This window comes from Triticum aestivum, chromosome 1A, assembly GCF_018294505.1.
Source record: "Triticum aestivum cultivar Chinese Spring chromosome 1A, IWGSC CS RefSeq v2.1, whole genome shotgun sequence".
In the NCBI taxonomy this organism is placed as follows: Eukaryota; Viridiplantae; Streptophyta; class Magnoliopsida; order Poales; family Poaceae; genus Triticum; species Triticum aestivum.
In genome coordinates, this window is record NC_057794.1 from 404,979,982 (window position 1) to 405,052,070 (window position 72,089).

At 43.4% G+C, this 72,089-nt stretch overlaps 1 protein-coding gene and 1 long non-coding RNA gene across 3 annotated transcripts; one reads left to right on the plus strand and one right to left on the minus strand.

Moving 5' to 3' along the window:
• The first annotated feature begins 29,203 nt into the window (after window positions 1-29,203).
• On the plus strand, window positions 29,204-53,358 carry LOC123053253 (kinesin-like protein KIN-7L). The gene is made up of 14 exons (XM_044476711.1): window positions 29,204-29,525; window positions 29,633-29,841; window positions 30,484-30,597; window positions 30,675-30,756; window positions 30,841-30,908; window positions 31,010-31,072; window positions 31,158-31,300; window positions 32,008-32,110; window positions 32,211-32,291; window positions 46,289-46,357; window positions 46,437-46,496; window positions 46,625-46,774; window positions 46,971-47,198; window positions 52,664-53,358. Exons 1-14 carry the CDS (start codon window positions 29,345-29,347, stop codon window positions 53,030-53,032), a joined length of 1,920 nt encoding a protein of 639 aa, XP_044332646.1. The 5' UTR covers window positions 29,204-29,344; the 3' UTR covers window positions 53,033-53,358.
• A 1,374-nt stretch (window positions 53,359-54,732) lies between these two features.
• Window positions 54,733-58,804, minus strand: LOC123053260 (uncharacterized). 2 transcript variants are annotated; one of them, XR_006425515.1, is made up of 5 exons: window positions 58,177-58,795; window positions 57,885-58,065; window positions 57,365-57,516; window positions 55,889-56,177; window positions 54,736-55,577 (listed from the first exon to the last, which is right to left on the minus strand). It is a non-coding gene; the product is annotated as an uncharacterized lncRNA (long non-coding RNA). The 2 variants fall into 2 exon arrangements; XR_006425514.1 differs by having other exon boundaries at window positions 54,733-55,577; window positions 55,889-57,516; window positions 58,177-58,804.
• Between the last annotated feature and the right edge of the window lie 13,285 nt (window positions 58,805-72,089).

The following is a 72,089-nucleotide window of genomic DNA, read 5'->3' on the forward strand; positions in this document are numbered from 1 at the left end:
CTCCCACTCACTTTCTTGTAAACGCAGGCTTCTCCATAAGTCTGCATAAACCCAAACGCTTTGATCATTTCATTAAAGCGAATGTTCCAACTCCGAGATGCTTGCACCAGCCCATAGATGGAGCGCTGGAGCTTGCATACCTTGTTAGCATTCTTAGGATCGACAAAACCTTCCGGCTGCATCATATACAATTCTTCCTTAAGAAAGCCGTTAAGGAATGCGTTTTGACGTCCATTTGCCATATCTCATAATCATAGTATGCGGCAATTGCTAACATGATTCGGACGGACTTCAGCTTCGCTACGGGTGAGAAGGTCTCATCGTAGTCAACCCCTTGAACTTGTCGATAACCCTTAGCGACAAGTCGAGCCTTATAGATGGTAACATTACCATCTGCGTCCGTCTTCTTCTTAAAGATCCATTTATTCTCTATCGCTCGCCGATCATCGGGCAAGTCTGTCAAAGTCCATACTTTGTTTTCATACATGGATCCTATCTCGGATTGCATGGCTTCAAGCCATTTGTTGGAATCTGGGCCCGCCATTGCTTCTTCATAGTTCGAAGGTTCACCGTTGTCTAACAACATGATTTCCAGGACAGGGTTGCCATACCATTCTGGTGTGGAACGTGTCCTTGTGGACCTTCGAAGTTCAGTAGCAACTTGATCCGAAGTACCTTGATCATTATCATTAACTTCCTCTCTAGTCGGTGCAGGTACCACGGGAACATCTTCCTGAGCTGCGCTACTTTCCGGTTCAAGAGGCAGTACTTCATCGAGTTCTACTTTCCTCCCACTTACTTCTCTCGAGAGAAACTCTTTCTCCAGAAAGGACCCGTTCTTGGCAACAAAGATCTTGCCTTCGAATCTGAGGTAGAAGGTATACCCAATGGTTTCCTTAGGGTATCCTATGAATTCGCATTTTTTCGACTTGGGTTCGAGCTTTTCAGGTTGAAGTTTCTTGACATAAGCATCGCATCCCCAAACTTTTAGAAACGACAGCTTAGGTTTCTTCCCAAACCATAATTCATACGGTGTTGTCTCAACGGATTTAGACGGTGCCCTATTTAAAGTGAATGTAGTTGTCTCTAGAGCGTATCCCCAAAATGATAGCGGTAAATTAGTGAGTGACATCATAGATCGCACCATATCCAATAGAGTGTGATTACGACGTTCGGACACACCGTTACGCTGAGGTGTTCCAAGCGGTGTAAGTTGTGAAATGATTCCACATTTCCTTAAGTGCGTACCAAATTAGTGACTTAAATATTCTCCCCCATGATCTGATCGTAAGAATTTTATCTTTCGGTCACATTGATTCTCTACCTCATTCTGAAATTCCTTGAACTTTTCAAAGGTCTCAGACTTGTGTTTCATCAAATAGACATACCCATATCTACTTAAGTCATCAGTGAGAGTGAGAACATAACGATAGCCACCGCGAGCCTCAATGCTCATTGGACCGCACACATCAGTATGTATAATTTCCAATAAGTTGGTTGCTCGCTCCATTATTCCGGAGAACGGAGTCTTGGTCATTTTACCCATGAGGCATGGTTCGCACTATCAAATGATTCAAAATCAAGAGACTCCAAAAGTCCATCTGTATGGAGCTTCTTCATGCGTTTGACACCGATGTGACCAAGGCGGCAGTGCCACAGATATGTGGGACTATCATTATCAATCTTACATCTTTTGGTATTCACACTATGAATATGTGTAACATCACGTTCGAGATTCATTAAGAATAAACCATTGACCAGCGGGGCATGACCATAAAACATATCTCTCATATAAATAGAACAACCATTATTCTCGGATTTAAATGAGTAGCCATCTTGTATTAAACGAGATGCAGATACAACATTCATGCTCAAAGCTGGCACTAAATAACAATTATTGAGGTTTAAAACTAATCCCGTAGGTAAATGTAGAGGTAGCGTGCCGACGGCGATCACATCGACCTTGGAACCATTCCCGACGCGCATCGTCACCTCGTCCTTCGCCAGTCTCCGCTTATTCCGCAGCTCCTGTTTTGAGTTACAAATATGAGCAACCGCACCGGTATCAAATACCCAGGAGCTACTACGAGTACTGGTAAGGTACACATCAATTACATGTATATCACATATACCTTTAGTGTTGCCGGCCTTCTTGTCCGCTAAGTATTTGGGGCAGTTCCGCTTCCAGTGTCCCTTTCCCTTGCAATAAAAGCACTCAGTCTCAGGTTTGGGTCCATTCTTTGGCTTCTTCCCGGCAACTGATTTACCGACCACGGCAACTCCCTTGCCGTCCTTCTTTAAGTTCTTCTTACCCTTGCCTTTCTTGAAACTAGTGGTTTTATTGACCATCAACACTTGATGTTCCTTTTTGATTTCCACCTCCGCTAATTTCAGCATTGAAAATACTTCAGGAATAGTTTTCACCATCCCCTGCATATTGTAGTTCATCACAAAGCTCTTGTAGCTAGGTGGGAGCGACTGAAGGATTCTGTCAACGACCGCCTCGTCCGGGAGGTTAATGTCCAGCTGGGACAAGCGGTTGTGCAACCCAGACATTTTGAGTATGTGCTCATTGACAGAACTATTTTCCTCCATCTTACAACTGTAGAACTTGTCAGAGACTTCATATCTCTCGACCCGGGCATGAGCTTGGAAAACCATTTTCAGCTCTTCGAACATCTCATATGCTCCGTGTTGCTCAAAACGCTTTTGGAGCCCTGGTTCTAAGCTGTAAGCATGCCGCACTGAACGAGGGAGTAATCATCAGCACGCAACTGCCAAGCGTTCATAACGTCTTGGTTCTTTGGGATGGGTGCTGCACCTAGCGGTGCTTCTAGGACATATGCTTTCTTGGCAGCTATGAGGATGATCCTCAGGTTCCGGACCCAGTCCGTATAGTTGCTGCCATCATCTTTCAGCTTGGTTTTCTCTAGGAACGCGTTGAAGTTGAGGTTGACATGAGTGTTGGCCATTTGATCTACAAGACATTTTGCAAAGGTTCTTAGACTAAGTTCATGATAATTAGGTTCATCTAATCAAATTATTTAATGAACTCCCACTCAGACATACATCCCTCTAGTCATCTAAGTTATACATGATCTGAGTCAACTAGGTCGTGTCCGATCATCACGTGAGACGGACTAGTCATCATCGATGAACATCTTCATGTTGATCGTATCTTCTATACGACTCATGTTCGACCTTTCGGTCTTCCGTGTTCCGAGGCCATGTCTATACATGCTAGGCTCGTCAAGTCAACCTAAGTGTATTGCTTGTGTAAATCTGGCTTACACCCGTTGTATTCGAATGTTAGAATCTATCACACTCGATCATCATGTGGTGCTTCGAAACAACGAACCTTCACAACGGTGCACAGTTAGGGGGAACACTTTCTTAAAATTATTGTGAGGGATCATCTTATTTAAGCTACCATCGTTCTAAGCAAATAAGATGTAAAACATGATAAACATCACATGCAATCAAATAGTGACATGATATGGCCAATATCATTTTGCTCCTTTTGATCTCCATCTTCGGGGCGCCATGATCATCATCGTCACCGGCATGACACCATGATCTCCATCATCATGATCTCCATCATCGTGTCTTCATGAATTTGTCTCGTCAGCTATTACTTCTACTACTATGGCTAATGGTTAGCGATAAAGTAAAGTAATTACATGACGTATAAGTTGACACACAGGTCACAAATAAATTAAGACAACTCCTATGGCTCCTGCCGGTTGTCATACTCATCGACATGCAAGTCGTGATTCCTATTACAAGAACATGATCAATCTCATACATCACATATATCATTCATCACATCCTTTTGGCCATATCACATCACACGGCATATGCTGCAAAAACAAGTTAGACATCCTCTAATTGTTGTTGCAAGTTTTTACGTGGCTGCTATAGGTTTCTAGCAAGAACGTTTCTTACCTACGCCAAAACCACAACGTGATATGCCAATTTCTATTTACCCTTCATAAGGACCCTTTTCATCGAATCTGATCCGACTAAAGTGGGAGAGACAGACACCCGCTAGCCACCTTATGCAACTAGTGCATGTCAGTCGGTGGAACCAGTCTCACGTAAGCGTACGTGTAAGGTCGGTCCGGGCCGCTTCATCCCACGATACCGCCGAATCAAGATAAGACTAGTAACAGCAAGAAAATTGACAAAATCGACGCCCACAACAATTTGTGTTCTACTCGTGCATAGAAACTGCGCATAGACCTAGCTCATGATGCCACTGTTGGGGAACGTAGCAGAATTTTAAAATTTTCTACGCATCACCAAGATCAATCTATGGAGTCATCTAGCAATGAGGGAGAGGGGAGTGCATCTACATACCCTTGTAGATTGCGAGCGAAGCGTTCAAGAGAACGGGGTTGATGGAGTCGTACTCGTCGTGATCCAAATCACCGATGACCAAGCGCCGAACGGACGGCACCTCCACATTCAACACACGTACGGTTGGGAAGATGTCTCCTCCTTCTTGATCCAGCAAGGGGAAGGAGAGGTTGATGGAGATCCAGCAGCACGACGGCGTGGTGGTGGAAGCAGCGGTGATCTCGGCAGGGCTTCGCCAAGCTCCAACGAGAGAGAGAGGTGTTATGAGGGGAGAGGGAGGCGCCAAGGGCTTGGGTGCGGCTTCCCTCCCTCCCCCCACTATATATAGGACCCCTAGGGGGGAGCCGGCCCTAGGAGATCAAATCTCCAAGGGGGCGGCCAAGGGGGACTTGGCCCCCAAGTCAGGTGGGGCGCCCCCACCCCTAGGGTTTCCAGCCCTAGGCGAAGGGGGAGGCCCATGGGGGCGCACCAGCCCACCAGGGGCTGGTTCCCCTCCCACTTCAGCTCATGGGGCCCTCCGGGATAGGTGGCCCCACTCGGTGGACCCCCGGGACCCTTCCGGTGGTCCCGGTACAATACCGATTACCCCCGAAACTTTCCCGATGGCCGAAACTTGACTTCCTATATATAAATATTCACCTCCGGACCATTTCAGAACTCCTCGTGACGTCCGGATCTTATCCGGGACTCCGAACAACTTTCGGGTTACCGCATACTAATATCTCTACAACCCTAGCGTCACCGAACCTTAAGTGTGTAGACCCTATGGGTTTGGGAGACACGCAGACATGACCGAGACGACTCTCCGGTCAATAACCAACAACGGGATCTGGATACCCATGTTGGCTCCCACATGCTCCTTGATTATCGCATCGGATGAACCACGATGTCGAGGATTCAATCAATCCCGTATTCAATTCCCTTTGTCAATCGGTACGTTACTTGCCCGAGATTCGATCGTCGGTATCCCAATACCTCGTTCAATCTCGTTACCGGCAAGTCACTTTACTCGTACCGTAATGCATGATCCCGTGACCAAACACTTGGTGACATTGAGCTCATTATGATGATGCATTACCGAGTGGGCCCAGAGATACCTCTCCGTCATAAGGAGTGACAAATCCCGGTCTTGATCCGTGTCAACCCAACAGATACTTTCAGGGATACCTGTAGTATACCTATATAGTCACCCAGTTACATTGTGACGTTTGGTACACCCAAAGCACTCCTACGGCATCTGGGAGTTACACGATCTCATGGTCTAAGGAAATGATACTTGACATTGGAAAAGCTCTAGCAAACGAACTACACGATCTTGTGCTATGCTTAGGATTGGGTCTTGTCCATCACATCATTCTCCTAATGATGTGATCCCGTTATCAATGACATCCAATGTCCATAGTCAGGAAATCATGACTATCTTTTGATCAACGAGCTAGTTAACTAGAGGCTCACTAGGGACATGTTATGGTCTATGTATTCACACATGTATTATGATTTCCGGATAACACAATTATAGCATGAATAATAGACAATTATCATGAACAAGGAAATATAATAATAATCATTTTATTATTGCCTCTAGGGCATATTTCCAACACTCCTCATATACTATTTCACCTTAGCTAGAGGTCTATCACCCCCCTGAATTTCAATTTCTGGCTAGTTGATTCCCAATTAACGGAAGCATTCCCCGGCGTAACAGGCGCTAGTACGCCTATTACGCCAGGGAAGCAGCGCCTTGGTGTTTATCTTAGGGGCGTGTGCGGCCTAGAGCTACTGGCGCCCGATCTGGAGGTCGGCCGGGATTAAAGGGATGGCCTGGGGGCGCTCCCAAGCACGGCGGTGGTGTGAGGTCGATGGGAGGGCGGGGCGGCGGAGGCAGGGGTCTGGGCCGATGGTCGCTGGTGGTTCGAGAAAGATCGTCAATAGTGACTGGCGGGAGGTAGACGAATGCCATCTGCCCGTTCCTTATAGATCAGACGGTTGATTAAAAAAATCGACTGACCTATTTATTTTCAGTCGACTGTTATCTTAGATATGACCACATGTGGTCGTGTGCTGGAGGAGTACCTGCATTTCCTGTGCTCATATATTACAAAATCATACGGAGTAGAATCTAATTTTGTTTGCCATGCAATGTTGTAGAGCTATCATATGTCTCCTGTCATTTATTTTTCAGCCACCTGCTATCTGCTACTTTTACAGTGCACTAGTTCTGCACACACTTCACCCTTACTCTCACTATTGTGTTTTTATGCAAGGGTATTTCAGACCCTGCCTTGACAGAAGCAGAAAAGAATAGAGAGAAGTCGCTCCAGCATGGTACGCGGCTAGGCCAAAAATGTTTCAAGGCTTTAAAGGGTGTAGTGTCAGCAAATGGAGACGAGGAACGTAGCTCTGGAGTTGATGATCTCGCTCGCCGTGAACCACCAACCCAGGTGCTTGCTTTAACTTCACGGTGTCATATGTGGTTGCACGTTGCATATGGTGTCTAGCTTGTATTCGAAAGGCCGAAGTCGGTAAGATAAGGAAAGATATTTTTTTACATGAACCACCATCCCGTGAGCACCAGAAGACAAATAGCTAGTCAGGGCACTGGCCGAGCCAGTGACAAGCCCAGCAAAGATAGGCATCACCTGGAAGCCAACTAAAAAGCTGCGATGGTGGCGAAGCATCCCGCCTCCCACCATGCTCTCAGGTCCTAGATGATCATGCTCGCCACTCCAGCCGGATGTCTAGCTTGTATTGCTTCCAATTTGGTTAAATTGCATCTGCTTAGCTTACACATTATACCTTTGAATATGACATGCCTTTCTGTTTTTGGTACATATTAGTACATCTGTGTATTAACCATGTTCTTACATCAAACTAATGTTCTTGTGTATCCCTCATCAATCACTTATGACGAGGCAGGCAGGCAAGGGGACTACTCCTCATTTAAAGAATGCAGCGTCAGCCTCCCGACATGATTCTTAAGAAACAGAAATGCTAGATGAAGATAGTGAATGTATCTCTGTAGTTGATTACAGCATTTCCCCTACACTAGCATCGCAGGTGCTTGCTCTAACTTGGCAGCGTGATATGTGGTTGCATGTTGCATATGGTGTCTAGATTGTAATTCTTCCAATCTGGTTAAACTGCATGTGCTAGTCTGCTTAGCTTATATATTATACCTATTAATGTGACATGCCTTCCTGTATTTAGTACATAGTACATCTGTCTATTAAGCATGTCCTTACATAAAAATTATTTTTTTTTGTATCCCGCATCAATCAACATGATGAGACACCTTTAGTATATGCAGTGCGATATTAGTTGCATCTTTCATATGATTTATAGCATGCGCTGCTTCTAATTTGTTGAAATTCCATTTATGATGGTACGCTTTTAACTTGGTAGAGTCATATTGGTTGCATCTTTCATGTGGTGTCTAGCTTGCATTGCTTCTTATTTGCTGGAATGGTTTCTGCTTAGTTTACACAAACAGTTGTGAACATGCCATGCCGTCCTGTTTTTCATACATATTCCATCCTGGTATCATGTGTTTTCCTTACATCAAAGTAGTGATTGTCAGTATCATGCATGAATGAGTTCTGAAGAGAGAATTTTATTGCCTTTTCTTGTCGGTTTTACTTGACAATTCAAACTCAATAAAGCGGAAGGAAGTTAGCAAGGCAGCGGATAAAGGTGCTCCTTCCGAACGGAGGGCCTCTACAGTTTCTACTCCTCCACACCCCCAAGATGATTTCCAAGACAACACATGCATAGACACTCAACAAAGTTGTGTTTATGATGAGCACGTCTCCCCTAGTGCAGCATCACCGGTGCTCCCTCTAACTTGGCACTGTTATATGTGGTTGCATGTTATGTGTGATGTCTAGCTTGTATTGCTTCTAATTTTGTTGAATTCCATCTGCTTACTTTACACATTATACTTGAATAAGACACGTGTTCCTGTTTCTAGAACATACAATATCTGTCTAACACACCATGTTCTTACATCAAATTACTACTGTTGTGTAACCTGCAACAATCACTTATCATAAGACACTTTTGACTTCGGAGTGTGATATAGGTTACATCTCACATTCTTTTCTAGCTTATACTACTAATTCGTTGAAATGGCACTTATGACGAGACAGTTTTAACTTGGTAGCAAGCTTCAAAATATTGGATATCAGCTTCATATCGGTTTGGCTTTGACATATCAGATGTCGGATATCGGGTGATATATCGGACGATATGTAGATATATCGGCGAAAACATGTGTAGTTTTTTTCGTTATTATTTTTCAAAACATTTATTTTTAGTAAAACAAAATGTATGATATCAAAAATTTAACATAACACTTTTAGATTCTTAGTTTATTAACTTGTCGATTAAGAAACTATTAAGGAAAGTTGCACAAAATGCTTACTCTATGGTTAAAAATAGTACGAGATATATGCATTTGTACGAAACATTGTGGATGACTTTGATAATATATAATGAACTTGTAAATGCATAATCTTATTTCAGTGCTATCTAATAAATAATTGTTGTTGTCTACATATCGTCCTATATCAGTGGACATATCGGGCCAGATATCGGCCATATCGGTCGATATTTCGGTCCATATCGGATGATATGTTGGAAAATGATATTTGCAAAATGATATGTTATGTTTATATCGGTGAAGCCCCAAAAGTGATATATCGGCATATATATCGGTCATATCAGCCTAGATTTAAAAGCTTGCTTGGTAGAGTGATATTCGTTGCATCTTTCATATGGTGTCTAGCTTTCATTGCTTCTAATTTGTTGAAATGCCTTCTCCTTAGTTTACACATCATAAGTTGTGAATATGCAATGTTGTGAATATGAAACATGACGAGAGACCTCTAACATGGTAGTGTGATGTTGTTTGCATCTTGCATATGATTTATTTCTTGTACTGCTTCACATTTGTTTAAACGCCATTTATGATGATCCACTGTTAACTTGGCAGAGCGATATTTGTAGCATCTTTCATATGGTGTCTACCTTCCATTGCATTGCTTCTAATTTGGTGAAATGTCTTCTTCTTAGTTTACACATCATAGTTTTGGTTATCTCTTCCGTCCTATTTTTCATACATATTACATCCTCCTATCATGTGGTTGTCTAACATCAAAGTTTAGTTCGTCTGCATCACACATCAATTTGTTCTGAAGAACTAAATTGTTATTCGTTTTTCTTGTCGGCTTGACTTAACATGGCACAGAGAAAGAGGAAGAAACACAGAATGGCAGGGAATGAGAAGCGGATGAACCCTACAGATTCTGCTGGTACTGATGGTGCAATAGAAGGTCAAAGTCCAGCGGAAAATTCTACAAACACGGCATCCCATGCTACACGAGTTGCAAAAAAAGCCAAACAGAAGCAAATAGCTACCACCAAACAAGCAGAGACAGCCCTAGTTCTTGCAACACCTACCACAGTACTACCAGTTGCACGACTTACTCGTGTGTCAACTGAGCTAGCAGCACGTTCCCAAGCTCCCTTGCCACCTGACACTACTTCCCAAGCACTCTTGAGACAAGACGAGTTGGCAATATCAGATGAACCTTGTGAGCTTCAACAGCAAGAAGGTAGTTGCTGGAGTCAAGTTACAGTTGCATGCTTCTTTATATGTAGTCTTATAGTTTGATGTACACTAACACTTCCTATGTTTGTTGTTGGACTAGCACCTAGGCGCAAGAGGAAACAAACATCAAGGATAATGCTCGATAGGTTAACTAAATCTAGAGGAGGAAGAATGGAGATCCGTTTTGAGGTAGGTTTAAAAAGGCCACGTGATGCTACAGAGTCAGCCAAGTTAGTATCAGAGGTAGCGGTTGCTGTTAGGTGTCATGTACGTATCCTCCCAACATGGATTCAGTACAAGAATGACAAAGACGAAACCCAGTTCAACACCTTCCTCGACCATTTATCTGTAAGTATGGTTATGTATGGAAACTAGTAATATCATCTTGCTCTGTCCAATACTTTCTAGGTTGCTGATAATGAGACTCCCATAATTTTCAACAGATGAGGTTCAAGTTGGATAGCCAAGATGATGCAACCATACAAGCTTGCACCCATGTTTTCAAGTCTGCTTTGCGACAGTATCGGTATAACTTGAGGAAAACTCACTTTGAAGGCAAGGCTAACAGTGAACTTGCCCAAACATCTCCAATGGAAAATATATCTGATGAAGACTAGAGAGGCCTCGTTAAACACTGGTCCGATCTGAAGTATCAGGTACATTATATATATATATGTCATCAGATCACATGTTGAAGTCCTATTTACGCATGTGCCACACAAATCTATCTTCTTGTAGGTGAACTGTTCAAAGAACAAGGCCAACCGTATGAAAGTGAAATTCCAACAGACGACAGGATCTCGTAGCTATATTGCACACTGCGAGGCTCTTGTAATTAGCTGCTGTTTCACTCTTTTCGTTGTACCATATTATCTGATCTATATTGAATTATTCCAAATGCAGAGGAAAGCCCGCAAGGACCAAAAAGTACCTGAACCAAATGCTGTGGAAATCTTCAAGGATTGTCACACCAGCAAGAAGAAGGGCATGACTACACCAGTCAAAGCCGATGTTGTAAGTCCTTAATCCTCATGCCTTTTAACTACTACTTACTCTGACTTGTGCCTTGAACTGCATGGTTTGCAACCAATGTCTATTACTCTTTTCAATTTTATACACAATTGTCTTCGTGTATCATTGCACCTTACAAGGTTTAAAAGAGAGGAGTGATGTTCCTTTGATCATGACCTGTAATCTAGTTCCGTGCTGGACTTGCCCACACAACGTTACAATTGCATGTTTGTCTGTTCTCAGTTGTTTTGTGATATGAATGATGTCATACTATGTTTACCGTATTATAAACTTCGTCTCTTTATCCTTAGCCCTCAATACAATGTGAAGAAATAGACAATACATTAGCCATGGTACATGGTCATATGTTTGGAACCTGTTTTATTATGTACTTTGCAATAAAATACAACTATTATTTTACATGGATTCACGAGAATAAGTTCTGTATATAGAACAAAGCTATTTTGTTTGGTTTTGCTGCCTCCTTAATATCTTCTGTTCTGGTACTACCAATGTAAAACCTCAACTTTTCAGCGAGCTATGGAAAAATGGTGGAACCGCCACCTTCTGAAGGTGGCGAGGCAACTATAATCGCAATGTCAGCTCTTGCTGCAGTGGGTCAGTACCTGTCCACTAACAGTGCCAAAAGCATGTTCCTGCGTAATACTGGGTTGGTTGTTAAGGCAATATCGTCCAAACTGCCTCATGATCAAATATGCAAGCTCAAAGCAATGTTGTATCCGCGCTCTAGACACAAGTCCATTCCCTAAGAGAGACCCTTTGTGAAACAAGGAGAAACATTGCTCAATGTCGTCAAGATATGCATGGTTTTGAAACCAGACTATCAGACATTTGCTATGTTGTTCAGGAGCCTAGGGGAAATGAAGGCGAGGGTTATGGTGCTCCATCGGACAATACAACATGAAAACGTAACAGTCAGGTCAAATGAACTGAGCTTCTGAACTTCTGGTGGTGCATTTATCTGCTAGACTATTAAGTTTTATGTCAAACTTCCTTTTGTTATATAGTTGTAATTTGTTTGGTGCGATACAAAATTTATTCTTGACGTGCAGCCACCGGCTGAAGAAAACAGCAAGCCATTTTTGTATAGTGCAGGGTGTTCCCTATATTTGCACTAGTGGCGATCTTTGATGCTGAGTGGATGTAATCTGTGCAATCGCCTTAATAGCCTAGCGTTAGTTTCGGCCTTATTTGTTTCCTAGTCTTCTTTTTCCTTGGTTTGCTAGTGGCCGCAACTACCATGGGCCATATACGGGTCGTAGCATCCATGGGTCTCCTACGGGCCGTCGATAAATGGGCCTTTAATCGGTGGGCCTCGGGCCGTCGGATAAATGGGTCTACATGGGCCATAATCGGGCGTAATTGGTATCAGCCCAGCATGGTAACAGGCCATTAATAGGCCGTAGGACAGCAAAGGCTTAATTCTGTCACGGGCATAACGGGTCGTTAATGGGCCAAAATATAGGACGGGCTGGAAACGGCGCAATGGGTTAACAGGCCAGAAACGGGCCGACTCTTGCCATGGGCCGAATTTGGCCCATAAGGGTAACAGGCCAGTAAGGGGCCGACTCTTGACATGGGACGAATTTGGCCCATTAGGGGAACAACCCAGTAACGGGCCGACTCTTGCCATGGGCCGAATTTGGCCCATTAGGGGAACATGCCAGTAACGGGCCGGAAGTAATCGAGGGCCGAAAAGGAGCCCAAGAACGTATGGGTCGTCAAGAGGCTGAAAGCTAACACGGGCTAGAAACGGCCCATGTAAATCACGGGCCGTTAACGGGTATAAAGAAAATTACTGTCCATTAGGGGCTAGAGTCACCGTGGGCCTGTAAAGGGCCGAAAGATACGAAGGCCTCATATGGGCTGAAAGACATCATGGGCCATACATGGGACGAAAGTGAAATGGGTTGGTGTTATATTTGACGGCCCACATGACGTTGTTGGGCCGATTTCCTTTAGGGCCTAACGGGTCGTGAGTTAACGGGCCGTAAAATGGGCTATTTGTGAAGAGACCGTTAATAGGCTTTTCATGGGCCAGACCGTTAACTTTTGACCAAGTTAAATGAGCTGGCTTTGTAAGCTAAATGGGCCAGTGGTGGGCCGTGGCACGTGTCGACATATCATAGGAGCCTATCTGACCCACTGACGAGCTGACATGTGTTTCGTCCGGCCAATAAGAATTTTGCACGTGGAAATTTCCCATTAGTCGGGGCTGTTAACGGGTTATCGGATCCAAAACCCAACCCGATAGCTTAACGGTGTTTCGTTACGGTGGATGCCACGTGTCGATCACCCTTGACGAAAGCACTTCTGTGACGCGCGATTTATCGTCATGGAAGTGGACACTTCCGTGATGATAATTTTGGCAATGTCATGGAACACTTCTACAACAACACAGGTATGACTATCTTGATTCTGTCATAAAATTGTCATGGATGTACATGCATGACAGAAAACGCGACCTACTGTGACAAACACGTATCATCACGGGAAGTGTATTTTTTTGTAGTGCATGATCCTTTATTCTAACAGGAAAAGATGGTTTCTCAATATAAGCAGTAGGAACAATAGGATCAACATTATAAGTAATAGTTTCTTCTTCAACTTTAATAGGTTCAACTACTTTAACTTCAATGGGAGATCAACATGAGTAGCAAAAGATTTACAGAAAGAAGCTACTATCTCAGAGTCAAGTCCATATTTAGTGCTAAAATCACGAAAAGCATCGGTATCCATAAAAGATTTAACACAATCAAACTTAAGGTTTATACCTGACTCTTTACCTTCGTCGAGTTCCCAATCTTCAGAGTTGCGTTTAATTCTTTCCAATAAATCCCATTTGAATTCAATATCCTTCTTCATAAAAGAACCAGTACAAGAAGTATCAAGCATGGATCGATCATTATGAGAAAGCCGAGCATACAAGTTTTGAATAATAGTTTCTCTTGAGAGCTCATGATTGGGACATGAATATAACATTGACTTAAGCCTCCCCCAAGCTTGAGCGATACTTTCTCCTTCACGAGGCCAAAAATTATATATATATATATATGTATATATATATATATATATATATATATAATTCCGATCACGATGAACCAGATGCATAGGATAAAACTTCTGATGAAATTCCAATTTCAATCGGTTGTAGTTCCATGATCCAATATCATCACATATCCTATACCATGTCAATGCCTTTCCCTTAAAAGATAAAGGGAATACATTCTTCTTGACAGCATCCTCGGGCATACCTGCAAGCTTAAATAATCCACAAACTTCATCCACATAGATTAGGTGCATATCAGGATGTAATGTTCCATCTCCTGCATAAGGATTAGCTAGCAGTTTCTCTATCATACCCAAAGGAATTTCATAATAAATATTTTCAGTAGGTGCAGTACGTTGAGGAGCAACTCTTTGCTCTTCCGGTCGAGGTGAAGATACCCCAAACAAGCCCCTCAAAGGATTATTTTCCATAGTAACAAGTGACATTAAATTTCAGCACACCATATAAATGTTTCCTTACCAAAGGCACTTCACTCCCCGGTAACAGTGCCAGAAAAGAGTCTTGATGACCCACAAGTCTAGGGGGTCTATCGTGGTCCTTTCGATAAGTAAGAGTGTCGAACCCAACGAGGAGCAGAAGGAAATGACAAGTGGTTTTCAACAAGGTATTCTCTGCAAGCACTGAAATTATCGATAACAGATAGTTTTGTGATAAGATAAATTGTAACGGGTAACAAGTAAATAAAGTAACTAAGGTGCAGCAAGGTGGCCCAGTCCTTTCTATGCCAAAGGAAAAGCCTGGATGAACTCTTATATAAAGTAAGGTGCTCCCAAGGACACATGGGAATTGTTGTCTAGTTAGTTTTCATCATTCTCATATGATTTGCGTTCGTTACTTTGATAATTTGATATGTGGGTGGACCGGTGCTTGGGTGCTGCCCTTCCTTGGACAAGCCTCTCACTTATGATTAACCCCTCTCGCAAGCATCCGCAACTACGAAAGAAGAATTAAGGTAAACCTAACCATAGCATGAAACATATGGATCCAAATCAGCCCCTTAGGAAGCAACACATAAACTAGGGTTTAAGATTCTGTCACTAGCAACCCATCATCTACTTATTACTTCCCAATGCCTCCCCCTATACCCAAATAATGGTGAAGTGTGCGGTGCTTCTTTTCTTACTTTCATCCATAGAAACATAAAGAGCTTTAATTGATTCCTCAACCTTAGGCACAAAAAATTTCATCTTGAGATTTTCCACATCATGCGAAATTCTATCAACACTTCTAGACAAATCATCAATCTTATTCAACTTTTCTTCCATTGTAGCATTGAAAACTTTTTGAGTGTTGATAAATTCTTTAATATTATTCTCAAGATCAGAGGTGTTCCTATTATTATAAGAAGGATTACCATAGGAATTACCATAATTATTAGAGGAATTACTAGGAAAAGGCCTGGGATTAAAATTACCTCTATAAGCATTGTTATTGAAATTGTTTTGCGAGATAAAATTCACATCTACGCATCACTATTTTTCTCAATCAAAGTAGACAAAGGCACATCATTAAAATCAATAGGAGCACTTTTATTAGCAACTAGTTTTGTAAGAGCATCAACTTTTTCACTCAAAGAAGAAATTTCTTCAACCGAATTAACTTTTTACTAGTAGGAGCTCTCTCGGTATGCCATTGTGAATAATTTGCCATAATATTACCAAGCAATTTGGTGGCTTCACCCAAAGTAATTTCCATAAAACTACCACCCGTTGCAGAATCTAAAAGATTACGAGAAACAAAATTCAACCCCGCATACAAATTTTGTATGATCATCCAAAGATTTAACCCATGAGTTGGGCAATTCCTTAGCATCATTTTCATTCTTTCCCAAGATTGTGCAACATGCTCATGTTCAAGTTGCTTGAAATTCATGATCTGGGTTCTAAGGGAAATAATTTTCGTGGGCGGAAAATACTTAGTAATAAAAGCATCCTTGCACTTATCCCAAGAATCAATACTATTGCGAGGCAAAGAAGAAAACCAAAATTTTGCACGATCTCGCAAAGGAAACGAAAATAATTTCATCTTCACAGCATCATTGTCCACATATTTTTTCTTTTGCATATCACATAATTCCACGAATGTGTTAAGATGGGACGCGGCATCCTCATTAGGAGTACCGGAAAATTGATCTTTCATAACAAGCGGTATTAATATAACAAGACTCCGCACTAGTGGCGAGAGGAGCAATCAGAGTGCCAATAAAATCATTGTTGTTGGTACTGGAGAAATCACGCAATTTGGTGTTCTCTTGAGTCATTGTGACTACGCAACAAGATTGCACTCAAAAACTGATCTGACGAGAAAACGGCGAACGGAAAAGAGAGCGAATAAAACGAAAAAAAATTGTGAAGTGGGGGAGAGGAAAACGAGAGGCAAATGGAAAATAATGTAAATTGCAAGGAGATGAGATTTGTGATTAGGAACCTGGTAGATGTTGATGATCTCTCCTCGGCAATGGTGCCAGAAATTACTTTTGATATCTGCTTGAACTACGTTGGTATTTCCCCAAAGAGGAAGGGAAGATGCAGCACAACAATGGTAGGTATTTCCCTTAGTGATGAGACCAGGGTTATCGAAGCAGTAGGAGAACCATGCAACACTACGTGAACGGCACCTACACACAAATAACAAATACTCACAACCCGACATATTAAAGGGGTTGTCAATCCCTTTCGGGTAACGGCGCCAGAAAGTGGCAAATGGACGGGATAAAAATATGATAGATGGGATAAATAGATCTAGAATAAAATAAAGTGCAGCAAGGTATTTTTTTTTATTTTTGGTTTAATAGATCTAAAAATAAAAGCAAATAAAAATAGACCGCAAAGGCAAATATAATAAAGAAGAGAGCCGGGGGTCATAGGTTTCACTAGTGGCTTCTCTCGAGAAAAAATAGCAAACGATGGGTAAACGAATTACTGTTAGGCAATTGATAGAACTTCAAATAATCATGATGATATCCAGGCAATGATCATTATATAGGCATCACGTCCAAGATTAGTAGACCGACTCCTGCCTGCATCTACTACTATTACTCCATACATCGACCGCTATCCAGCATGCATCTAGTGTATTAAGTTCACGGAGAACTGGAGTAATGCAATAAGAATGATAACATGATGTAGACAAGATCTATATATGTAGAAATAGACCCCCATCTTGTTATCCTTAATAGCAACGATACATACGTGTCGGTTCCCCTTCTGTCACTGGGATCAAGCACTATAAGATCGAGCCCATCACAAAGCACCTCTTTCCATTGCAAGATAAATAGATCAAGTTGGCCAAACAAAACCCAAATATCGAAGAAGAAATACAAGGCTATAAGCAATCATGCATATAAGAGATCAAAGAAGACTCAAATAACTATCATGGATAAAAAGATATATCTGATCATAAACTCAAAGTTCATCGGATCCTAACAAACACACAGCAAAAAGAGTTACATCATATGGATCTCCAAGAGACCATTGTATTGAGAATCAAATGAGAGAGAGGAAGCCATCTAGCTACTAACTACGGACCCAAAGGTCTACAAAGAACTACTCACGCATCATCGGAGAAACACCAATGGACATGATGAACCCCTCCGAGATGGTGTCTAGATTGGATCTAGTGTTTTTGGAACTTGCGGCGGCTGTAATTGATTTCCATCGACTCCCCTAGGGTTTCTGGAATATTGGGGTATTTATAGAGCAAAGAGGCAGTTCGGGAGGCCAGCGAGGTGGGCACAACCCACCAGGGCTCTGGTGTCTTGTGCTCACCTCGAGCTCCCTCTTTGGTACTTCTTTGGCCCACTGGATGTCTTCTAGTCCAAAAAATTTCACAAAAAGTTTCGCTGCATTTGGACTCCGTTTGATATTGATTTCCTGTGATGTAAAAAAACATGCAGAAAACAACAACTAGCACTTGGCACTATGTCAATAGCTTAGAGATACGTATCCAATGTACCTATAATTTTTTATTGTTCCATGCTATTATATTATCTGTTTTGGATGTTTAATGGGCTTTAATATGATCTTTTATATTATTTTTGGGACTAACCTATTAACTGGAGGCCCAATGCTAGTTTCTGTTTTTTTGCCTATTTTAGAGTTTCGCGGAAAAGGAATACCAAACGGAATGAAACCTTCGCGATGATCTTTCTTGGACCGAAAGCAAACCAGGAGACTTGGAGTGGAAGTCTGGAACTTTGTGAGGCGGTGACGAGGCAGGAGGGCGTGCCCAGGGGGGGAGGCATGTCCCCACCCTCATGGGCCCTATGTAGCTCCACCGACGTGCTTCTTTTGCCTATATATACTCTTATACCCTAGATCGATCACAAGGAGCCACAGAACCACTTTTCCACTGGTGAAACTTTATGTATCCCATGAGATCCCATCTTGGGGCCTTTTACGGTGATTTGTCGGAGGGGGGATCGATCACGGAGGGCTTCTACATCAACACCATAGCCCCTCGTGGGCCCCACGTAGCTCCATCAACGTACTTCTTTCACCTATATATACTCTTATACCCTAGATCGATCACATGGAGCCACGAAACCACTTTTCCACCACCACAACCTTCTATACCCGTGAGATCCCATCTTGGGGCCTTTTCCGACGATCTGCCAGAGGGGGAATCGATCATGGAGGGCTTCTACATCAACACCATAGCCTCTCCGATGAAGCGTGAGTAGTTTACCACAGACCTTCTGGTCCATAGTTATTATCTAGATGGCTTCTTCTCTCTCTTTGATTCTCAATACAAAGTTCTCCTCGATGTTCTTGGAGATCTATTCGATGTAATACTCTTTTGCGGTGTGTTTGCCGAGATCCGATGAATTGTGGGTTTATGAACAAGATTATCTATGAATATTATTTGGTTCTTCTCTGAATTCTTATATGCATGATTTGATATCTTTGCAAGTCTCTTTGAATTATCGGTTTAGTTTGGCCTACTAGATTGATCTTTCTTGCAATGGGAGAAGTGCTTAGCTTTGGGTTCAATCTTGTGGCGTCCTTTCCCAGTGATAGTAGGGGCAGCAAGGCACGTATTGTATTATTGCCATCGAGGATAAAAAGATGGGGTTTATATCATATTGCTTGAGTTTATCCCTCTACATCATGTCATTTTGCTTAAAGCGTTACTCTGTTCTTATGAACTTAATACTCTAGATGCATGCTGGATAGCAGTCGATGTGTGGAGTAATAGTAGTAGATGCAAAATCGTTTCATCTACTTGACAGGACGTGATGCCTATATTCATGATCATTGCCTAGATATTCTCATAACTATGCGCTTTTCTATCAATTGCATGGCAGTAATTTGTTCGCCCACCGTAATACATGCTATCTTGAGAGAAGCCACTAGTGAAACCTATGGCCCCGGGTCTCTTTCTTATTATATTGCATCTTTTTTATTTACATCGCATCTCGTTTACTATTTTGCAATCTTTACTTTCCAATCTATACAACAAAAATACCAAAAATATTTACTTTACTATCTTTATCAGATCTCACTTTTGCAAGTGACCGTGAAGGGATTGACAACCACTTTATCGCGTTGGTTGCGAGGTTCTTGATTGTTTGTGCAGGTACTAGGTGACTTGTGCGTTGTCTCCTACTGGATTGATACCTTGGTTCTCAAAAACTGAGGGAAATACTTACGCTACTTTGCTGCATCACCCTTTCCTCTTCAAGGAAAAACCAACGCATGCTCAAGAGGTATCAAGAAGGATTTTGGGCGCCGTTGCCGGGGAGATCTACGCCAAGTCAAGACATGCCAAGTACCCATCATAAACTCTTCTCCCTCGCATTACATTATTTGCCATTCGCCTCTCGTTTTCCTCTCTCCCACTTTTAAAACGATTTTCGAAAACCTTTGCCTTTTCTTCGCCCCTTTTCCGTGCGTCTCTTTTTGCTTGCTTCTTGTGTGCTCGTGTGTTGGATTGATTATTTGTCACGTTGGCTCAAGATAATACCAAATTGTGTGACTTTTCCAATACCAACAACAATGATTTTATTAGCACTTCGATTGCTCCTACTACCGATGCTGAATCTTGTGAAATTAATACCGCTTTGTTGAATGTTGTCATGAAAGATCAATTTTCTGGCCTTCCTAGTGAAGATGTCGCTGCCCATCTAAACAACTTTGTTGATTTGTGTGATATGCAAAAGAAGAAATATGTGGATAATGATATTGTTAAATTGAAGCTATTTCCGTTTTCGCTTAGAGATCGTGCTAAAACTTGGTTCTCTTCTTTGCCTAAAAATAGTATTGATTCATGGAATAAGTGCAAAGATGCTTTTATCTCTAAGTATTTTCCTCCCGCTAAGATCATCTCTCTTAGGAACGATATTATGAATTTTAAGCAACTTGATCATGAGCATGTTGCACAAGCTTAGGATATGATGAAATTAATGATACGTAATTGCCCTACACATGGTTTGAATTTGTGGATGATTATACAAAAAAATGTCAGATTGAATTTTGCTTCTAGAAATCTTTTAGATTCGGTCGAGGGAGGAACTTTTATGGAAATCACTTTAGGAGAAACTACTAAGCTCCTAGACAATATTATGTTTAATTATTCTCAATGGCACACCGAAAGATCTACTAGTAAAAAAGTTCATGCAATTGAAGAGATTAATGCTTTGAGTGGAAAGATGGATGAACTTATGAAATTGTTTGCTAATAAAAGTGTTTCTTCCGATCCTAATGATATGCCTTTGTCCACTTTAATTGAGAATACTAATGAATCTATGGATGTGAATTTTGTTGGTAGGAACAATTTTGGTAATAACGCGTATAGAGGAAATTTTAATTCTAGGCTATTTCCTAGTAATTCCTCTAATAATTATGGTAATTCCTACAACAACTCTTATGGAAATTTTAATAATATGCCCTCTGATTTTGAGGTTAGTGTTAAATAATTTATGAGTTCGCAAAAGAATTTCAATGCTTTGCTTGAAGAAAAATTGCTTAAGATTGATGAGTTGGCTAGGAACGTGGATAGAATTTCTCTTGATGTTGATTCTTTGAAACTTAGATCTATTCCACCTAAGAATGACATCAATGAGTCTCTCAAATCCATGAGAATTTCCATTGATGAATGCAAAGAAAGAACTGCTAGGATGCATGCTAAAAAATATTGCTTTGTGAAAGCGTGTTCTTCTAGTTTTCATGATAATAAGGATGAAGATCTAGAAGTGATTGATGTGACTCCTATTAAATCTTTGTTTTCCAATATGAATCTTGATAGAGATGGGACTGGATATGAGTCAACTTTACTTAAAAGGCGTCCCAATGATTCAGAGTTTTTAGATCTTGATGCAAAAAATAATAAAAGTGGGATTGAAGAGGTCAAAACTTTACATAGCAATGAACCCACTATTTTGGATTTCAAGGAATTTAATTATGATAATTTCTCTTTGATAGATTGTATTTCCTTGTTGCAATCCGTTTTAAAGTCCCCTCGTGCTTATGATCAATATAAAGCTTTTACTATACATATCGTTGATGCTTTAATGCAATCCCATGAAGAAAAGCTTGAACTAGAAGTTTCTATCTCTAGAAAACTTTATGATGAGTGGGAACCTACTATTAAAATTAAGATTAAGCATTATGAATGCTATGCTTTGTGTGATTTGGGTGCTAGTGTTTCAATGATTCCAAAAACTTTGTGTGATGTGCTAGGTTTTCGTGAATTTGATGATTGTTCTGTAAATTTGCATCTTGCGGATTCCACCATTAACAAACCTATGGGAAGAATTAATGATATTCTTATTGTTGCAAATAGGAATTATGTGCCCGTAGATTTCATTGTTCTTGATATAGACTGCAATCCTACATGTCCTATTATTCTCGGTAGACCTTTCCTTAGAACGATTGGTGCAATTATTGACATGAAATAAGGAAATATTAGATTCCAATTTCCGTTAAGGAAAGGCATGGGACACTTTCCTAGGAATAAAGTTAAATTGCCTTATGAATTATATTATGAGGGCCACTTATGGACTGCATACCAAAGATGACAATACCTAGATCTATTCTTGTTTTATGCCTAGCTAGGGGCGTTAAATGATAGCGCTTGTTGGGAGGCAACCCAATTTTATTTTCGTTCTTTGCTTTTTTTCCTGTTTAGTAATAAATAATTCATCTAGCCTCTTTTATGATCGTGTTTTTTATGTTTTAATTAGTGTTTGTGCAAAGTAAAGCCTTTAGGATCTTCTTGGGTGATTGTTGTTTGATCTTGCTGATAAAAATAGAAAGTATGCGCTCACGAAAATAATTTTCATTTTTTACCAGAGAGCGATAAAATACCAATTGAAACTGCAGTAGATCAATATACAAATTGTTCTGGTCTTCCTAATTTTTCAGAAATTTTGGAGTTACAGAAGTATTTGAAACCTCCAGATTGCTACAGACTATTATGTTTTTGACATATTCTGGTTTTTGCGTGTTGTTTGCTTATTTTGATGCATCTATGGCTAGTATCGGGGGGTATGAACCAAGAGAAGTTGGAATACAGTAGGTTTAACACCAATATAAATAAAGAATGAGTTAATTACAATACCTTAAAGTGGTGGTTTATTTTCCTATACTAACGGAGCTCATGAGATTTTCTGTTGAGTTTTGTGTTGTGAAGTTTTCAAGTTTTTGGGTAAAGATTTGATGGATTTTGGAATAAAGGAGTGGCAAGAGCCTAAGCTTGGGGATGCCCAAGGCACCCCAAGGTAAAATTCAAGGACAACCAAAAGCCTAAGCTTGGGGATGCCCCGGAAGGCATCCCCTCTTTCATCTTCTTCTATTAGTAACTTTAATTGAGGCTATATTTTTATTCATCACATGATATGTGTTTTGCTTGGAGCGTCTTGTATGATATGATTCTTTGCTTTTTAGTTCACCACAATCGTCCTTGCTGTACACACCTTTTGAGAGAGACACGCATGAATCGGAATTTATTAGAATACTCTATGTGCTTCACTTATATCTTTTGAGCTAGATAATTTTGCTCTAGTGCTTCACTTATATCTTTTTAGAGCCTTTTCAAAAAAATCTTTTTAGAGCACATGGGTGGTTTTATTTTTATGGAAATTATTGATCTCTTATGCTTCACTTATATTATTTTGAGAGTCTATTAGAACAGCATGGTAATTTGCTTTGGCTATAAAACTAGTCCTAATATGATGGGCATCCAAGATGGGTATAATGAAAACTTTCATATAAAGTGCATTGAATCCTATGAGAAGTTTTATTCCTTATGATTGTTTTGAGATATGAAGATGGTGATATTAGAGTCATGCTAGTTGAGTAGTTGTGAATTTGAGAGATACTTGTGTTAAAGTTTGTGATTCTCGTAGCATGCACATTTGGTGAACTGTTATGTGATGAAGTCGGGGCATGATTTATTTTTTGATTGTCCTCCTTATGAGTGGCGGTCGCGGATGAGCGATGGTCTTTTCCTACCAATCTATCCCCCTAGCAGCATGCACATAATACTTCATTTCAATAAATAATAGATTTTTGCAATAAGTATGTGAGTTCTTTATGACTAATGTTGACTCCGTGGATTATACGCACTATCACCTTTTCGCCATTGCTAGCCTCTCTAGCACCGCGCAACTTTCGCTGGTACCATAAACCCACCATTTACCTTCCTCAAAACAGCCACCATACCTACCTATTATGGAATTTCCATAGCCATTCCGAGATATATTGCCATGCAACCTTCCACCATTCTGATTATTATGACACGCTCCATCATTGTCATATTGCTTTGCATGATCATGTAGTTGACATCGTATTTGTGGCAAAGCCACCGTTCATAATTTTTCATGCATGTCACTCTTGAATCATTGCACATCCCGGTACACCGCCGGAGGCATTCACATAGAGTCATATTTTGTTCTAAGTATCGAGTTGTAATTCTTGAGTTATAAGTAAATAAAAGTGTGATGATCATCGTTACTAGAGCATTGTCCCATGTGAGGAAATGATGATGGAGACTATGATTCCCCTAAAAGTCGGGATGAGACTCTGGACGGAAAAAAATAAAAAAATGCCATAAAAAGGGAAGAAAGGCCCAAATAAAAAATGAAATGAGAGAAAAGGAGAGAAGGGACAATGCTAGTATCCTTTTCCACACTTGTGCTTCAAAGTAGCACCATGATCTTCATGATAGAGAGTCTCCTATTTTGTCACTTTCATATACTAGTGGGAATTTTTCATTATAGAACTTGGCTTGTATATTCCAATGATGGGCTTCCTCAAAATTCCCTAGGTCTTCGTGAGCAAGCAAGTTGGATGCACACCCACTTAGTTTCTTTTTGAGCATTCATTCACTTATAGCTCTAGTGCATTCGTTGCATGGAAATCCCTACTCACTCACATTGATATCTATTGATGGGCATCAACATAGCCCATTGATATGCCTAGTTGATGTGAGACTATCTTCTCCTTTTTGTCTTCTCCACAACCACTATTCTATTCCACATATAGTGCCATGTCCATGGCTCACGCTCATGAATTGCGTGAAGATTGAAAATTTTTGAGAACATCAAAAGTATGAAACAATTGCTTGGCTTGTCATCGGGGTTGTGCATGATTTAAATATTTTATGTGATGAAGATAGAGCATAGCCAGACCATATGATTTTGTAGGGATAGCTTTCTTTGGCCATGATATTTTGAGAAGACATGATTACTTTGTTAGTATGCTTGAAGTATTATTTTTTTATGTCAATATTAAACTTTTGTCTTGAATCTTTCGGAGCTAAACATTCATGCCACAATAAAGAAAATTACATTTATAATTATGTTAGGTAGCATTCCACATCAAAAATTCTGTTTTTATCATTTACCTACTCGAGGACGAGCAGGAATTAAGCTTGGGGATGCTTGATACGTCTCCAACGTATCTATAAATTTTTGATTGTTCCATGCTATTATATTATCTTTTTTGATGTTTAATGGGCTTTAATATGCTCTTTTATATTATTTTTGGGACTAACCTATTAACCAGAGGCCCAGTGCTAGTTTCTGTTTTTTGCCTATTTAGAGTTTCGCAGAAAAGGAATACCAAACGGAATGAAACCTTCGCGATGATCTTTCTTGGACCGAAAGCAAACCAGGAGACTTGGAGTGGAAGTCTGGAACTTCGTGAGGCGGCGACGAGGCAGGAGGGCGTGCTCAGGGGGGGAGGCATGTCCCCACCCTCGTGGGCCCTATGTAGCTCCACCGACGTGCTTATTTTGCCTATATATACTCTTATACCCTAGATCGATCACAGGGAGCCACAGAACCACTTTTCCACTGGTGAAACTTTATGTATCCCATGAGATCCCATCTTGGGGCCTTTTCCGGCGATTTGTCGGAGGGGGGATCGATCACGGAGGGCTTCTACATCAACACCATAGCCTCTCCGATGAAGCGTGAGTAGTTTACTACAGACCTTCGGGTCCATAGTTATTAGCTAGATGGCTTCTTCTCTCTCTTTGGTTCTCAATACAAAGTTCTCCTCGATGTTCTTGGAGATCTATTCGATGTAATACTAATTGCGGTGTGTTTGCCGAGATCCGATGAATTGTGGGTTTATGAACAAGATTATCTATGAATATTATTTGGTTCTTCCCTGAATTCTTATATGCATGATTTGATATCTTTGCAAGTCTCTTCGAATTATCGGTTTAGTTTGGCCTACTAGATTGATCTTTCTTGCAATGGGAGAAGTGCTTAGCTTTGGGTTCAATCTTGTGGCGTCCTTTCCCAGTGACAGTAGGGGCAGCAAGGCACGTATTGTATTGTTGCCATCGAGGATAAAAAGATGGGGTTTATATCATATTGCTTGAGTTTATCCCTCTACATCATGTCATTTTGCTTAAAGCGTTACTTTGTTCTTATGAACTTAATACTCTAGACGCATGCTGGATAGCGGTCAATGTGTGGAATAATAGTAGTAGATACAGAATCGTTTCGATCTACTTGACACGGACGTGATGCCTATATTCATGATCATTGCCTAGATATTCTCATAACTATGCGCTTTTCTATCAATTGCTCGGCAGTAATTTGTTCACCCACCGTAATACATGCTATCTTAAGAGAAGCCAGTAGTGAAACCTATGCCCCCCTGGGTCTCTTTCTTATCATATTGCATCTCTTTTATTTACATCGCATCTTGTTTACTATTTTGCAATCTTTACTTTCCAATCTATACAACAAAAATACCAAAAATATTTACTTTACTATCTTTATCAGATCTCACTTTTGCAAGTGACCGTGAAGGGATTGACAACCCCTTTATCGCATTGGTTGCGAGGTTCTTGATTGTTTGTGCAGGTACTAGGTGACTTGTGCGTTGTCTCCTACTGGATTGATACCTTGATTCTTAAAAACTGAGGGAAATACTTACGCTACTTTGCTGCATCACCCTTTCCTCTTCAAGGGAAAACCAACGCATGCTCAAGAGGTAGCAGTTAGTACCAAAAAATGATATAAAATGACTATAAAATGATTTTAAAACATCCAAGAATGATAATATAACAGATATGTTGGAGATGTATCATAACGTACCGATGACAAAGGGAATAACGTATGTTGTCATTACGGTTCGACCGATAAAGATCTTCGTAGAATATGTAGGAGCCAATATGAGCATCCAGTTCCTGCTATTGGTTATTGACCGGAGAGGTGTCTCGGTCATGTCTACATAGTTTTCGAACCCGTAGGGTCCGCACGCTTAATGTTCGATGACAATTTTGTATTATATGAGTTATGTGTTTTGGTGACCGAATGTTGTTTGGAGTCCAGGATGAGATCACGGACATGACGAAGAGTCTTGAAATGGTCGAGAGACACAGATTGATACATAGGACAATGGTATTCGGGCACCGGAAGTGTTTCGGGGGTACCGGGTACATATCAGGTCACCAGAAAGGGGTTCCGGGCACCCCCGACAAAGATATGGGCCTAATGGGCCAAGCGGGGAAACACAACAGCTAGCAGGGGCTGCTGCGCCCCTCATATGGGCCGCACCAGAGGGGAAAGGAAAGGGGGAAAGAGAGAAGGAGGGGAGGGATTCGGCCTCCCCCTCCTCTTTCCTCCCTCAGTCCGGTGAAAAAGGAAGGGGGGGGGGCGAACTGGACAAGGCCCCCAAGTAGGATTCTTCCTACTTGGGGCGCCCCCTTGGCTGCCCCCTCTCCCTCCCACCTATATATATGAGGGGGGAGGCGCCTAGAAGACGGATCAACTTCTATTAGCCGTGTGCGGAGCCTCCCTCCATAGATTACACCCTCGGTCACATTCTCGTAGTGCTTAGGCGAAGTCCTGCACGGATCACATCACCATCACCGTCACCACGCCGTCGTGCTGACGGAACTCAACTACTTCCTCGACACTTTGCTGGATCAAGAGTTCGAGGGACGTCATCGAGCTGAACGTGTGCAGAACTCGGAGGTGCCGTACGTTCGGTGCTTGATCGGTCAGGGCGAGAAGAAGTTCAATTACATCAACCGCGTTGTCAAACGCTTCCGCTTTCGGTCTACAAGGGTACGTAGACATACTCTCCCCTCTCGTTGATATGCATCTCCTAGATAGATCTTGCGTGAGCGTAGGATTTTTTTTTTAAAATTGCATGCTATGTTTCCCAACAATTTGGGTTCTATGACCTGCCTGTATGGTTCTTAGTCGCCTTAGTTGTTCGAAGCAGGAGTCCCCAATTCTGATGGTTTAAGTCATGTACCATGGGGTGTGGTCGACCTTCTTATCAACCGGTTTGTTTGGTTCCCCTGGCCATATACATGGGGAGAGTGGGGTGCAGTAGGGGAGAGATAGAGGATAAGGACAAGACTCGAGTGTTCGTTTCGGTCGCGCAAATCCCGAATGAGATGAAAAGATGAAGTCCACCTACACTAGGGTCAAGATTCGTGCTATTTAATCAAACGACATACACAACGTTCGGCATGAAACGTTAGATAGAATCCGAAAACAAAAAAGGTTAACATGTCATAATGGATGGCTAGAAGAGGGAATTGCACGAACCATCACTTATTGGGGTTAGTGTTGCACAAAACACCTACAATACAAGTTTGTTGTAAAAAACACCACATATTGGTGTAATAAATTGCAACTAGGTCTAATTTAGTGTTTATTGACATGATTCCAGACATATGTGTCCCGCTTGTAAGTGAAGACGTGGCAATAAAATTGGCCACATTAGTCAACATATTAGACTGAGAAAAAGAGGACCAGAGTGAAAAACAAATAGTTGAACAAGTGGGCTTTAAAGCTGACTCACCAAAAAAACAGTCCATCTCAGTCTCTCTGTTCTCATAATCGAGCAGAGGTAAGGCCTCATACCGGAGCCTCCACATAGGAAGAGCAAGCGGTAGCGACCGTGTCATCACTGGCGAAGTGGTCGCCAGCAATGGAGTCGAGTCAGCCGTTCCCTTTGTCGGGTAAGCGCGCCCCACCCCTCGCCCACCCAAGCTCTGTCCTCTCCCCTACCTCTGACTGTTGTCGTACACTCTGTGGCAGAAATTTTCCCATACATTTCGGGACAGAAATTTTGCCGTCAATCGACGTATTTTTGCCGTACACTCTGGGGCAGAAATTTTGTGGTCTTTTTTCCCCATGAAACCATACACTTTGGGGTAGAAATTTTGCCGTCAATCAACGTATTTTTTTTTAGGATCCTATTTTTTGGACGTTTGTGTTGTTATTACTTAGGTTTTGCGCCCGATTTTGACATGTGTTGGTTGATGTGACTGGTTTTTATTGTCACATGTGCACTTACATGCGGGATCCATTTGTCTGAAATTATGTCAATGTATTCAAACACTAGATTAGACCTAACTGCAATGTATTACATCAATATGTGGTGTTCTCCGCAATAAACCCATAGAATAGATGTTTTATGCAACACTAGCTCAAATATATGGTGGTTTGTGCAATTCCCTCGTAGCTGGAAGGACGTGTGGTTTGACCGACATTGATGTTGTGTAGATATATTAATTTTTTTTCAGATTTATTTGAACATTTTTGAATGTGCAATCAGATCCGGTGCACCGGTAACATCAATTACTTAGTGCATCAGATACGTTTCCCAGATACATGCTCACATGTGTCGCACTTATCCACCCCGGCGGTGCCGAGCCCGCCAGGTTTGGCTCCAACTCTCATGAGGCCGCATTTCATTTCAAAAGAAAGAAGACAACTCTCCTGAGGCCGAAATTTCAGATCCGCTCTTCTTTGCCCCAACCATTGCAGCGGCCGACTCGCCGTCCATCCGCTCATGGAGAAGATCTCCGTCGCCGTCCGCTTCCGCCCGCCCAAGTCTTCGGTCGATGCCGACGCCGACTCGCCCTCCTTCTCGGGCGGCGGCGCTGTCGGGAACCGCGAGTGGCGCATCGACGACTCCGGGATCTCCCTCCTCCACCGCGCCGTCCCCGTCCCCGGCACCTCCTTCGTCTTCGGTACCAGGATCCTTCCTCTATCTCACTCTCCTCCCACCTTCTGTCCCTCCATTTCTAACTCGCGCGCGCTCTCCTGTTTTGCTGGTCGGTTCCTTGCCCACACGAAGACCACGTGTTCAACGAGTCTGTGACCAACGCGCGGATCTACGGCCTGCTCGTCCGCTCCCTCATCCGTGGTGCCGTAGATGGCTTCAACGGCACTGCCTTCGCCTACGGCCAGACCAGCAGTGGCAAGACGTTTACCATGAACGGCTCCGGTGCTGACCCTGGGATCATCCCGCTCGCTGTTCGCGACATCTTTGACACAGCGGCCGAGGTAATTGCTTACTCAACTAGATCAATTTCCTTTTTGAGCGCCAGTTGTCTGAATTCCCCACCTTACTATGTATGTTAACATCATGGAAAAACACTCAAACATCAAGACCGGTTGTGCTACAAGTAAATGTCAAGGTTTAGTACATTAGGTGGAGTAGGCTTTAGTAGAAAAAATTCACAAAGGTGACCGTACCTTATCAGGTGTTCTGACTTCCGAGGCAAGCCACTTGGGCACAAGATTTTTATTTGGTCGAGTCCTCACAGCGTGTTTGGTTGGGAGTAATTAGAGTCAAGGAATGATAATTAAAGGGGTACAAGACTTTAAATCTATTGTTTGGTTAGGGGGATTGGGAATTTATAAAGGAATAGGCATGAGACGTGAGACTCCAACTCCCATGGTTTTATTAGCAGGGGAGGGGGTGGGAGTTAGGAGGGAATTGTTTTAGTGAGTCAATCTTAACCCTTCATCATAACTTATGTTCACTTCCCTGGTCTAGTCCCTCGTCAATTCACATGAACCAAACAAGGGAATAAAATGACTCATCACATGTCTAATCTCAATACAAGTCCCTACACTAAACTCCCAATCCCCTTCCCAAATATTGCCAAACACGCTGTCAGTTTGATTCTTGTTTTGGGACAGGCTGCAGACAGGGAGTTCCTGATCAGGGTCTCATACATGGAGATTTATAATGAGGAGATCAATGACCTCCTGACACTCGGGAGCGAGAAGCTGCCAATTCATGAGAGCCTCGAGGTAAATGCTAGGAATGGTTGTAGTAACTTTCTTCTACTTGCTGTTACACTGTGTAAGGATTTGTGTTGTTTCTACAGCGTGGTGTATATGTGTCGGGTCTGCGGGAAGAAATTGTTAACAATGCTGAACAAGTGCTACAACTCCTTGAGCTTGGAGAAGGTTCCATTTCTGTCCATTTATCGTCGTACTTGTTCAAATGCATATTTTCATTTTCACCAATTCATAAGCTTCCTTTTTTCTCAGCAAATAGACATTTCGGAGAAACAAACATGAATGTCCGGAGCAGCCGGTCCCATACTATTTTTCGGATGGTACATTGAAAGCCACAAGTGATTGTAGCTGGTTTCAGTCCATTTACATAGAATGGGCATGGTAACTAAAATACTCAATTGTGTTGTTCTGCTGGTTTCAGGTAATTGAAAGCAGTGCTAAGCACCAGACGAACTCTGAAGATGCAATCCGTGTGTCTATTTTGGTATCTGCTTTTGACTCCCCCTCTTACAAAATAAAGTAAATGTGTCAAGAAAAAGAATGCTTTGACACTGCTTTTTTACATGTAGAACTTGGTCGATTTAGCTGGGTCAGAAAGAATCGCCAAGACAGGAGCTGATGGTGTGCGGCTTAAGGAAGGGAAGCATATTAATAAGAGCTTGATGATTCTCGGTAATGTCATCAATAAGTTGAGTGAGAATGGAAAGCAAAGGTATTTCTATGGAGCATTACCCTGACTTAATAATCTGTAACTTTCTCTAACTAAACTGTAGCAAGCTTTGACATATAGCACGAGATGACAGTAATCTAACAAAAATATAGGTGCATGCGATAGCGCTGATTATTATATGTTAGTTATCCCAAGTGCCCAACAATCATAAACAGCTTGCAGTGCTACTCATTTAGTTTAGAACATGGATAACAAATTGCAAGCACCAATTTTAATGGAAAATTAAACATGGGTTTTATTAATACTTTATCACCATTTATCCTATCACTAGGTTATACGTAATAGCTAATCTATTATCCAAGAATGTGGCACCCAGAAGTTATTTGAGCTTCCCTTTCCATCCTTTCAAGTGTTCCAAGTCATGGTAATATACCAAATGAAAAGAAAGACGCTTACTCGAGCGAAAGAAATATCTGAGTCTACAACCAAATTATTTTATTTTATTCAATCATGGAATCGCCCTGTTATTGCCTATTTGGCTAATTTGGTAGGCCCAATGATTATGGCACCACAGATGTTGTAGCCTTAACCTATAAAATCATGGGCTCATCCCTAATAAAAAGGTAACCTTATGCAAGGGAAATAAAATCTATTGTGAACTCCTTGGGCCTACTTATTGAATTATGTGAAAAGTTTCCTAAGATCCAGGATTGGTTGATGCACTAAAGTGGTTAATTATTTTGATGCAGAGGGCACATCCCTTATCGTGATAGTAAGTTGACTCGCATCCTCCAGTCTGCACTTGGAGGCAATGCAAAGACATCAATCATTTGCACGGCTGCACCTGAAGAGGTGTGTTATGTTTACATTGTTTTCCAAGTAAATTATATGGTTTTAAACCCTCATGCACTTACCACCATTGCTATCACATCTTCTAAAAAATTAACTACAGATTCATATTGAGGAAACTAGAGGAACTCTTCAATTTGCAAGTAGAGCAAAATGTGTCAGCAATTGTGCTCAAGTAAATGAGGTGAGTATTGAAACTTTTATATTGCAACAGATGAGTTTTAGTTTCAGATCTTAGTACCTCTGACACATTAATTTCGGAAGCAGAAATATGAAATAGTGCAGCTGAAACTATGTATTTTTATCTTATTCTGTTGTATTTACTGTTGTGGGAAACTGGGAATAAATAATCATACCCAGAGGACCCACCTAATACTGCATGGACGGCTAATGAAAGTCTGAGGTGGTCAACGAAAAGTCCAAGGCGGTCAACAGAGTCCAAGACAGTAAACAAGGTCTAAGGGAGTCAACAAAAATCCAAGCAAATTGTCATGGTCAACAAGTCAAAGGAGAAGAGGAAATTAAAAGATAAAGTCAACACAGAAGGGAATCAACAAAGGAGCCCAACTCTAGAAGAGGCCCAGCGGCCCAAGTAGCCAATGCCCATTATGGTGGAGTGATGAGTGTTGTGAATATTTGAGCAATTTTCCATAAAGTTTAATCTAGAAAGATGATAGATAAAACATGATAACCATCATAGAGATGATAATCGAAACAAGTAGCAAAGTGATGTAAGTAGTCATGCAATTGGGTACATAACAGACGAACATCATATCCACACTGATAGATAAAAGATGTAAACCGGACGCAAACCCTAACAAAAGAGAGAAGAAGACATACGGTGTGGTGGAAGAAGATGTAGGTGTGATGTTCGTCATTTCGCTTACAGGTGATCAATGTAGGAAAAGAAGTCATCGTCCGAGAAGTCGTCGTCCGAGAAGTCGTCGTTGTAGCCACAATGGAGGAAGATCCAGCAGTCGCGCTCACCAAAAACCTGATTGCCTCTCTCCCGTACAGGATTGCAAGATGCAGGGCTTTAGAGGCCTGCTGTCTCATGTCTCGGTGCACGTGGAGAAGTGAGATGGAAAAGCAGTAGGTGGCACAAGGTTCTGGAAGAGGTGAGGGAGTTGTGTATTCTGTTTGGTGGAAGAAGAGCGACCTCTTATATAAGCCTCAAATTGATCCACTAGGGAGAGGAAGAGAAACGGTCCGTGCGACTGTTGAGATTCGTCTCCCACTGGAGGCAAAAAGTTTCAACTTTTTCTTGCGTGGCAAAAATTAAGGCAACAAGCACACGTTGCATAGATCCTAGTGAGGCTCGGCTTGATCATGAAACACGCTCGCGTGTGAGGTGAGGCATGGCGCGGCGGGGCGGAGCATGCGTGTATGTGCTCTATTCTCAAGCTCTTAGTGGTGTGTGGAACAACTCACCTTATAAGTTGGTCTCCCACACCCTTCACTTGCGTGGTGGGACTAAACTTTCCACACCCCTTGTCATGCATGAATGGGTCATATGGGCCTATGGGATTTTCCTAGGAGTTATTGGATAAAATAAATGGGCTAAAGCCCAATAATTCCAACAATCCCCCACCAGATCCCACCAGATCCCAGAGGCACATAGAATTTGCCTATGGTTCCAAACCATTGTTTATATACCGGTATTTAGTTGGAAACAGTTAAGTTGAACTTCCACCTAGAACTCCACACTACACCCATTCACAACTTGGAGTGGACCTTGAACTGCAAGTTTTGTGCAAAAAAGTTTTACGTAAAGCCTTGACCGATACTGGACCGCTGAAAAGCTTTCCCGCAGGCAGAAGCGTATATATCATACTCCGGGGACCTTTTCATGAGTTTACTAGAGAGCACCCAACTCTCACAGAGTGCAAGTTTAACAGTCTAACTTATATAGGTCTGTCCTTTCAAGATGTCCTGTAGGACAACATCTTTGCCTACCCAAGCCACTCAAAACACATTAAGATAAATATCAACCTACCTTATAGATTAGGAGGGAATTGCATCATAACGGAGTGGATCTTTACAAATTAAACATTCTCCTCTCAGTTACCCAATAGTGTTGCCAATTCTAATTAATGGGATCTCCGATCACCATGGCTAACTTACGTAGTGGGTCTCAATCCCATCTCCCTTGATGCATTGTCTATCACATTTCGTGATAAACCCTTTGTGAAGGGATTAGCCAGATTCTTTGATGTGTTTATATAGTCCAATGATATAACTCTAGAGTTTCCCTTAAATCTGATAGATTTCAGTCTCCTCACATGTCTTGATGACTTCTTATTATCCTTAGAACTGTTTACCTTGATGATCACTGTTTGATTATCACAGTTCAATAGGATAGCCGGTGTTGTTTTTTCAACTACCGACAAGTTCATCAAAAGCTCAGGAAGCCACTCTACTTCAATCGTGCTTGTGTCTTGTTAAGATGGTCCGCTTGCAAGACTTCTAGGAAACAACACCAGCACCAAGTGTAAACACATAAGCACTTGTGGCTTTAAGCCCATCAGGATCATATATCCAATTTGCATCGTTATATCCCTCCAGTACCCTTGGGTACCCGATATAGTGATGATGAGGCACAAAATAGCGAGATGAGAAATTGCGCGAGTTGCTGTTCGATCTTTCATGGTACTAGCAGTAGCAATAAGAAATTCCGATCTAGCAAAGATGCAAGAATGTAAAATCAAAAACTTGCATCGAGTAGATTAGATCGGCTCCACGCGCAGCTGCAACAAAATCCCCATGGATTAGCAACGAAGACAATATTTGGTGTCTCCAGACATGGGACGCTTTTGTAATTTTATTGAAGTCACGATCAAACCAATCTGACTTAGATCGGTCGCTAGCCTTTTATATAGGCATCCACATTCGATCGGAACCGACTCACAAGCAAACATAGTTGGTACGGACTCTCTCTCTCTCTCTCTCCTATTCAAACTAATCTAGATTTACCTAATTAAATATCCAGCCACCTTGATCACCTAGGAAACTATTTGACAACGTCACTTGTATACTAGACAAAAAGAAATAGACTTGACTTATGTAACATGATACACTATGTTCACAGTAGGTTGCCAAACCGAATCAAAAATTGACTGGTATATTTCCTACCATAATGTGTCAACACATGGAGTTCTGAAGGTTGGCTTAACTTCATCTTTCTTCGCTTTAGTTGGTGGAATCTCAAAGCTAAAAGAGCCAACTTGTAACACATTCTGAAGATTATCTCTTGCACTAACGACCAATCAAGTGAAGTCCATTAATCACAGTACCTTTCAGATGGCGCGTTATCCTTTGTTGAGCATGCCAATGAACATCTCCCAGGTTAGATACAAACCGGCTTAGGTTGCTCACAATAAACGAGATGTCAAGCCTCATAGCGCTAGCTAGATACATAAGCGAGCTGATGATTTGAGAATATCTCAATTGATCCTTGGTTTCTCCTTCATTCTTTCGAATCAACAAACTTGAATCTTAAGGTGTTCCAGAAGGTTTACAGTCGGAATATCCAAAGAGACCCAGAACCTTCTCCACATAGTGGGACTGTAACAAAGTGATCCCACCACCATCACCTCTCAAAAGCTTGATGTTCAATGTAACATCAACTACTCCAGGTCTTTCATCTCAAAGTTATGAGATAGAAAATATTTCACTTCCTCAGTGACCTTGAAATTTGTCCAATATAAGTATGCCATCAACATACAAACACAACATAACTCCCTCGCCCCCACCATGGCGATAGTACACACGTTTGTCGGCTTCATTTGCACCAAGGTCTTTCAAACTTCTGGTGCCATTGCTTAGGTGCTTGTTTCAAGCCATACAAAGATTTCGCTAACTTACACACCTCTCCTTCATGACCATCTACTACAAACAATCAGGATGTTCTATGTATATTTCCTCTTCCAACTCTCCATTTAGGAAAACTGTCTTGTCCATTTGATGAACGAGAAGATTGTGTGAGGCAGCCAATGAGAGTAGTACTCGAATGGTGGTCAATTTGGCCACATGCTCATAAGTATCAAAGAAATCTTCACCTTCTTTTTTGTATAACCCTTGGCTATAAGTCGTGCCTTGTACTTTTCAATTGTACCATCAGGCCTAAGCTTTTTCTTTGTTAGGAAGTATGCAACTTGTATTTCCAGGAGGCCATAGTCCAGTATATATATATACAGGTGTGGAATATATGCAGGAAACCCCTTATACAATAGGGTAAATACGAAAGGTTACATGGCTATATATATAATACTCTAACACCCCCCTCAAACTCATGGTGGATTAACAACACTGAGTTTGGAGAGATAGAAGCCATGCTGCGCTCTAGTCTGGGCCTTCATCAGAAAATCCGCCAACTGTAACTCGGAAGGCACATATTGAAGAGCAATAACTTGATCCTGCACACCAGCGCGCACATAGAAAGCATCTGTACTGTCAGATAAGAGCAGAGTAGGTGTAGTAACAGAAACACCAAAATCCTGAAGTAACCACCGTAACCAAGTCTCCTCTGCCGTCAAAAGAGCCATAGCTCGTAACTCAGCCTCTGCACTCGAACGGGAAACTGCAGTCTGTTTCTTTGTCTTCCAGGCAATGAGAGAACCACCAAGAAAAACACAGTAAGCAGAAAGTGAACGGCGACCGGAGGGATCACTAGCCCACGTAGCATCCGAATAGGCCTGAAGCTGTAAAGAACTGGAGCGAGGAAAGAATAGACGGTGAGAGATCGTGCCCCGAAGATCGGAGAACACGAAGGAGGTGACTATAGTGAACCAAAGTGGGAGCGGAGACAAACTGTCTCAGAATATGAACCGGATGAGAGATATCCGGACGAGTGACAACTAGATAGACAAGACTCCCAACAAGATGATGATAACGCGTCGGGTCAGGCAAGGGGTCACCATCAATATCACGGAGGTGAACATTGAGCTCCATGGGAGTCTCAACAATGCGCTCATCAGTAAGAGCAGCACGAGCAAGATCCTGTATATACTTTTCCTGGGATATAAAAATGCCATCAGAGGTAGAAGAGGCTTCAATCCCAAGAAAGTAGCGAAGAGGTCCAAGATCGGACATAAGAAATTGCTCACTAAGACGGGCCTTTACAAAGGCAATATACTCGGGGTTGTCACCAGTGATGATCATGTCATCAACATAGAGAAGAAGAAGAGTCCGACCACGAGGAGAAAGGTGGACAAACAATGCTGGATCATGAGCACTCGTTGAAAAACCAGCGGCAGTCACCACAGAGGCAAAACGCTCAAACCAGGCGCGGGGGGCTTGCTTAAGGCCATAGAGAGAGCGACGAAGATGACATACCATGCCATCAGGAACAAATACCCAGGTGGTGGCTGCATGTATACCTCCTCACGCAACTCACCATTAAGAAAGGCATTCTTAACATCAAGCTGAGATACAGACCAGTGGCGTGCAGAGGCCACGGCAAGAAGTGTACTAATAATGGTCATATGGGCTACAGGAGCAAAAGTCTCGTCGTAATCACGACCATGCTCCTGCTGAAAGCCACGAGCCACAAGACGAGCTTTGTAACGCTCAAGAGAACCATCGGAGCGAGTCTTAACCTTGTAGACCCACTTACAAGTGATGGGACAGACACCTGGAGGAAGAGAAACAAGATCCCATGTACCAATGCGTTCAAGAGCAGCAATCTCCTCTGCCATCGCAAATTGCCATTCAGGATGAACACCAGCCTCATGATAAGAAGTCGGCTCAAGAACAGCAGCACCAGCGGTTGGAAAACCAAGGCGATCAACAAGCGGAAGCGGACGAGGACGCAAGCCATAGGTAGGCTGAGACGAGGATGGCACATCAGCAGACGCATCCACAGTACGTGAACGACGAGTGTAGTACTGAGGAAAATATGGAAGCATACGAGGAGGAATAGCCGAGGTAGAACTAGGAGGTGGAGACGAACAAATCACCGGGGATGAAGGTGCAGTATCCGCCTATCCGGTGACATGCGAGGTAAGGAAACCGTGGGAGATGGTGGCGGCAAATCGGCAAGCGGTGGAGAAGTAGAGTGAGCAGGACAGCGAGACAAGGGTTCAACTGGAGTGATAGGTGTGTCGGGAAAAGTGAGGAAAGAGATATCCTCCACTGAAAAGGTCGAGGAAGATGGACGCGGGTAGAAGGGACGAGACTCATCAAAAGTCACATCCCGAGAAATACGCATCCGACGACCGATAGGATCCCAACAACGATAGCCCTTATGCTCATCACTATAGCCTAAGAAAACACACTCAACAGACTGAGCGGTAAGTTTGGTGTGTTCACGAGGGGCAAGAAGAACATAACAAACACAAACAAGCAAAGCGTTGAATAATCAGGAGAACGATAAAAAAGACGCTCGAAAGGAACACCACCCTGGAGAGCAGCGGACGGCTGAAGGTTGATGAGATAGGTGGAGGTGAAGATGGCCTCGGCCCAAAAAATGAGGTGGAAGAGAAGCGGCGATCATCAACGCACGAGCCGTCTCAAGAAGGTGGTGATGCTTTCGCTCAGCCACGCCATTCTGAGCATGAGCACCAGGACAATAGAACTGAGGAAGAGTGCCCTGCTCAGCAAGAACACCACGCAACATCTTGGAAATATACTCGCCAGCGGAGTTAGCACGGAACACACGAATAGGCGAAGAGAACTGAGTGTGAACCATGGCAACAAAACAGTTATAGATGGAAAGAACCTCACTGCGAGAAGTCATAAAATAAAGCCAAGTGTAACGAGAGAGCCGGACCCCATACATCAGAATGGACTAAGTCAAAAGGACGTTGAGACACCGACTCACTAGTAGGATAAGGTAACTGAATCTGTTTTCCTAGTCTACAACCCTGACACTCTAAAGAGACATCTCCTGAGACAGACCCCAGGAGACCTCGACGAACTAATGACGACAAGCGAGACCCACAAAGATGACCAAATTGATGATGCCACTGCTGGAAGGAGCCGGTAGCTGAAGCGACAGAAGCGGATGGACTGGCGATAGTGGTGGTAGCGGAAGGAACATGAAGCCAGTCTAGCTCCCAAAGACCCTAAGAGTCACGGCGGCGAGGGCCAGCCCCAACCAAAGTGTGCGTTCGACGATCCTGAACAAAACAAGAGTCAACGTCAAGGATGTCGCGACAACCAGAATCAGTAAGTTGACCAACAGAAAAAAGATCATGGTAAGTCGAGGAACATGAGCAACATCAGGAACAGAGTAAGAAGGTGTGGTAAGATTGCCTTGACTAGCAACAGAAAGAGGAGTACCATCGGCAGTGAGTACATGAACAGGAAAATCAAGCGATTTAAGAGAGGACAAATTTGAAGAATGAGAAGACATATGAAAAGAAGCTCCGGAGTCCAGAACCCACGAGGATGTACCTGACTGTGTAGAGGGTGGTTGCTCAGTGCGGGAAGCATCAGTCATAGAACCTGCAGTACCCGTCGAAGGAGAACCTGAAGCGGCAAGCAGACGCTTAAGTCGCAGAATATCCTGCTCAATCAAGGCGGTGGCTGAAGATGTCGAAGTAGAAGAAGTCCCTGGAGCTGATGATTGCGCCTTACGCAGGTGTTTCTTCTTCTGGAAGCACTGAGACTCAACATGACCATCCATATTGCAGTAGCCGCAGTGAGGACGAGACCGACCCTGGCCGCCCGTAGGAGTAGGCAAGAGCGGAGGAGCACTGGAGCGGGATGGAGTTGGTGCAGCAGGCGATATAACAGGAACTCGAGCAGCAAGCACAGAGGGAACCTCAAGTAGACAAGCACCACGTAGGCGAGTCTCCTCATCATGAATCTCAGAAAGCGCCTCCATGAGGGAGATACGACCACGAGCAAACAACTGAGCACGCCGGGGCTAAACTCCTTACGGAGTCGAGATAAGAACTCATAGACACGATGAAACTCCAAATCAGCCCGCACAGCCTGGCAACACTGACAAGTACGGCAGCCAGCAGTGCGGAGAGAATCAAGCTGACGCCAGATAGCAGAACTCTGAGCATAGAAATCGTCAACACTGGAGTCACCCTGCTGAAGAGCATGTTCCTGCCGGACCACAAACAGATATAAGGCATCACCAGAGGGCTGATAGCGCTGACGAAGACGGGTCCACGTCTCAGATACGGCAGGGAGCCCCAAGAACTCAGAGGCAAATTGAGGCAGAACACTAGCAATGAGAACAGCTGCGCACGGGCATCCTCATCAAGCCACTGAGTGTAAGCAAAAAGAGCCTCATGATAAGTCTGAAGAGCCTCCTCATAAGTCAAAACCTGCGCATCATAAGCATGGACGGCAGTGTCATCTGCAAGCTTAGCTACATCCTTCGCAGTTTGATCAGCATCAGTAGCAAGAACCGGTGGCGTCGACGGAGTAGGGGCCACAGGTGGAACCGGACACGGCGGACAACAGACCTCGCCAGAAAGAATGCCCCAAAGACGAATGCCACGCATATGAATGCGCATGAAGCCAACAAACTCGATATAGTTAGTGCCATCAAAGATCACCAGACAACGAGGAATTGCGACATAGCCTGACGGTGTAGACATTTTTTTTTTGCAATCACCGGGCAGACAACAGTACAGACAGAGGCTCCTGACGATCAGCCACAGTCAGCGCTCGCGGCGGCAGCAGATGGATGGGACGGGAGCCAGCAGCAGGGGCGAAATCCGGCAAGGGACGGCCGGATCGGACGCGGGCGACAAAGATCGGCAACTGGCGGCCGGTTCCGGCGAGAGGCGGCCGGACCGGACGAGGGCGACGAAGACCAGCGACTGGCGGCCGGATCCGACGAGGGGCAGCGAAAAACCAGGCCGATCGCGGAAGATCAATCGCGGGCGAAGGCTCCTGTGCTGACTTGATTTGGATCGATCGCGGGCAGGACCTGGAGCTGGCGTGATCTGGACGGGAGGGAGTTGAACGGCAGCAGGGAAGGAGAGGAGCGGCCTTGGGTTGACCGGCTGCTACGATGGAGAGAAAAAAAAGGCAGCGGTGACGGCCAGGGAGATCAATAACACGAGTTGCAGCATGCAAAAAATTGACCTAGCTCTAATACCATGTTAGGAAATATGCAACTTGTATTTCCAAAAGGCCATAGGCCAGTATATATACATGTAAAAGTGTGGAATATATGCAGGAAACCCCTTATACAATAGGGTAAATACGAAAGGTTACATGGCTATATATATAATACTCTTAACATTCTTGAGCACCCACTTACATCCTACAGGTTTACACACATAAGGACGATCAGTGACCTCCCGTGGCCTGTTAGCCATGACGGAATCCCTTTCGCTACATACAACTTCTTTTCAGTATTCAACATCAAGAGATGCATAAGCTTTTGAAATAGAAATGGGAGTGTCATTCATGAGGTACACAATGAAATCTTCACCAAATGACTTTGCGGTCCTTTGTCTATTGCTCTTTCTAGGAGCTTCATTGTCATCCTCCTTAGGAATCTCAGTGTGTTTTCGCTTAGAATGTTCCAATGGAACAAAAGGTGTAGGAGTTGCCTCTAACCTCCGACTAGATGAGCTACACATATTTTCATAGGAAAATATCCTCAAAGAAGGTCGCATCATTCGACTCCATAATTGTACCAACATTCATGTTAGGGAACCTTAGATTTGACCACTAGAGATATGTAGCCAATGCTATGGAAAGCATAGCCCAGAAAAACACAATCAACGGCTTTGGTCCAAGTTGACGCTTGGGAATTGGCACGTTGATTTTCGACAAGCAACCCCAAGTTCATAAATAAGAGAGTTCAAGCCTTTCCCTTTTGTATTCCTCTAATGTGGTAATCTCTTTATTCATCGTGGGAACTCTGTTTAGGACATGACTTGCAGTCATCAAAGCCTACCCCCATCATTCATTGGAAAATCCATTGTGTCTAACATGGTGTTAACCAAATCAGTTAGTGTGATTTTTCCGTTCGGCAACCCGTTTGACTGGGGCGAGTAGGGAGGTGTCCTCTCATGGATTATACTATGTTCCTCTCATAATAAATTGAACTCGTTGAAAAAAATACTCTCCACCACGATCTGATCTAAGCCTCTTGATCTTTCGATCAAGTTTATTCTCTGCTTCGGCTTTATATATTTTAAAGTAGTGCAAAGCCTCATCTTTTGTTTTCAACAGATGTATCATGCAATATCTAGTAGTCATCGATCGAAGTCATGAAATATCTTTTTCCACCCTCTGTCAACACACCATTGATCTCACGAAGATATGAATGTATGAGTTCTAATGGTGCCAAATATCTCGACTCAACTGTCATATGAGACTTGCGAGGTTGCTTTGCTTGCACACACACTTAGAACCTTTGACAATTGTGAATTTCAGGATTAAACTCAAATTTGTTGGCTGCATCATGCAACCAAAAGAACTGGCCCTTAGCATGACACAACCAAAAGAACTTGCATGCCACGTCTTATAGTACACATCCTCAAACGGAGGAGGCTTGAGGGTCGTACCAAAAGCAATTAGAGAAAATTGCCTACACATATCAGGTTTTTGGTCTGTTGAATATTTGAGCAATTTTCCATTAAGTTTAATCTAGAAAGATGGTAGATAAAACGTGATAATCATAATAGAGATGATAATGAATCAAGTAGCAAAGTGATGTAATTGTCATGCAATTGGGTACATAACAGACAAACATCATATCCACATCGATAGGTAAAAGCAGTAGACTGGACGCAAACCCTAACAGAAGAGAGAAGACGTGCGGTGCTCTGGAAGAAGATGCATGTGCGAAGTTTGTCATGCATTGAGGAGGTGGTCAACGTCGGGGAAGAAGTTGTCGTTGTCAGCCACGATGAAGATCCAACAGTCGTGCTAGAGTGCTCCCCAAAAACCTGATTGCCTCTCTCCATACAGGATCGCAAGAGGCAGCAGTAGGAGGCGCAAGGTTTTGGAACGAGGTGAGGGAGTTGTGTATTCTGTTTGGTGGAAGAGGAGCGACCTCTTATATAAGTCTCGAACTGACCCACTAGGGAGAGGAACAAAAAGTTAAGGTAGAGCAGACACGTTTCAAAGGTCCTAGCATGGCTTGGATTGGCTCGATCACGAAACACGACACGCGTGTGAGGCGTGGCGAGGCGGGGAGGAGGAGAAGTGCTCTCTTCTCAAACTCTTAGAGCATCTCCACCCGTGCCCCCAACAGGCCCCCCAGGGTGACTTTTTTCGCGCCGGCACCGAACCCCCCCCCCCAGTCGCACCCCCAAGACACCAAAATCCGCCGGCTCGGCCTGTTTTTGGGCCCGGTGATCCCAGGCCGAACCCAGCGCGCTGGGGGGCGCTCGGGGGCTCCGGCGGAAGGGGAAAACACGCCTGGGCCACACTGTCAGGCGAAAAGTCAAGGCAATCGTCCAGATTCGCCCCCACCCCCGCGCGCTCGGCCACCACCCGGCCGATCCCGGCGCCGCCCACTGCCCAACACCGCTAGATAGGCCATTCCCCGTCGGAAAAGAGAGAAGGTTTCGCCGCGGCAACCTCTCCACCACCTTCCGAGCGAGTTTTCCGGCGCCGTGTAGGGCGGTATACCGATGGCTCTGCGCCCACCGCGCCCGCCAGGTGTTAGGCGATTTGTCTGTGCGCCGATGGATTCGGACGATGAGGAGGCGCTCGGGCGTTGCTGGAGGAGGAAGCCGATGTCTACGTCCAGGACGAGGAGCATCTCATGGTCCTCGCCGCCCTCGCCGGCTTGCTCGCGAGCAATGAAAAGCCGCGGCGAGGTGGCTCGGCGCCGGGGCGGCTGAAAGCAAAGAACCGGCATCGCCTGGAAGGCTATTGCATGCTCTATTCCGACTACTTCGCCGACGCTCCATTGCACGGCGACATTATTTTGGTGCCGTTATCGGATGAGCCAAAAGCTTTTCCTCAGGATTGTGAATTCCATCCGGGAGTTCGACAGCTACTTCAAGTGCAAGAAGGATTGCACCGACAAACTTGGATTCACCTCAATCCAGAAGTGCACGACAGCTATAAGGATGCTTGCATACGGAGCTCCCGGTGATTCACTCGACGACTATGGGCGCATGGTCGAGTCCACGACCATTGAGTGTTTCTATAAGTTCTGCAGGGCAGTGGTGGCAGTGTTTGGACCGCAATACTTGTGATCACCCAATGCTGAAGACAGTGCTCAGATCCTAGCACAAAATGCAGCAAGAGGATTTCCTGGGATGCTTGGAAGCATCGACTGCATGCATTGGAATGGAAGAACTGTCCATTTGTTTGGCAGGGGATGTACAAAGGCGCCAAAGGCGGTTGCAGTGTGGTACTTGAGGCAGTGGCCACACAGGACCTCTGGATTTGGCACTCCTTTGGTATGCCAGGAACTCACAATGACATCAACGTGCTGCAATGCTCCCTGTCTTTGCCAAGCTTGTTGAAGGTCATTCTCCGGTGAACTTTGAGGTCAATGGGCGGCACTACAACAAGGGTACTACCTAGCTGATGGCATCTATTTAAGATGGTCTACATTTGTGAAGACTATCTCAAACCCTGTGCCAGGAGGCAAGAACTCCCACTTTGCGAAGGTTTAGGAGGCTTGCAGGAAGGATGTCGAGCGGGCATTTGGTGTGCTCCAATCTCGATTTGATGTTGTCCGGTACCATGCTCAGACCTGGTCGAAAGATCAAATGTGGGTGATCATGACTTGTTGTGTCATCTTGCACAACATGATCATTGAGAGCGAGCAGAAAGAGCCAGTGTTTGACACTGAACCATATTACAGGCAGGGTCCTCTTGCGCAAGTTGATCACCAGCTACCGGCAACCTGGACTGCCTTTCTCAATATGCGTCAGGAGATCTGAGACCCACAGGTGCATCAACAACTGCAGCAGGATCTGGTGGAGCACCTATGGAGGCTCAAGGGCGCCTAGCTTGACGTGTGATGAAATATGAGTTTTTATTTGTTGAACTATATAATTTGTATTGAACTATTTGTTGTTGACCTATTTGTTGAACTATTTGATTTCTATTGATTTTCTGTGATGAACTATGTGATATTTTTTTTTACTTTTGTTGAATTTGCGCCGAACCACGGCGAATATGGGCCGATTTGTGCCGATATCGGGCCGATTTTTGGCCGAAAGTGGGCCGAAAAGCGGGCACATTTGCGCCAAAAATGGGCCGATATCGGTGCCTCGGGGTGACCTGGGGGCGGCGGCTGGGAACCCAATCGCCCCCAGAGCCAATTCTAGCGCCGGCTCGCCCCCAGGCGGCGATTTTTAAGCCTCCTGGAGGGGCCAACTGCTGGAGATGCTCTTAGTGGTGTGTGGAACAACTCACCTTATAAGTTGGTCTCCCACACCCTCCACTAGCATGGTGGGACTAAACTTTCCACATCCCTTGTCATGCATGGATTGGCTATATGGACCTCTGTGATTTTCCTAGGAATTATTGGATAAAATAAATGGGCTAAAGGCCAATAATTCCAACAGAGAAGGAATGGTGGCTATTGAGTATGGACCATGGACCCTTGGACCAAGTTTTACCATCCTACCCCTCCTACCTACCTACCACCACCATGGTTAACCTTGCTCATTTGTAAGGACTCTCACCTATATAAGTCCCCCATGGCCATGTACTCCGTTAGCTCTCATTTGAATAAACTCAAAGGAAGGGCACTTGCTCTCCTAGGTAAAGACCGAGGAGCTCTAGTGTTGAGTCTGAGGAGTTACGGATGGCTCTCATGTATCGAGAAGGAGAGGTTTGGAGAGGGTTCCCAGGAAACGTGAACGACTCGGGCCTGCGACCAAACCTCCCTTTTGATGCGTTCCTAACATAGGACTGGGTTGCGCTCCTTAAGGTGACTGGACCTATTCACAAATATATCTTTGTGTCACTTTTGTTGGACAAGGCACACACCCCCGCTAAGCTTTGTCTTGACCACGTTACTAATGACACTCCTTAATGATTCATTGTTTTTACGGCAACAACATTCATGTTCTGTTATTTCTTTATGCATGAAAATATTTGGCACAAATTGCTAGAATATGTCTATGATAATGGTCTGGTGTTTATATGTACTTGCATCTTCAGCATAAGTATTAATTTGTCTATATGATAATGGACAGCATCTTCAGCATGAAAATATTTGAGCTCAGTTTGTCTATAAGTAGCGACAATCTGAGAACCTAATTATGAATGTTGGTATTTCAGATTCTAACAGATGCTGCTCTGCTGAAGAGGCAAAAACTGGAAATAGAGGAACTTCGCAAAAAGCTGCAGGTTTGTCCTGCTTGTTTGATGTTGCTCTCCGTATGTGACGTGTGTTACTGTTACTTAAAGTTTTTTGTTTAAATTTCAGGGTTCCCATTCTGAAGTCTTGGAGCAGCTTATCCTAAAGCAACGCAATGACATGCATAAGGTATGTAAAGACTAACATTTCCAGTAGAACAGGTGTTTCCTATTCATTATGAACTTCCTCTTATGGATGCATTGTACAACTGTTAAACTGTTTTTAACATATAAAGTTATGCTGATTATCTCTTGCAGTCTGAACTCGAGCGTGATCGTCTAGCAATGGAACTTGAAGAGGAAAGGAGGTTAAGGGAGACATTAGAGCACCGGTTGGCTGAGCAAAAGATGTCACAGAACCACAACGATACCGACATATCAGTAGAGCAATTTGCTGATTCTAGCCAGGTATGCTTGGTGAGGCAGCAACATGTAAAACTTTTGTTAGTTCAACGTGTAGTCAATTCAAGTTTCATATTTTCAATTTTTGCACATCTTCGTCCTGGTCCTCTGGAACCACATCACATTCTTCCTTTCAACCTGCTTGTTAATACTCAAGCCCAGATGTTGGTGAAATTCACAACTATTGGTTGACCTTTTGCAGCTAGACATATTAAAAACTCCAGATTCTAAGCGGACACCAGATGGATTTGTTGCTAGCCGCTCACGCTATTTGAAGGATGCAGAGTTCAGCCCAATACCTGAAAATTTAGGTTCTGTAGCTGATGAGGATCTCTGGATGCAATTGAATAAAGGATGCATCACTGATCTTGATATGCTTGAAATGACATCTGATTTTAAATGTCCTCCATTCCCAGAAGATACGACAGCGGTAAGTCCAGTTTCAATTATTTTTCTTTGATGATTCAGCAAACATGTTTGTCTATAGGTATTTTAGGTGGTATATGTTTATAGACTAGAAGCAAACGTGCGCTTTGCTGCGCCAAATCATTTTTCTTGTAAATTTGTGAAGATCCATATGATTTTTTGGAACTGGTGTGGAATAACCAACAATTATAAGGCTTAAAATACATCAAAGCTGCCATGGGGTTCTATCCTTAGGGAGCTTAAAAACTTGTAAGATTAGAATGTTAGGTATGTGCGACATTTTTATATTGAATAGCCCAAGGGAATTTTACACAAGCCTTGGGGGTATAAGAAAGGAAATACAGACTAATACAGATTCCTAGACCAATAATAATACTCCTCAACAGCCCCCTCAAATGCTAAGTGTATGCAATAACATTGCATTTCAAGAAGTGTAACACTAGAGAAAAAAATAATGATAAAAAATCTGCATCTTGAGAGTGTCATCGTAGCATGGACAATCTTCAAAACTTGTGACGCATCAGAGGAAGACACCGCATTAGTAGAAGATACAAGATAAGTAGAGAAGATTGGTTGTCAAAAGAAGATGGCATATCAAGAGAACGAGACATTGCCCAAAAGATTGTAGCCCAAGAAAACAAAGGTGAAAGAAGCTCGAGAATAAGAGAATGGACGTAGATGAACGATAATGCAAAAGGAGGTCACCAATATCCTGTAGAAAACAACACGGTCCAGAAAGGCCACAAAAGCTGCATAGAAATTATCAATGCTGCGGATAAAGGTTTGGTGGACTCACATGGCATGAGAAACATGAAAGAGCAACAGATTTGGTGGACACAACGGAAAATATAATGCTAGAAGCACACAAGACAAAGATGCAAGAGCCATCATGTACGCATGAGAAGCACAGAGGAGGCCATGCAGGTGGAATGCCAGCGAGGAGCAACGAGGAATAGGAACTAACGGCTGATCGACAACACTGATGGAAAGTGCATGTGCAAGACAGAGTCGGCGGAGGGAACCCCGTCAAAATCACCGGACAACAAGAGAAATGATACCGGATGACACTGTATTTTTTGATTTGTTTTTCTCTCGATAAACCGAACACACAGACAGTCAATGACATGGATAGATGAGGCGCTGACAGGGCCCTGAACTGTGTGGCTCACAGCAGCAACCAGAGAAGCGAACCTCCGAGAGTAGCGCACTAGCAACAGCAGGAGGCAAGCATCATGCTAGTAGATATTCATCACACATCATGTTAAGAGTTAACAGGAGCACCCGCGCAACACCGAGACCCAGGTAGAGTAGTGGCACAACAACAATAACGTGGGCGAGTAAGCAGCAGCCGCAGGCAACAACAGAGCAGGGGCATCATGCAAGGGGGGAAGCAAGCCGCACAAACTGCCACAATGAGCAGGCCTGCAAGCTTGCGTGGGAGCAGACAACTATAGTAATAGGCTGTTGCTGGGACTGGTGGCGGGTGGGGAACTGCTGCTAGCGTTGCGGACCCAAGCCGACGGCGACATAAACCGGAATCAAATCTGATAGTCGGTGTTAGAATAATCCAAGGCGCATAGTCGATCTATGGAGGACCAAGCAATCACACGAGGCATGGCACCAAGATTTGCTAGCAATGTTCAACGAACATTGGCTAATCCCGGAGACATGACTGCTGACGCTCCTCCCCCTTGATACCGCTACAATACTGCACACCGGCCACTCGGGCATCGGAACATGTCGCCAGCTCTCCCTGTGTGCATGTGCTATTATGTTGGCATAGATTACATCATGTGTCAACTCCCACATTATATGGAGGCCCGAGATACAAGTATCCTACTCAAACACTACTTCGTACCTGTCTACACATCATGTGACTCCAAGTGCAATTGTAACCTACCTTGTATGAAATATTCGACACATAACAAACCCTACCTTGGACTTGAGGTTATACTAGGAGTACCGCTACTACTACCATACTCCACGTGAGTCCACTTGGAAGTGTACTTGCTTCTTCATAGTCAATGCTCTAGCGAAATAAAGTTCTTCACTTTAGTTGTGCTCCTAATTTGTGGAGTATCCTTTTAATGCCATTACTCGTTGATCATTGAGTCATCATATCTGACAGTATTGTTGTATTGTTATCATCTTGGCAGCTTATTCCCTGATATGCGTAAAAATGAACAACTCATATATTTGACGCCACATTTAAGAGTTACCTAAACTCACTATAGTTGCTCTTTCTTTATTGTTGTCTGAAACTGGAAGGAATTTCATTGTCACCCTAGGTCAACCTCGTAGTTGTCTCACCTTCTTTACCTGATAGTCTTTTTACATGCCCCATAGCTATAGCACTCCACCTCCTTCTGTACTTGTCATCCACACTTTGCCACGTGCACCGAATACCATAGAATATACGACCATGTACTCTTCTAGCTTTTTGACATTTTAGACTTTCCATCACTAATCTATTTGATGCGCCACACTAACATGAATCTAATACTCGCCAGCACTGCTTTAGCACCTTCTTCACACTTTGCATGACCCCACATGTCTAATCATAAGTGCGTCTGTCGTCGTGCCCTGTGGTTGCCGCACGCATCACCGCTATCACCGCGTTGAGCCTCTGCTCTCACAGCGGAGTATCCTGGGTAGCTAGTCCCCACCTCCTCAACTTTAAAGGGCTCATGATACCATGTTAGGAATGTGCAACATATCTCTATTATATAGCCCAATGAGCATATTACACAAGACATGAGGTACAAGAAAGGAATTATAGACTAATACTGACTTTTAGACCAATACTGATACTCCTTAACAAAGAAATGTTCTGGATTTTGTTGCAGAAAACAGTAAAAGGGAAACAATAGTAAAGTAAGTTACAGCTGTTGACACACTTTTTTTAGGGAACTATTAGCATACATACTTGATTGGACTGGCTGTTTGATGTTTGCGCATCTCCAGCCGTTCGGTCCCCCAAGGGACACTGAAATAGCGCCTCATCGGGGCTAACCGGCGATATTTTCGCCATGGGGGCGCTCAGATTCCCAACCACCGCCCCAAGTTGGCACCCAAACACCGTTTTTCAAATGCAAACTGGGCTCAAATTCAAAGAAAATGACTCGATTTTGGACAAAATTTAGGCGGTTTCATTCATATTTGTACAAATTTAAAGACATACATAAAAACTTAAAAAAACTACGCCGCCGCCGCCCCGAGCCTAGTTCATGCCGATGAGTTTGTAGAAGGCAGTGTAGTCGCCGCCGTCATCGTCCTGCATGCTGCCATCCTTGCCACAACCCTGCCCTGGATCACCGCTGCGGACGGGGTTGGTCGGTGTCGGCGCCTCGTCGTCGCTGTAGAGGACGATGACGCCATCCTCGTCGTGGCCGCGGCGTCGCTCGGCGATCTCCTCCAAAGCGCGGCGCTATCGCTCCATCTTCTCCCGCACATAGTCGTCGCGTGACCATTTTTGGTTGGTGTCGAGGTCGGCGGCCATCTCCACGTGTTCTTGTTTGACGACCATGGGCGTCACCGGCTCCTTCGGCCTGACCAAGCGAAGATGGCCGCGGGGAGGTGAAAGTTGGCGGCGGCCCTCGTTTATGACGAGGTTGCCGCCGCGGCTGCGTTGGCGCTCCGGCGTCTCCTGGGGCTCGGGCTTGACGGCGGCGAGCGGCGTCGTGCGGGGGGAGCGGGAGTCGGAGGACGACCCCATGATGCACCTCGACAGCCACGAGCTCCCGCTCCGGTGCGAGAACGACCGCGCCGGGTACTTCAACGGCGGCTCGTTGCTGCCCTCGATGTTCTCGAGGATGGCGCGGAGCGTGCGCCCGGGGACGCCCCACCACTAACGATGGCCGTCGGAGTTGTGGCGCCCCCTTGGCGCTCTGCCCTCGATGTGCTCGAGGATGGCGCGGAGTGTGCGCTCGGGGACGCCCCACCACTGACGATGGCCGTCGGAGTTGTGGCGCCCCCTTGGCGCCGGAGCGCCGTTGGTGGAAGCGAGCTGGTCGGCGTGGCGGCGCTGGAAATACACCGTTCGCATAGGGTGGTTGTCAGCAGCATACTCGGATGCTGCCGCGCTTCCTCCGGCAAGGATGCCCGGATCTGCGCGATCTCGCTGCGCGTTCCGCGTTGGAGGGCAGTGGGGGCATGGGGACGCCTCTGGCGCTGAGCCTCCAAGCGTCCAACACGTGCATGTTGGGTGGCGCCGGGTAGTTGACCTCGTGGAGAACGCGTGCCTCCCACTCTTGCAGATGACGGCGACCGAAGTCATTGGCCGCCGCTCCGTCACCGAGGAACCTCTTCGCCATGGGCTCGGGCTTGACGGTGAAGGAGAGAGGGTGAGAGCAAGGACGGCGAAGGAGAGAAGGTGGTCGGCAGCGAGAGAGGGAGATGGATGTGGCGTGGCGAGTGTGCGGCCAGTGGCGACGAAGGCGACTTTTATAGCGGCGAGGGGGCGGCAGCAGTGCGGACGCGTGGCGGGAAAGGGCAGGACACGCGACGGCTCGCCTTCACTACGCTGCCTGTGATCAATGGAAGGCTGACCGGCGGCAGCCTTGGCATTGATTCGCGCGGGAGCCGAGGCAATGAGATGAGGACGACGATGCCTAGTCGCTGACTCGGCGGGCCCACGGGGTGGGAATCTGGCGCGGGAAGTTTTGGCACCATTTTTCTTTCCCCCGGCGCCCCCGGTCGGCCCCCAACGCGCTAGGTCCACCGGCGCCAATTTCGGCCTTAACTGGGCCATTTTTCTTTGAGCTGGCGATAAAAAAGGGGCCGGGGCCCATTTTTTTCCATGCTCTAAGAATTTCTTACTCAACATGTGTAGCACTCACACAACCAAAGACTGCCTTTTTTCTTTGAGAAACACAACAGAGAGGCAGACGCTTACATGCACGCACATACATTCACCCTTATGAAGGGCACACACCGACACCCTTCCCCTATGAGCACCTTCAAGAGACTTAGCCGGCGGGTCTTGACATTGACGAAGTCACCACATGCACCTTGCTATAGACAGGAATGTTGCCTCGCACAAAGAATATTCTGCATTTATGAGACACAAGTGTCAAACTTGGGGTTTTATCCATGGTGGGCGTACAACCACCTTCCTAACCATCCAACCACAGGTTTGAATCAAGGCACAGGTTCAACTCCAGAGCAAGTTACTCGGTGATGCAATTTAAAGATTTGATTGTACTAATGCAGGTGCCTGATTTATAGAAGGTGTAATTTCTCCATCTAGCAGGTGGTATATTCTGAATTCTCCAAAAAAAGTGTTAAAATCATCCTCAAGTATCAAATTGACTCAGGTTTCCCTAGTGTCCAAACTGAAGACTGATGAACTCCATTGGCCTTTGCTAGTTTTTGTTTTTTGATTGCAAATGATAATTTTTCATTGAGCTGCTAAATTTGGCCACCAGAGTAACACTTTTGTTGCTGCCAACACTTGTCTTGTCCGCACAGGTTGTGCCATTAGAGGAGCCTATTGACGTGAGATGCCTTAGGCTAGAAACTGCATGCAGCTCCGATAGGCAACAGCTCGAGGATTCAAAAGCAAGATGCACAACTCTCGAGAAGGAGCTTGAGCTGCTCAAGGAGGAAAACTCATCCTTGCGACAAGAGCTCTCCAAGTCGAAGCACGACACAGATCATGAGAAAGAGGGACTGATTAAGGAGCTGGAGACCGAGAGGTCCAAGATGGAGGAGCTCAAGCAGGATATCAGGCTCTTTAGCCAGGCCTTCTCACAGAGGCAGGGTCATCTGACGTCTCTGCACACCAAATCCAAGGCCATAGTGGAGAACTGCAAGGCCTCTCGGGTGGCATTGCCCTGATGAGAGCCTCAGCTGCTGTGGAAGTTTTCCCATTTCTGCAACACTGCTTTACTGTAGATTTCGTGGTGCTTGTAATACAAGTGTGCGTGTCGTGTGTGTGCAGTGTGCTGGGTTTTCTAATTCAGTCGTTATCATTAAGTGTGTGTAAGCAAGATCTGGAAACCGGTGTGGGTATACCTAGGAAAAGGGCATCGGTTTTATTTGTCATTAGGAATCTGAAAAGTGTCAAATGTAGTTGACACATGATTGTCCTATGTTAGTTAATGTAACTAGCAAATGTGCCCCTGCGTTACTACGGAAGAAACAAATGCTTACCTGCTGTCGTATCACTTCTCTTTGCTGATGTGAAGCATAACATCACCAAAGCAGCCATTTAGTACTATTCAGCTTTTTTCTTCACGGTTTTTCCTAAAAAACAAACTATATAGACCTGTGTTGACCAACTCGACATGCCACATGGGGTAGGCGTTTCAATAATTTTAAAAATAAATATCCAAATTAAGTATTTTGAGAACTCTCGAGCTGTTGTCACTTTGCTTTAGGCTAGAAACTGCATGCAGCTCCGATAGGCAACAAAATAAATATCCAAAGTTTTAACAATTTCCCGTCAATCAATGTCACTCCTAGCTATCTATAATGGGTAGTCTTCAAAAATATTACTAATAGATATGTTCATTTCTATTCATGCAAACAATCAAGACCGGGTCAAACATATTGAGTAATATAAAGTAAGCTTTTCTTATGCAGAAATACTATAATATATAATGAAAATGACGTATAGAGAATGTCATACATAAGTGGTGCAAATCACGATCAATGATTTGTATGAATTTATGTAAGACACTGACAAAGCAAGAGAAATATGAAAATATACCAAGAAATAAAGCCCGAGTGTGAAAAGCGATATGGCCACTAAAATTTGGAATGATCCAAAGGCAATTTGTCAGTGATTATTTTTCTGAGGGAATTTGTCAATGCTTTTTGATACATGTAATGTGGTTGCTTAGTTTCTGAAAGGGAACCGTGTAAGCAAAAAAATAAAATTACATGTAAGCTTCAAAGGCACTCTACACACAAGTAAATTATGGGAAAAGACACCTCTATATGTGCTCTTCATCAAACTAAGGGCCTGTTCGGATCCACTCCACTCCACAACTCTGCTCCAGGAGTGGGCGGAGCCGATCCGAACGCTGCAACTCCGTGGAGTCAAGAGAGCGGAGCAGAGCGATCTGCGGATGAAAATCATAGAGCGAGGAATGAGGTGCTCCGCATATCCTAAAAATGAAGGAGTTCATCAAATTTACGGCAGACTGCCACCGATAAGTGGCATACTGATTCGGTCGCGTTCTGTCTCTGGTGCCTTTTCTATCCTACCACCTCCCCTCCGTATGGGCCCCGGGCCAGATTGAGCTTTTGGCCCATCTCATGAACCAGAGTGGAGCGATCAAGCCGAACAGTTTCCTCGCTCTCACGATCGATGGAGGAGCCGAAGCGTAGGATTTTGGAGAGCCGGTGGATTACCGAACAGGCTCTAAGAATATACATTCTATCTATCGTAGGCAAGAGGGATACGTCAAATTACACATGTACATTACGTTGGCATTATGATCTTCATCTGTATATGCAGTGCAGATATAGTTACCATCCTCAACCACATATGCCAAATGTAAAATATATGAAGAATTTGAAACTAAATCAGTGAAGGTTTAACCAGCCTTGCTACAACAACAATGAAATATTATTAACTGAACAACATTCTACAATCCTATATAGATGGAATAATGGTTCACCTTTTCTTTCCACAAAATTCTGATCGAAGATTTGAACAGATTCAGCAAAAAAACATGGTTAACATGTAAAATGCCGCTAGACGATTTCAATATAAAGAAGAAAAAAAATCATGTCATCTCCACCTGCATACTAAACTTCCTAATCGACAACTAATGCCACGATATATGGGTCTTTGGCCTGACAATACTCTCCACCGGCAATGTCTCGTCCTTCCGCTAGATATCCACCTTTAAATTTGAAGAATTTAAATACTACAGTAGTAACTAACACATCTGCTCTCAGGTATGAATTCTTAAAAATAGGGGCCGCCATACTCTGCAATATACATGCATAACAACAAAAATGATACATGAGAACATTTGATTTTGAATAAGATTGCTCGTAATCATCCATAGAAACTTGCTACAAAAATAGTTTTCATTACGCATACCTGAACATATGACATGCCTATCATGGCCTTCATTGCAATGTAAACACACATACATCAAATTATCAATAAATCAAGTTCCTCACATTCAACCCGACAGAAATAAATGAAAGCAAATCATTCATGAATTTGCACAGAAATCTGGAGGATATTTGAGTAGTATCAAAGCTATAAGCGAACTTGTATATGTGCGAACCTGTGTCAATCAAACTACAGTGCAACATTTCTCTCTTCCCTAGTTCTCCACAAAATGTTTGATCTTTGTCAATCGTGACTATCAATGATCCAGTGAACCATATATTGGCTGGGGTGAGTAATAAGTGGTCTCTGCAGTAAAGAAAACACAAGAACATATATAACAACTTTCCATTACCAGAGAAATAACTAAATTATTCAGAAGCTTCAGGCAATAATGAATAGCAAGTAATTAGTAATACTCTGCAAGCTTCAGGCAATGAATTAGTGCTGAAAGTGAAATATATAAGAGAGAAATAACTGAAAATTGTTCAGAAGCTTCAGGCAATCCATAACCGAAGCAAGAAGCGTCAGCGCGTAGAGCGACCAGTTTGAGGATTCAATACCTTGAGGATTTTAATTTTATAATCGCTAGGTAATTAATCAGGAGGAAAAAAACATACCTGAATATATAATGGAGTGAAAAGTTGAACGGCTGGTGAAGTCCACACCAAGATATGTACTGACAACCTGTCAGTACCAGGGCAATATTCGTTGGGGAAGATACCTGAAAACTGAGTTGCAAGCATAGCTTGTTTCCGTTATCCTTGGTTCATATGCACAGTCTGTTTGGAGGTCATGGCTTTCCTTACCCTGCAGCAGGGCTAAACTCCAGATACCTTCAGCCAACCAGAGAGAGTGAAAGCTCAACTCTTCTTTTTTACTTGGGCCAAAGATATGCTTACCAAAATGCTGCTGGATCAAAGATTAGGGCGTTAGGCACATGCAAATGAGGTTATTAGTACATTATCAACAATTAACTAATATTGTTTATTTATAAGATCAGGGAACCTGCTATTTTGATATGTTCAGTGGGAGAATCTACAGTACTGTATATGCAAATATCTTCAGACCATGTCTCTTCAAATTGCTAGTCTCATTGACATGATTTGCGAAACAGTCCCAGAGACACAAACCAGCAATGCAATAGTTCGCAGCAGGTGCCGCTGGTGGCCCCTGAAGTAGCAAAAGAATCACCAGCCGACGGCAGAAACATGTAACTTGCGACTGGCATATTCTCGTCGGCAAACAGTAGCAAAATGGCCCGTGCGTTGCAACGGGATAATAAATTTGCGGCCTTCAAATCAAGCGACTGAGATCATAATATCTATAATCATTATAAATAATGTACAAGCCATCTTGTTAATTCAAATCAAATAAAACTGATCCCTGGTTACACTTAAGAATTAGACATCCTAATACAGCACATTTAGTTGATGGACTACATGACACAAGCTTTAGAGGCCAGTTGTCATGAACCAAAATGAATCAAACAGATGGAAGTGATGTATAAGGTCAATGGAACCTTTTGGAGTGGCAGCTACAGTATCAACGCACCACGAGGCTTACACTCTCTTATGGCACACATATGTAGGCTGTAGCTACTAACATCGTTAATGCCATTAAGGGTAATAATAACCAAGATGACAACTTTGTACCAACTATTTTTTGTTACGAGATAATTCTTGTTCCGTAGATACATAGCTTGAACTGAATGAATTATTCAGTACTGTATAGATCAAGTGCCAGTCTATATAATTCTGTGAAGTAGTGCATAGTCTTCTTCAGAGATTGTGATTTGTGAAATACTCTCGTACTACATTATCTTGTTACACCGTCTTGGATCATCATCAGGTCCTAATCAGAAGGAATGTTCAGCTAATAAAAATTCTACCCAAAACTAATGGCAATGAGGCTGGCATTGAATTAATGCCTGATCATCAATCCCACGTGCAGTTTGCCTCTCTCAAATATGCAAGAATCAGAAAACATGCGCCATCACTAATTGACTACTTGACAATTTTGATACAATAAATCAATAGAAAAACATATGCAAGTGGAGAAAATCCGAACTCATGCTGTTGCACCTCCTCACTAACCTAAGTGACTTGGCTGTCTTCATTTAGATTTGCTAGATTTTTATTGATGGCCCTTTCAGTGCACCATCTCAAAATTGCAAAAAATATGTCATCCTTTTGCTTATCAGCTTTGGAATTGGTGCAACTCTTTCATCAGCATAGTGAAGGATCTCCTGAACAACATAAAGTCCAATAAAGTAACTAAATCATTGAAAGCTCTTTCTCATACATGAGTATAGATGCACAATGTCCAAAATGAATTGGATTCAACAGGAGCAGTAAAGCATGCATGAAGAGGAGTTTGGCAACACCTTCAAGAGCAACGGGCCAAGTCGACCAAACTTCAATTGGATTAGCCAGGGAACAAGGCTCATTTGAATGGTTCAAAGGTGTCATGAATGAAGTTACTAAAAGTGATAGTGATGTACAGTAATACTCTACCGTAATTGTTTCAGCAAATGGCAACGTCCCACATAATCTAGTTTTGTAAAAGAGAAGTAACCAAATCTCTTGTTGTACAGAATGCAATATAGATACACACCTAACAAATCGCTCTGGTTGCCATGGTTCAAATCGCTCCAACACACAAAAAATGGTGTCAATATCGTCTCGATCAGCAAGGTCTTTTTTCCTCTTCTCCCTTCTCACTCCCTCTGTTATGGCTCAGGGGAGCAAACTCGCCAGAAGCTCAGGGTGACGAAAATTCAGCAAAAGCCACACCCCTGAGACATCATCAGAATGCAACATCAACCATCAGTCGAATCACAGTATAGCAAAGGGGAGAAAATGCCACATTAGCGTGCATGCTGATTCCGATTTTGATGCAGACTCACATCCAACAACAGTGCTATGGCGGCCACGCGGGCAGGAGATGCTTGAGGGGCTTCAGGACCACGGCGAGGCGATGAGCACCTCCAGGCAGCCCGCGTTCCCGGCCAGGCCAGTGCCGACCCGCCCCTGAACCTCTCCCGCCTTGTGCTCCGCCACGGCTGTAGCCGTCCGTCGACAAGGGCACCGCCCCTGAACCTCTGCTGCTCCGTCGGCACCGCCCCTGAACCTCTCCTGCTCCGCCGCGCCGCGCCTGAACCTCTCTTGCTCCGCCTGCCGCGCCGCGCCTGAACCTCTCCTGCTCCGCCCGCCCCTCAACTTCTCCTGCTCCGCCGCGGCTGGAAAGGAAGCAGGAGACGGCTGTAGCCGTCCGGCGGCAAGGTCTCGGCCACTCAACTTCTCTCCGCCGCGCCGCCCCTGAACTTCTGCTGCTCCGCCGTCCGCACCTCACCTTCTCCTTTCTGCTGCGTCCGGAAAGGAAGCGAGAGATAAGACGCAGGTTTAAAAAAAAAAAACGAACCGTTTTCAGTAAAAGAGGAACCGTGGGTTGTATTACTAACTAAAAACACAGGGTTTTTTTTAGCAAAAGCGCCGCGATGGTGAGCGAGCAGATGCGATAGTCTAAAGCGCCGCGATAGTGAGCGGGCAGAAGCGATAATCGTTTTAAATTATTATTATTATATTATTATTATTAGTGAAAGATAAACAAGATGGATTTATTTACGAATGTATTGTAGTATGTCTAAAGTTGTTATATACTGTATTTTCTTAGCTTCCTATCTCTAATGTACTTGAGTTCCAAATAAGTATCATTTAGGGTGAAAGCGTATATAATGTAGCTTGCACGTATCTCCTGGCACGCGGATTCCTCGCCCGCGTCGACTTCCTCCGTCCATCTGTTTGCCCCTGATTCGACTCCTGGCCTATCGTCCCTGGGATTGATCCCCGTTCCGGCCGTTCATCGAAGCCCTAGCCCCATCCCGTTGCCCGATGCGGCCGTCGTGCCCCCTCCGACTCCCCTCCCTCGCGTTGATAGGCGCCACACGACGGCTGCGACACCGCCATCCTAGGGAGCACCTGCAACCCTAGGCCCCATCGTTGCCGGGGTGGCTCGGATGGGCTTCGGCACTCCCTAACGGGCCACATAACTGCTCCGGGGCCGCTCCGGCAATCCTCTAGCTGGGCCATGTCTCGAGCCCCTAGCCTACCATATGGGCCCTCGGTGGCCTTCGCATCGGCATTGGAAGGGCCCAATTGGTCCACCACTCACCTCAGGATCAGGAGCATCTGGCTGCCTAAGGGTTTCCCACTCCCTTGATTCGGCTGAGCCGCCTCCGCTCACACCCCTCCTACAATCCCTCCCTTCATACGACCGCGTCCTTATCCAGACCTCGCGCCACCTGCCCGCCTCCCCTCGGCGCCCGCCCCGGCCATGCCTCGGGAATGGGGCGACGACGACAGCCGGCCCAAGCACAACCTCGACGCTGCCGGGACACCCGAGTCCCCTCTCCGACGGTGCAACGACGCGAGGATGAGCTGCGTAGGCAGCTCTAGGGGTTCCGCCCGGGCTATTCCGGTCACTCAGGTCAGGAGTCTCTGATACGTCTCCAACGTATCTATAATTTTTTATTGTTCCATGCTATTATATTATCTGTTTTGGATGTTTTATATGCATTAATATGCTATTTTATATGTTTTTTGAGACTAACCTATTAACCTAGAGCCCAATGTTAGTTTTTGTTTTTCCCTTGTTTTAGAGTTTCGCAGAAAAGGAATACCAAACGGAGTCCAAATGGAATAAAACTTTCGCTATGATTTTTCTTGGACCAGAAGACACCCAGGAGACTTGGAGTGCAAGTCAGAGGAGCCTCGAGGCGGCCACTGTTGGGGAACGTAGTAATTTCAAAAAATTTCCTACGCACACGCAAGATCATGGTGATGCATAACAACGAGAGGGGAGAGTGTTGTCTACGTACCCTCGTAGACCGAAAGCGGAAGCGTTAGCACAACGCGGTTGATGTAGTCGTACGTCTTCACGATCCGACCAATCAAGTACCGAACGCATGGCACCTCCGAGTTCAGCACACGTTCAGCCCGATGACGTCCCTCGAACTCTGATCCAGCCAAGTGTTGAGGGAGAGTTTCGTCAGCACGACGGCGTGATGACGATGTTGATGTTCTACCAACGCAGGGCTTCGCCCAAGCACTGCTATAGTATTGTCGAGGTGGACTATGGTGGAGGGGGGCACCGCACACGGCTAAAAGATCAACTTGATCAATTGTTGTGTCTATGGGGTGCCCCCTCCTCCGTATATAAAGGGGGGGAGGAGGAGGGGGCCAGCCAAGAGGAGGAGGTGCGCCCAGGGGGGGGGGCAATCCTACTCCAAGTAGGTTTTGCCCCACTTTCCTATTCCAACTAGGAGAAGGGGGAAGGAGGAGGTGGAGAGAAGGAAGGAGAAGGGGGGCCGCGCCCCCTCCCCTTTCCCAATTCGGATTGGGGCAAGGGGGCCGCGCGCCACCTCCTGCTGCCTCTCCTCTTCCACCACTTTGGGCCCATGAGGCCCAATAAACCCCCCCTGGGGGGGGGCGGTTCCGGTAACCCCCCGGTACTCCGGTATTTATCTGATAACCCCCGGAACCATTCTGGTGTCCGAATATAGTCGTCCAATATATCAATCTTCATGTCTCGACCATTTTGAGACTCCTCGTCATGTCCGTGATCACATCCGGGACTCCAAACAACCTTCGGTACATCAAAACTCATAAACTCATAATATAACAACCATCGAAACGTTAAGCGTGCGGACCCTACGGGTTCGAGAACTATGTAGACATGATCGAGACACGTCTCCGGTCAATAACCAATAGCGGAACCTGGATGCTCATATTGGCTCCTACATATTCTACGGAGATCTTTACCGGTCAAACCGCATAACAACATACGTTGTTCCCTTTGTCATCGGTATGTTACTTACCCGAGATTCGATAGTCGGTATCTCAATACTTAGTTCAATCTCGTTACCGGCAAGTCTCTTTACTCGTTCCGTAATACATCATCCCGCAACTAACTCATTAGTTGCAATGCTTGCAAGGCTTAAGTGATGTGCATTACCGAGAGGGCCTAGAGATAACTCTCCGACAATCGGAGTGACAAATCCTAATCTCGAAATACGCCAACCCAACAAGTACCTTTGGAGATACCTGTAGAGCACCTTTATAATCACCCAATTACATTGTGACGTTTGGTAGCACACAAAGTGTTCCTCCGGCAAACGGGAGTTGCATAATCCCATAGTCATAGGAACATGTATAAGTCATGAAGAAAGCAATAGCAACAAACTAAACGATCAAGTGCTAAGCTAACAGAATGGGTCAAGTCAATCACATCATTCTCCTAATGATGTGATCCCGTTAATCAAATGACAACCCATGTCAATTGTTAGGAAACTTAACCATCTTTGATCAACGAGCTAGTCAAGTAGAGGCATACTAGTGACACACTGTTTGTCTATGTATTCACACATGAATTATGTTTCCGGTTAATACAATTCTAGCATGAATAATAAACATTTATCATGATATAAGGAAATAAATAATAACTTTATTATTGCCTCTAGGGTATATTTCCTTCAGTCTTCCACTTGCACTAGAGTCAATAATCTAGATTACACAGTAATGATTCTAACACCCATGGAGTCTTGGTGCTGATCATGTTTTGCTCGTGGAAGAGGCTTAGTCAACGGGTCTGCAATATTCAGATCCGTATGTATCTTGCAAATTTCTATGTCTCCCACCTGGACTAAATCCTGGATGGAATTGAAGCGTCTCTTGATGTGCTTGGTTCTCTTATGAAATCTGGATTCCTTCGCCAAGGCAATTGCACCAGTATTGTCGTCACAAAAGATTTTCATTGGACCCGATGCACTAGGTATGACACCTAGTTCGGATATGAACTCCTTCATCTAGACTCCTTCATTTGCTACTTCCGAAGCAGCTATGTACTCCGCTTCACACGTAGATCCCGCCACGACGCTTTGTTTAGAACTGCACCAACTGACAGCTCCACCGTTTAATATAAACACGTATCCGGTTTGCGATTTAGAATCGTCCGGATCAGTGTCAAAGCTTGCGTCAACGTAACCATTTACGATGAGCTCTTTGTCACCTCCATAAACGAGAAACATATCCTTAGTCCTTTTCAGGTATTTCAGGATGTTCTTGACCGCTGTCCAGTGATCCACTCCTGGATTACTTTGGTACCTCCCTGCTAGACTTATAGCAAGGCACACATCAGGTCTGGTACACAGCATTGCATACATGATAGAGCCTATGGCTGAAGCATAGGGAACATCTTTCATTTTCTCTCTATCTTCTGCAGTGGTCGGGCGTTGAGTCTTACTCAACTTCACACCTTGTAACATAGGCAAGAACCCTTTCTTTGCTTGATCCATTTTGAACTTCTTCAAAACTTTGTGAAGGTATGTGCTTTGTGAAAGTCCAATTAAGCGTCTTGATCTACTCTATAGATCTTAATGCCTAATATGTAAGCAGCTTCACCGAGGTCTTTCATTGAAAAACTCTTATTCAAGCATCCCTTTATGCTATCCAGAAATTCTATATCATTTCCAATTAGTAATATGTCATCCACATATAATATCAGATATGCTACAGAGCTCCCACTCACTTTCTTGTAAATACATGCTTCTCCAAAAGTCTGTATAAAACCAAATGCTTTGATCACACTATCAAAGCGTTTATTCCAACTCCGAGAGGCTTGCACCAGTCCATAAATGGATCGCTGGAGCTTGCACACTTTGTTAGCTCCCTTTGGATCGACAAAACCTTCTGGTTGCATCATATACAACTCTTCTTCCAGAAATCCATTCAGGAATGCAGTTTTGACATCCATTTGCCAAATTTCATAATCATAAAATGCGACAATTGCTAACATGATTCAGACAGACTTAAGCATCGCTACGGGTGAGAAGGTCTCATCGTAGTCAACCCCTTGAACTTGTCGAAAATCTTTTGCAACAAGTCGAGCTTTGTAGACAGTAACATTACCGTCAGCATCAGTCTTCTTCTTGAAGATCCATTTATTCTCAATTGCTTGCCGATCATCGGGCAAGTCAACCAAAGTCCACACTTTGTTCTCATACATGGATCCCATCTCAGATTTCATGGCTTCAAGCCATTTCGCGGAATCTGGGCTCACCATCGCTTCTTCATAGTTCTTAGGTTCATCATGATCTAGTAGCATGACTTCCAGAAAAGGATTACCATACCACTCTGATGCGGATCTTACTCTGGTTGACCTACGAGGTTTAGTAACAACTTGATCTAAAGTTTCATGATCATTATCATTAACTTCCTCACTAATTGGTGTAGGTGTCGCAGAAACCGTTTTCTGTGATGAACTACTTTCCAATAAGGGAACATGTACAGTTACCTCATCAAGTTCTACTTTCCTCCCACTCACTTCTTTTGAGAGAAACTCCTTCTCTAGAAAAACTCCGAATTTAGTAACAAAAGTCTTGCCTTCGGATCTGTGATATAAGGTGTACCCAACAGTCTCCTTTGGGTATCCTATGAAGACATATTTCTCTGATTTGGGTTCGAGCTTATCAGGTTGAAGCTTTTTCACATAAGCATCGCAGCCTCAAACTTTCAGAAACGACAACTTTGGTTTCTTACCAAACCATAGTTCATACGGCGTCATCTCAACGGATTTCGATGGTGCCCTATTTATGGTGAATGCGGCCGTCTCTAAAGCATAACCCCAAAACGATAGCGGTAAATCAGTAAGAGACATCATAGATCACACCATATCTTGTAAAGTACGATTACGACGTTCGGACACACCATTACGCTGTGGTGTTCCGGGTGGCGTGAGTTGCGAAACTATTCCGCATTGTTTCAAATGAAGACCAAACTCATAACTCAAATATTCTCCTCCATGATCAGACCGTAGATACTTTATTTTCTTGTTACGATGATTTTCAACTTCACTATGAAATTCTTTAAACTTTTCAAATGTTTCAGACTTATGTTTCATTAAGTAGATATACCCATATCTTCTTAAATCATCTGTGAAGGTGAGAAAATAACGATATCCGCCACGAGCCTCAACATTCATTGGACCACATACATCTGTATGTATGATCTCCAACAAATCCGTTGCTCTCTCCATAGTTCCGGAGAACGGCGTTTTAGTCATCTTGCCCATGAGGCACGGTTCGCAAGTACCAAGTGATTCATAATCAAGTGGTTCCAAAAGTCCATCAGTATGGAGTTTCTTCATGCGCTTTACTCCGATATGACCTAAACGGCAGTGCCACAAATAAGTTGCACTATCATTATCAACTCTGCATCTTTTGGCTTCAATATTATGAATATGTGTATCACCACTATCGAGATTTAGTAAAAACAGACCACTCTTCAAGGGTGCATGACCATAAAAGATATTACTCATATAAATAGAAAAATCATTATTCTCTGATTTAAATGAATAACCGTCTCGCATCAAACAAGATCCAGATATAATGTTCATGCTCAACGTTGGCACCAAATAAAAATTATTTAGGTCTAATACTAATCCCGAAGGTAGATGTAGAGGTAGCGTGCCGACCGCAATCACATCGACTTTGGAACCATTTCCCACGCGCATCGTCACCTCGTCCTTAGCCAATCTTCGCTTAATCCGTAGCCCCTATTTCGAGTTGCAAATGTTAGCAACAGAACCAATATCAAATACCCAGGTGCTACTGCGAGCATTAGTAAGGTACACATCAATAACATGTATATCACATATACCTTTGTTCACTTTGCCATCCTTCTTATCCGCCAAATACTTGGGGCAGTTCCGCTTCCAGTGACCAGTCTGCTTGCAGTAGAAGCACTCAGTCTCAGGCTTAGGTCCAAACTTGGGTTTCTTCTGAGCAGCAACTTGTTTGCTGTTGTTCTTGAAGTCCTCCTTCTTTTTCCCTTTGCCCTTTTTCTTGAAACTGGTGGTCTTATTGGCCATCAACACTTGATGCTCCTTCTTGATTTCTACCTCCGCGGCCTTTAACATCGCGAAGAGCTCGGGAATAGTTCATCATGAAGCTTTTGTAGCTTGGTGGCAGTGATTGAAGAACTCTGTCAATGACACTATCAACAGGAAGATTAACTCCCAGTTGAGTCAAGTGATTATGATACCCAGACATTTTGAGTATATGTTCACTGATAGAACTATTCTCCTCCACCTTGCAGCTATAGAACTTATTGGAGACTTCATATCTCTCAATCCGGGCATTTGCTTGAAATATTAACTTCAACTCCTGGAACATCTCATATGCTCCATGACGTTCAAAACGTCGTTGAAGACCCGGTTCTAAGCCGTAAAGCGTGGCACACTGAACTATCAAGTAGTCATCAGCTTTGCTCTGCCAGACGTTCATAACATCTGGTGTTGCTCGTGCAGCAGGCTTGGCACTTAGCGGTGCTTCCAGGACGTAATTCTTCTGTGCAACAATGAGGATAATCCTCAAGTTACGGACCCAGTCCGTGTAATTGCTACCATCATCTCTCAACTTTGCTTTCTCAAGGAACGCATTAAAATTCAACGGAATAACAGTGATACGTCCATTTTGCATCATGCTTTTATATCGATATTTATTGCATTATGGACTGTTATTTCACTTTATGTCACAATACTTATGGCTATTCTCTCTTATTTTACAAGGTTTACATAAGGAGGAAGAATGCCGGCAACTGGAATTCTGGGCTGGAAAAGGAGCAAATATTAGAGACCTATTCTGCGCAACTCCAAAAGTCCTGAAACTCCACGGAACATCTTAAAATAAATAAAGAAAAATCCTCGCCAAAGATGAAGGCTAGGGGGCCCACACCCTGCTCACGAGGGTGGGGGCGCCCCCCCTAGGGCGCGCCCCCTACCTCGTGGGCCCCCTGGTGGCTCTCCGACGTCCATCTTCTCCTATATGAAGTCTTTCGATGAGAAAAAAATAAGAAGGAACTTTTCGGGACGAGACTCCGCCGCCACGAGGCGGAACCTTGGCGGAACCAATCTAGAGCTCCGGCAGAGCTGTTCTGCCGGGGATACTTCCCTCCGGGAGGGGGAAATCATCACCATCGTCATCACCAACGCTCCTCTCATCGGGAGAGGGCAATCTCCATCAACATCTTCACCAGCACCATCTCATCTCCAAACCCTAGTTCATCTCTTGTATCCAATTCTTGTCTCAAAGTCCGGGATTGGTGCTAGTAGGTTGCTAGTAGTGTTGATTACTCCTTGTAGTTGATGCTAGTTGGTTTATTTGGTGGAAGATCATATGTTCAGATCCTATATGCATATTATTACCCCTCTGATTATGAACATGAATATGCTTTGTGAGTAATTACGTTTGTTCCTGAGGACAAGGGAGAAGTCTTGCTATTAGTAGTCATGTGAATTTGGTATTCGTTTGATATTTTGATAAGATGTATGTTGTCTAGCCTCTAGTGGTGTTATGTGAACGTCGACTACATAACACTTCACCATTATTTGGGCCTAGAGGAAGGCATTGGGAAGTAATAAGTAGATGATGGGTTGCTAGAGTGACAGAAGCTTAAACCCTAGTTTATGCGTTGCTTCGTAAGGGGCTGATTTGGATCCACATGTTTCATGCTATGGTTAGGTTTACCTTAATACTTTTGTTGTAGTTGCGGATGCTTGCAATAGAGGTTAATCATAAGTGGGATGCTTGTTCAAGTAAGAACAGCACCCAAGCACCGGTCCACCCACATATCAAATTATCAAAGTATCGAACGCGAATCATATGAACGTGATGAAAACTAGCTTGACGATATTCCCATGTGTCCTCGGGAGCGCTTTTCCTATTATAAGAGTTTGTTCCGGCTTGTCCTTTGCTACAAAAAGGATTGGGCCACCTTGCTGCACTTTATTTACTTTTGTTACTTGTTGCTCGTTACAATTTATCTTATCACAAAACTATCTGTTACCACTTATTTCAGTACTTGCAGAGAATACCTTGCTGAAAACCGCTTATCATTTCCTTCTGCTCCTCGTTGGGTTCGACACTCTTACTTATCGAAAGGACTACGATAGATCCCCTATACTTGTGGGTCATCAAGACTCTTTTCTGGCGCCGTTGCCGGGGAGTGTAGCGCCTTTGGTAGGTGGAATTTGGTAAGGAAAAATTTATATAGTGTGCTGAAATTTACTGTCACTTGTTACTATGGAAAGTAATTCTCTGAGGGGCTTGTTCGGGGTATCTTCACCCCGTCCAGTAGAGCAAAGAGTTGCTCCTCAACCTACTGAACCTATTGAAAATGAAACTCCTTTTGAATTTCCTTCGGGTATGATGGAAAAACTGCTAGCTAACCCTTTTACAGGAGATGGAACAAAGCATCCTGATGAGCACTTAATATATGTGGATGAAGTTTGTGGATTATTTAAGCTTGCAGGTATACCCGATGATGTTGCTAAGAAGAAGGTCTTCCCTTTATCTTTGAAGGGAGACGCATTGATATGGTATAGGCTATGTGATGATATGAGATCATGGAACTATACAAGATTGAAGTTGGAATTTCATCAAAAGTATTACCCTATGCATCTTGTTCATCGTGATCGCAATTATATATATAATTTCTGGCCTCGCGAAGGAGAAAGCATCGCTCAAGCTTGGGGGAGGCTTAAATCAATGTTATATTCATGCCCCAATCATGAGCTCTCGAGAGAAATAATTATGCAAAGTTTTTATGCTTGGCTTTCTGAAAACAATCACACCATGCTCGATACTTCTTGTGCTGGCTCTTTTATGATGAAGACTATTGAATTCAGATGGAATTTATTGGATAGAATTAAACGCAACTCTGAAGATTGGGACCTCGACGAAGGTAAGGAGTCAGGTATGACACCTAAGTTTGATTGTGTTAAATCTTTTATGGACACCGATATTTTCCGTAAGTTTAGCACTAAATATGGACTTGACTCTGAGATAGTAGCTTCTTTCTGTGAATCTTTTGCTACTTATGTTGATCTCCCTAAGGAGAAGTGGTTTAAATATCATCCTCCCATAGAAGTAAAAGTAGCTGCACCTATTAAAGTTGAAGAAAAGACTGTCACTTATAATGATCCTATTGTTCCTACTTCTTATGTTGAGAAACCACCTTTCCCTGTTAGAATAAAGGATCATGCTAAAGCTTCAACTGTTGTTCGTAAAAGCAATATTAGAACTTATACACCTCCTGAGCAAGTTAAAGTAGAACCTAATATTGCTATTGTTAAAGATCTCTTGTCTGATAATATTGATGGGCATGTTATTCAGTTCGAAGGTGAAACTGCTAGAATTGCTAAACCTTGTGCTAAAGATAAACATAGACCTGTGGTAGGCGTGCCTGTTATTTCTGTTAAAATAGGAGATCATTGTTATCATGGCTTATGTGATATGGGTGCGAGTGCTAGTGTTATACCCATACTTTATACGAAGAAATTAAGAATGAAATTGCACCTGCTGAGTTAGAAGGTATTGATGTCACAATTAAACTTGCCAATAGAGATACTATTTCACCAATTGGAATTGTTAGAGATGTTGAAGTCTTGTGTGGGAAAACTAAATATCCTGCTGATTTTCTTGTTCTTACTTCTCCGCAAGATAGCTTTTGTCCCATTATATTTGGTAGACCCTTCTTGAACACTGTTAATGCTAGGATAGATTGCAAAAGAATGTTGTTACTATTGGCTTGGATGATATGGTTCATGAGTTTAATTTCTCTAAATTTAGTAAACAACATCGTGAGGAAGAATTACCTAGTAAGGATGAAATTATTGGTCTTGCTTCTATTGCCGTACCTCCTAGTGATCCTTTAGAACACTATTTGCTAGACCATGAAAATGATATGTTCATGAATGAAAGAAGGGAAATAGATGAAGTATTCTTTAAACAGGAACCTATTCTGCAACACAATTTGCCTGTTGAAATTTTAGGGGATCCTCCTCCACCCAAGGGTGATCCCGTGTTTGAGCTTAAACCTTTGCCTGATAATCTTAAATATGCTTATCTTGATGAAAAGAAGATATATCCTGTTATTATTAGTGCTAACCTTTCAGAGCATGAAGAAGAAAGATTATTGAAAACTCTGAAGAAGCATCGTGCTGCTATTGGATATACTCTTGATGATCTTAAGGGCATTAGTCCCACTCTATGTCAACATAAAATAAATTTGGAAGCAGATGCCAAACCAGTTCGTGATCCTCAACGACGTCTGAATCCTAAAATGAAAGAAGTGGTAAGAAAAGAAATACTCAAGCTTCTGGAGGCAGGTATAATTTATCCCGTTGCTGATAGTCAGTGGGTAAGTCCTGTCCATTGTGTCCCTAAGAAGGGAGGTATTACTGTTGTTCCTAATGATAAAGATGAATTGATTCCACAAAGAATTATCACAGGTTATAGGATGGTAATTGATTTCCGCAAATTAAATAAAGCTACTAAGAAAGATCATTACCCCTTACCTTTTATTGATCAAATGCTAGAAAGATTATGCAAACATACACACTATTGCTTTCTAGATGGTTATTCTGGTTTCTCTCAAATACCTGTGTCGGCTAGAGATCAATCAAAGACTACTTTTACATGCCCTTTTGGTACTTTTGCTTATAGACGTATGCCTTTTGGTTTATGTAATGCACCTGCTACCTTTCAAAGATGCATGATGGCTATATTCTCTGACTTTTGTGAAAAGATTTGTGAGGTTTTCATGGACGATTTTTCCGTCTATGGTTCCTCTTTTGATGATTGCTTGAGCAATCTTGATCGAGTTTTGCAGAGATGTGAAGAAACTAATCTTGTCTTGAATTGGGAAAAGTGCCACTTTATGGTTAATGAAGGTATTGTCTTGGGGCACAAAGTTTCTGAAAGAGGTATTGAAGTTGATAAAGCCAAGGTTGATGCTATTGAAAAGATGCCATGTCCCAAGGACATCAAAGGTATAAGAAGTTTCCTTGGTCACGCCGGATTTTACAGGAGGTTCATTAAGGACTTCTCAAAAATTTCTCGGCCTCTGACTAATTTATTGCAAAAAGATATACCATTTGTCTTTGATGATGATTGTGTAGAAGCATTTGAAATACTTAAGAAAGCATTAGTCTCTGCACCTGTTGTTCAGCCACCTGATTGGAATTTACCCTTTGAAATTATGTGTGATGCTAGTGATTATGCTGTAGGTGCTGTTCTAGGGCAAAGAGTTGATAAGAAATTAAATGTTATTCATTATGCTAGTAAGACTCTAGACAATGCTCAAAGAAATTATGCTACTACTGAAAAAGAGCTTTTAGCAGTTGTATTTGCTTGTGATAAGTTCAGACCTTATATTGTTGATTCTAAAGTAACTATTCACACTGATCATGCTGCTATTAAATACCTTATGGAAAACAAAGATGCTAAACCTAGACTTATTAGATGGGTTCTCTTGCTACAAGAATTTGATTTGCATATTGTTGATAGAAAGGGAGCTGAGAACCCCGTTGCAGACAACTTGTCTAGGTTAGAGAATGTTCTTGATGACCCACTACCTATTAATGATAGCTTTCCTGATGAACAATTAAATGTTATAAGTACTTCTCGTAGTACTCCATGGTATGCTGATTATGCTAATTATATTGTTGCTAAGTTTATACCACCTAGCTTCACATACCAACAAAAGAAAAAGTTTTTCTATGATTTGAGACATTACTTTTGGGATGACCCACATCTTTATAAAGAAGGAGTAGATGGTGTTATTAGACGTTGTGTACCTGAGCATGAACAGGAACAGATCCTAAGCAAGTGTCACTCCGAGTCTTATGGAGGACACCACGCTGGAGATAGAACTAAACATAAGGTATTACAATCAGGTCTTTATTGGCCTACTCTCTTCAAGGATGCCCGTAAGTTTGTCTTGTCTTGTGATGAATGTCAAAGAATTGGTAATATTAGTAGACGTCAAGAAATGCCTATGAATTATTCACTTGTTATTGAACCATTTGATGTTTGGGGCTTTGATTATATGGGACCTTTTCCTTCCTCTAATGGATACACACATATTTTAGTTGCTGTTGATTACGTTACTAAGTGGGTAGAAGCTATTCCAACTAGTAGTGCTGATCATAACACTTCTATTAAAATGCTTAAGGAAGTTATTTTCCGAGGTTTGGAGTCCCTAGATATTTAATGACTGATGGTGGTTCACACTTTATTCATGGTGCTTTCCGTAAAATGCTTGCTAAATATGATGTTAATCATAGAATTGCATCTCCTTATCACCCACAGTCTAGTGGTCAAGTAGAGTTGAGCAATAGAGAGCTCAAATTAATTTTGCAAAAGACTGTTAATAGGTCTAGAAAGAATTGGTCCAAGAAACTTGATGATGCATTATGGGCTTATAGAACTGCATACAAAAATCCTATGGGTATGTCTCCGTATAAAATGGTTTATGGAAAAGCATGTCACTTACCTCTCGAACTAGAACATAAGGCATATTGGGCTATTAAAGAGCTCAACTATGATTTTAAACTTGCCGGTGAGAAGAGGTTATTTGATATTAGCTCACTTGATGAATGGAGAACCCAAGCTTATGAAAATGCCAAGTTGTTTAAAGAAAAAGTTAAAAGATGGCATGACAAAAGGATACAAAAGCGTGAGTTTAATGTAGGTGATTATGTATTGCTATACAACTCTCGTTTAAGATTTTTTGCAGGAAAACTTCTCTCTAAATGGGAAGGCCCCTATGTTATCGAAGAGGTCTATCGTTCCGGTGCCATAAAAATCAACAACTTCGAGGGCACAAATCCGAAGGTGGTAAACGGTCAAAGAATCAAACATTATATCTCAGGTAATCCCATAAATGTTGAAACCAATATTATTGAAACCGTAACCCCGGA

Coding starts and splice junctions, on each gene's coding strand:
- LOC123053253 (XM_044476711.1), top strand. CDS start 29,345: ATGGAGAAGATCTCCGTCGCCGTCCGCTTCCGCCCGCCCAAGTCTTCG. Junction 31,301..32,007: donor AGTGAGAATGGAAAGCAAAG/GTATTTCTATGG, acceptor ATTTTGATGCAG/AGGGCACATCCCTTATCGTG. Junction 32,111..32,210: donor GCACGGCTGCACCTGAAGAG/GTGTGTTATGTT, acceptor AATTAACTACAG/ATTCATATTGAGGAAACTAG.